Source organism: Hoplias malabaricus, chromosome 2, assembly GCF_029633855.1.
Source record: "Hoplias malabaricus isolate fHopMal1 chromosome 2, fHopMal1.hap1, whole genome shotgun sequence".
NCBI lineage: Eukaryota > Metazoa > Chordata > Actinopteri > Characiformes > Erythrinidae > Hoplias > Hoplias malabaricus.
The window spans coordinates 20,284,908-20,356,996 of NC_089801.1; the positions used below are offsets into that span (position 1 = coordinate 20,284,908).

At 40.2% G+C, this 72,089-nt stretch overlaps 1 protein-coding gene across 6 annotated transcripts; it reads right to left on the reverse strand.

Moving 5' to 3' along the window:
* Positions 1 to 5,385: 5,385 nt before the first annotated feature.
* On the reverse strand, positions 5,386 to 45,133 carry znf618 (zinc finger protein 618). Of its 6 annotated transcripts, none has more exons than XM_066661801.1 (14): positions 45,025 to 45,133; positions 39,471 to 39,539; positions 38,022 to 38,112; positions 24,116 to 24,399; positions 21,702 to 21,779; positions 20,092 to 20,139; positions 18,781 to 18,870; positions 17,094 to 17,168; positions 16,168 to 16,257; positions 14,458 to 14,541; positions 12,949 to 12,993; positions 12,028 to 12,105; positions 11,180 to 11,299; positions 5,386 to 9,471 (listed from the first exon to the last, which is right to left on the reverse strand). In XM_066661801.1, exons 4-14 carry the CDS (start codon positions 24,366 to 24,368, stop codon positions 7,940 to 7,942), a joined length of 2,493 nt encoding a protein of 830 aa, XP_066517898.1. In that variant the 5' UTR covers positions 24,369 to 24,399; positions 38,022 to 38,112; positions 39,471 to 39,539; positions 45,025 to 45,133; the 3' UTR covers positions 5,386 to 7,939. The 6 variants fall into 6 exon arrangements, with proteins under 6 accessions (XP_066517898.1, XP_066517899.1, XP_066517896.1 ...); XM_066661802.1 differs by lacking the exon at positions 45,025 to 45,133 and adding an exon at positions 44,841 to 44,975; XM_066661799.1 differs by lacking the exon at positions 38,022 to 38,112.
* Between the last annotated feature and the right edge of the window lie 26,956 nt (positions 45,134 to 72,089).

Here is a 72,089-nt window from a genome sequence, read left to right on the forward strand (position 1 = left end):
CACCAGGCAGAGGTTGTGTTGAAGCTGGTAATACCTATGATGTCAACATCATTACAACAGGATTATTACACGCAATGCAGCTTGACAACGTTAGTCAAGACAGGGATGCGTTGGTGCATATATTTTAAAAGCAGTGCCCTCAAATTGGCTTCTTTCTCTCTCCCCCAGTGAGACTGCTCCGGAGTTCCAGGAAAAACAAAAATCTCACACTGGACAGAAATGTTATTCACATCGCTGCCATCCTCCAGAGCAGCTCCAGGCATTTACACAGTGAACGAAAACAAACTCTCTGTCGCTTCAACGTTTGGAAAAACTCACCTGGTGAGAGAGAGGGGCCAAGTCAGGGGCAAGCTGGGTTTCCAAGGTCTCGGGGCCCCCTTCTGGAAACTGGTGGGATTTATGATACAAGTCCAAGTACATTTAAAAGTATTTTATGAACCCTACAACAGCAAAATCATCCAACCAGCAAGTTATTCCAGGAGAACTGCAACAGTTGGCCATACTCAGAGACAAGGGGTTTTGTTCATTCGTTCATCATCTTTAACTGCTTTATCTTACTCACAGTCCAGGTCCACATCCTATTCATTCACCTCATCGCATCTGGAGATAATTTCACACATTCACCCTGTCACTCACACCTGGAGATAGGTTCACACATTCACCCTGTCACTCACACCTGGAGATAGTTTCACACATTCACCCTGTCACTCACACCTGGAGATAGTTTCATAAGTTCACACTGTCACTCACACCTGGAGATAGTTTCACACATTCACCCTGTCACTCACACGTGTGGAGATAGGTTCACGCGTTCACCCTGTCACTCACACCTGGAGATAGTTCCACACATTCACACTGTCACTCACACCTGGAAATAGCTGCACACATTCACCCTGTCACTGACAAATGGAGTTAGTTTTACACATTCAACCTGTCACTCACACCTGGAGATAGGTTCACACGTTCACCCTGTCACTCACACCTGTAGATAGTTTCACACTGTCACTCACACCTAGAGCTGGTAACACACGTTCACCCTGTGACTCACACCTGGAAATAGTTCCACACACTCACCCTGTCACTCACACCTGGAGATAGGTTCACACGTTCTCCCAGTCACTCACACCTGTAGATAGTTTCACACTGTCACTCACACCTAGAGCTGGTAACACACGTTCACCCTGTGACTCACACCTAGAAATAGTTCCACACATTCACCCTGTCACTCACACCTGGAGATAGTTCCACACGGTCACCCTGTCACTCACACCTGGAGATAGTTCTACACATTCACCCTGTCACTCACACCTGGAGATAGTTATACACATTCACCCTGTCACTCACACCTGGAGATAGGTTCACATGTTCACCCTGTCACTCACACCTGGAGATAGCTGCACACATTCACCCTGTCACTGACAAATGGAGTTAGTTTTACACATTTACCCTGTCACTCACACCTGGAGATAGTTTCATAAGTTCACACTGTCACTCACACCTGGAGATAGTTTCACACATTCACCCTGTCACTCACACGTGTGGAGATAGGTCCACGCATTCACCCTGTCACTCACACCTGGAGATAGTTCCACACATTCACACTGTCACTCACACCTGGAGATAGCTGCACACATTCACCCTGTCACTGACAAATGGAGTTAGTTTCACACGTTCACCATGTCACTCACACCTGGTGATAGTCCCACATCTTCACCCTGTCACTCACACCTGGAGATAGGTTCACACATTCACCCTGTCATTGACAAATGGAGTTAGTCTTACACATTCACCCTGTCACTGACAAATGGAGTTAGTTTTACACATTCACCCTGTCACTCACACCTGGAGATAGTTTCATAAGTTCACACTGTCACTCACACCTGGAGATAGTTTCACACATTCACCCTGTCACTCACACGTGTGGAGATAGGTCCACGCGTTCACCCTGTCACTCACACCTTGAGATAGCTGCACACATTCACCTTGTCACTGACAAATGGAGTTAGTTTTACACATTTACCCTGTCACTCACACCTGGAGATAGTTTCACATTCACCCTGTCACTCACACCTGAAGATAGTTTCACACATTCACCCTGTCACTCACACCTGAATATAGTTTCACACATTCACCCTGTCACTCACACATGGGGATAGTTTCACACATTCACCCTGTCACTCACACCTGAATATAGTTTCACACATTCACCCTGTCACTCACACATGGAGATAGTTTCACACGTTCACCCTGTCACTCACACATGGAGATAGTTTCACACATTCACCCTGTCACTCACACCTGGAGATAGTTTCACACGTTCACCCTGTCACTCACACCTGTAGATAGTTTCACACTGTCATTCACACCTAGAGCTGGTAACACACGTTCACCCTGTGACTCACACCTAGAAATAGTTCCACACATTCACACTGTCACTCACACCTGGAGATAGTTCCACACATTCACCCTGTCACTCACACGTGTGGAGATAGGTCCACACATTCACCCTGTCACTCACACCTGGAGATAGTTTCACACATTCACCCTGTCACTCACACGTGTGGAGATAGGTCCACGCGTTCACCCTGTCACTCACACCTGGAGATAGTTCCAAACTTTCACACTCACTCACACCTGGAGAGAGTTCCACATGTTCACACTGTCACTCACACCTGGAGATAGTTTCACATTCACCCTGTCACTCACACCTGAAGATAGTTTCACACATTCACCCTGTCACTCACACCTGAATATAGTTTCACACATTCACCCTGTCACTCACACCTGAATATAGTTTCACACATTCACCCTGTCACTCACACATGGAGATAGTTTCACACGTTCACCCTGTCACTCACACATGGGGATAGTTTCACACGTTCACCCTGTCACTCACACATGGGGATTGTTTCACACATTCACCCTGTCACTCACACCTGAATATAGTTTCACACATTCACCCTGTCACTCACACATGGAGATAGTTTCACACATTCACCCTGTCACTCACACCTGGAGATAGTTTCACACATTCACCCTGTCACTCACCTGTAGATAGTTTCACACTGTCACTCACACCTAGAGCTGGTAACACACGTTCACCCTGTGACTCACACCTAGAAATAGTTCCACACATTCACACTGTCACTCACACCTGGAGATAGTTTCACACATTCACCCTGTCACTCACACCTGAATATAGTTTCACACATTCACCCTGTCACTCACACATGGAGATAGTTTCACACGTTCACCCTGTCACTCACACCTGTAGATAGTTTCACACTGTCACTCACACCTAGAGCTGGTAACACACGTTCACCCTGTGACTCACACCTAGAAATAGTTCCACACATTCACCCTGTCACTCACACCTGGAGATAGTTCCACACGGTCACCCTGTCACTCACACCTGGAGATAGTTCCACACATTCACACTGTCACTCACACCTGGAGATAGTTCCACACATTCACACTGTCACTCACACCTGGAGATAGTTCCACACATTCACACTGTCACTCACACCTGGAGATAGTTTCACACGTTCATCCTGTCACTCAAATCTGGAGATATTTTCACACGTTCACCCTGTCACTCACACCTGAAGTTTCACACATTCACCCTGTCACTCACACCTGTAGATAGTTTCACACACTCACCCAGTCACTAAGAGACAATTCACCTACCCACGTTTGGACCGGTTGGAACCCAGAGCAGCTGCAGGAATTTGACTCCTCACAGTGAGCCAAGGCAGGGATTATAAAAATAAAAATAAAAAAACAGGTTCAAATCATTCTATTACTCAGGACTCTCATTTTCATACATAGTCCACCTTTCATTTTCGTCTTCTTTTTGGGAAACTGCAGGAAGTTCTGGAAATCCTGCTTTGGGGAATAAAATCCCAGGCCTTATTTGTTAGGACTCCCATATGTCTGATGTATCTCTGTACTTTTCAGTATCTCTAGGTTTTCCACTTGTCTTTGTTCCCCACTGTAAACAAGTGGGTTAATTTTATAAGTAAATTCAGCAATACCACTTACCTTCCCTCAGGTCACTGTGTTCTGCCCACGTCTGCTGAGGTTTTCTCCCGCAGCCCAATAATACAGGCTGACCTGTGGGTTGCCAATGCCAAATTGTTCATGGGGGTAGCGTGTGAAACACTGTGAGTGACTGGGCGAAGCTCTGGATGAAGAGGTTCAAAAGGAGGCTGGCGTTTTCGTTTCTGACAGCTCTACACACAGGTACATGATGAACAACCTCCACTTTTAATAGTATGCTTCTGGGCCCCTCTAGTGGCCAGGAGTTGGAACTGCAGCCTCTATTGTCTTAAAGCAATGTCTCAACATACTACGTATATTTACTCTATTTGAACATATATTAATGTCTATGTAGTGCTCATTTACTAGTATTTACAAGCAATTGATTATATCTTTCAAATCAAAAGGTTAACGTTGATAATAGCCCTTAAATGTGCCTATTACAACCAGGAGTGTTTGAACCTTAGTAGGGGATTAAAAGCAGTTCATTACAATGCTCTGAAAAACAAACTGAGGCAAGGGTCTGTTTCAGTACTTTTTATTCACACAGTACATACTGTAGCGAGTAGATAGATTCTGAGGACGTTGCACAGCACTGTGTGTACTACTGATAATCAGTCATGAGTTAAAGTTCTATCATCAACCATATATATATAGATATAGATATATATATATATATAAAAATAGTGTTGCTAAAAAAGTATAAATTAGACCTAAATATGCTTGAACAACTTATACAGAAAATCATGAAATATGGGGGAGGGAAGGGAGGAAGAAACTAATTAAAATAGTTCAAATGAAATGCAACCCAGAAAATCAAAACCAGGTGAATCCATAAATAGGAACGAGCACATTGTGTATTTAAATATTGCAAATGTGAGAATATTGAATACAACAACCCAAACTGTGCTGTACAAGAACATTTCATAGTTTGTATTACGTTAACAAACATATCTCCCGTTTTAAACAGCGGAAACATAGGAATCTGAGTGTTCTCGAGTGTATGCAAAACCAGGAACCAGAAAATAAAACTCTTGACTGTACCATTTGCTGATGAACTTTATCAAACTGTTCAAGAAGTTGTGTATAGAAAAAGAGGTATGACAGGAAGCTCTCTCAGAGACGAGAGCTCCACGGTTTTCTTGAGATAATTGCGCCCTCTTGTGGTTATTCAGAAAAGAGCGAGAAAGAAAAAAGACAAAAAAAAACAACAAACAAACAAATAAACAAACAAAAAAAAAAAAACACAAAAAAATTAAAAATAAAATAAAACCCAACACAAATCAAAAACAGAACCAGAACAAACCTGAATGGACATCATGGGTTCAGGTCTGGAAGGTGTGGGAAAAAGGGGGTGAGGGTCTGAGAAATTCAGAAAAAAAAAAACAAAAAAAAAAAACAAACATTAATTAAAAAAATAAAATAAAATAAAAACCAAAAAGTCTTACATCATCTGCATGCATATCGTTATAATAGCTCTACTCTTGGAGACAGGAGCGTACAAGGCATTACAAGACAAACAGAAAAGTGAGAAAGTCTATCTCTGTCGGGAAGGTCTCCAGCTTGAAGGCCATTTCTTGAGTGGAGTTTTTCAATCTTTTCTTTCTCAGTCACGGTGAAAAAAATACAAAGACCACAATGCATTAGGACACGAGGGACGACCCGTTCGGTTCGGAAATAAGAAACACTGACCAACATTCGGAGTTAAAAACCAAGTGCCTGGCTCGCGAACCGGACGCCCTCGTCATCTTCTAGAACAAACGGCATCAGAGACGGAGGAACCGGAAAACAAGTGACATCCGTGAATGAGACTCCAGTGCAGTTACAGAACCTTAGCTTCATCTGAATGAGACTCCAAACAAAACAGTGTAGCTGCCTTCCATTATTTACTGTGTTTTAACCTGAATGAAGACAACCTCTAAAATAAAAGATTGCCTTTCTCCAATTGTTGGACTGAGAAATTCCTTGGATACAGAAAGTGAAATAACCATGGTGTACTGTCAAAAGTGGACATCCTCTATTGCTGTAAAATAAAAACGCATGAGACCGTTAAATACAAATATGGTCATATACAGCCATGACCCAGACACCCTCACTTCACCATTCTCCAATGAAGACTGTTAGAATTAATACCTTGGCGGCAGTATTTGTAAAACACAACTTAAAAATGACCACAGCTTGATTATTAACTTCAAATCACTCTAAAGAAATACAGCCTTAACTCTGTGGTTCTTAGCCATTTGAAATGTTCAAGCTAAAAATTTCTTAAAATATATTCTCAAAAAGTAGGGACTTATTTTAACACTCAGTCGCTACACCATCGACCTAAACCATCTGTACCTTCGCCACATTCAGTAAATGTATAACGCAAGCCACATTATGAATAAAATGTGGTGAAATGGTCAAATATTCAGTTGAAACCGCAACGGAAAGCACAGCGTATAGAAAATACTGAGGAAGTCGACATCAGGGCGAAGAGTGCAGTACAGTATGTGCTTTTGTAAGAACTTATTACTTCAAACTGAATCAAAATGGCACCAGAGAACGCTTTTTTTGTGAACTCACTACAAACTACGAGCAATTATTTTAATCCTCCTGTTATCTCCAGGTCAGTTTGACAGCAAGGTCACCTGTCTGTAAATAAATAATAACAGGTATCATTCGTAATTAATCACTTGTACTGAGTGAAGGAATGAAATGTTTTACTGTTCATCCTGTAAGCTTCCGTGGGGTCATTTTGACCCCAGGTTGTTTAACAGAGTATAACTTTTGAAATATCGACATTTTACACATATTGGTGGGTGTGGCGAGGCATAGTGAGGTCACAATAAAACTATAGCAATTTGATAATCTTCAAAATTGCTTTCCTTGGCCCGAACCTGTTTTATTTCAAGTGTTTTAGGGAATCAACAAAGAAACAAAGTAACTGCCACAACACTTAATTGTAATCTATTTCTGGAGGTTTAAATTGTTAGCCTTCAATTGATTCCAGGGGCATAAAATTAAAGGATACCAAGAATGATCCATGGGCTATACCTTCAGAAACCATAAGGGTACGCTCAGAAATCTAAATACAATTTTACCATCAGTAGAACAACCCACAATGTAGCTCCTATCTCTGTCGGTGAACATTTAACCTAGTAATAGTGAGGGATTACTCCGTCTACATGTGTGTGTCCTCATGCATATGCATTACCTTCAATGCCATCATGCAAATGTAAAAATGAACCAAACCGTGATATTAAGGGACACTGCTGGTCTGGACCAGTTCAGAACAAAGAACCAGATGAAAAAGAGAGGTATCTTTCGCATCTAAAATCAGTCAGCGTCTTCAAAAAGTCTTCAAAATGATCATGGTTCAACTAAGGCAAAGTGTGTCCAATGCTTGTTGGGTGAAGATATAAACACTCGACAAATGGTTCTCAGGTAGGATGTATTAGAGGTAAGAGGACAACTGGGGCACTGGAAGTTAAAACCTAAGGTAAAAGTTTAGCAGGAGAACCCTAAAACAAAGCAATGAAACAGTGTGTCCATGTTTTGGTTTGAAGTAGACGATTCAAGCACTGACAAAACTTTCACAACCAGGTTTTGCGGGCATAACTTCTCTTTGTTTTGTCTTGTCTTCTCATGGCCAGTGGCAAAGTTGAGGTTTGAGGTGTGTGTGTGTGTGTGTGTGTGTGTGTGTGTAGGCTCTCTCTGCTGGACCAATCCATGAAACACGATCCTTCCTCGTTCATGGACATAGGCCCAGTTTTTTTTTTCTCTTATTTTTTTTGCCCCAGAGTAAGCATTCTAACTACGACATGACAAAAAGCTACAGGGTGATCCTAGAGCGCAGTCTAGATCCACTAGTGTCTTGTGAACAGTCCATAGAGCCATTGGCTGGTGGCCTTGCACCACCTCAAGCAAAATTGCACTTGAGGAAGACGAGTTTGTTCATCTCCTCTGCAGTGACCTGTCGCTTCCTCTTCATTGCTAAGGTCTGCTCGCAGATGCTGACACATTCGCTTCGGACGCCCACTGCAGGAACTGCCAGGAGCCACAGTGCCAGACGGGACAACTTTGGGTATCTGTCCATGACGGAGCTCCAGTACTGGAACAGATCCCCCGTGGCATGGAAGAGCGGTTCACCCAGGTACTGGAACAACTCCTTCCGTACCTGTGGTTCATCCGCTGCACAGGATGGCCTCTCGACCCCACAGTCCAAGCGTCCTCGCTTGGCACCAGGTTGCCCCTCGCCATCACGCTCATCTCCAGCGATCCCGGACGTTCCCCCGCTTCCAGGTTCCCTCATGCTTGCTGCCATGTCGCACGCCCTAGATATGATCTCCTCGTGTTGATATCCGGGGACCGGTCGCAACTTGAGTTGCGGGTCCAAGATCATTGCAACTTGATGGACTCGCTCCACCTTGAAATTCTCCTTCAGTGCTTCCAGAAAGTAGTGACAGAGCTTGCTGCCTGCACCTGCTTCTCCGGCCTTGGAAGTGAACAGCTTCTCCAGACGGATGTAGACCGGCAGAACTTGCTGGAGAGTGGGCCAACGGTCCGCTCCAAGCTCCTGAGCTGCCTGGCGCAATGGAGCAAGCAAGCAGGCGAGTGTGCCTAGGAGGTGCTTGTTGAGACCCTGCAGAAGAGGAGCTGTGCTCTTGCAGCGACCATAGGCTTCGCAAATGGCCTCGAAATTCTCGTGGACTTTGAGCAGTGCTTCAGCCGTCAAGTCCCAACAAGGAGGCGGCGGAGCCTCGTCTGCGGATTTGCTCTCGCGGCTAAAGCTCGTCGTCCCTGCAATGTCACGGCATGTAGCCAAAAGTTCTCCCAGTTCATGAAGACCCCTGGCTTGAAGACTGCGCCGGCCAAGAACGGCCTGAACTGTGGCTGCCAGCGAGCATCCAGCACACCGCAAGTTAAGACCTGAGCGGCCACTAAAAGGAGACATGGACAGACGAGGTTCTGTGACGTAGACTGTGCGAATCTCAGACATGACAAACTCTGACAGGACATTCTGGACCCAGTGCTGTACATGTTCAGGACCCTCTCTTATAGAGGCATCCTTAATTCCAAGGACATAGCGTCGAAGCCGGACCCCCTCGACCTGATAAGCTGTGAGCACATAACAGGAGTCTGGTCCTATAGTCTGAGAATGGCAGGTAACGGCAATGCCTAAAGAAGAGTTGGACCCCAGGGCGCACGTGACTTTAACTTTGACCTGGTTATACATACGAGGAAGCTGCTTCAGGGCCAAAGTGCTCATGTCTCCGAGGGCATCGCGAATGGAGTAAGCTCCGTGACGGGAACCCGTGTCCACCAGAGTCTGGGCAAGTTTGAGGAAGTCTTTACTGCTGAGAGCACCAAGGAGACCCAGGTCTGTGCACATCATGCGCAGCAAGCGCTCAGCAACCTGCTGCCGCTCCTTCTCTGGCAACAATCTGTTCTCTGTTTAAAGAAAAACAAAAACACAACACGGATATAATAAGACAAACTGCATCAGAAGGTGTGGAGGTAGGCTTTCCCTGGAAGTCTGAATATCAAAACCAAAAATGATGTGATAATTAACGCTTAAGACATATTATTCTTTCACTTTTATTTTGGAAACTCTCTTAAATATCTACAAGTGACGTTACGCTGGTGACATGCCCCAACACAAACTAATATGACTCATGTGAAATTTAAACTGAAGAAGGATGTATACAGATTTAAGGGTGCGATTAGGAGCCATGTGATTAGTAACGGTTGCTAAATGCTGATGGCTGAGAAAAAAACAGTCTAAGAGACCTATGTTTTCTGTAGAAACTGGCAAGAAAACACTTGCCCTCATGAAACAGGTGTGGTGTTCCATCTTGAGCATTAGAAAAACAATGAAAACTGACTTTAAAAATAATCTCCTTGACTGGACAAGTTGTCAAGACATTGGCAGCATAGCTAGTCCAGGTGTTTTTCCACCTCGGTTAACTTTTAACTCGTAGGATATTTTTATGGTTTAAGACAAAACCTTAAGCCCTATTTCAAGGTTTATCTGAATCCAAAAATCTAATCAGATCATCTTGGAAAAACTGGCCCAGATTAGTGTTTTACTTCAAGTTGGAAGTGATTCTAAATAACTGATGCAGTACATGGAAATCATTTTCTATTGTTTAGGTGTTTTGGTTTTCTGAAATTATGTATAAAAATGGACAGAGAAAAGATGTTATGAGCAGTTAATAACATACCAGAAATTGTATTTGCAGAGTTTAACAAAAGACAGAAATGTACAGAATCAAACATTCAATGAAGAATTTCTCTTTTCTTAGTTTCTCATTTTATGAATAATTTCAGAAAATCATCATAAATTCATCATAAAAACTTCAACAAATTACATTTTTTTTTTACATTTTTAATAAAAAGAACCTGAACATGACGTACCTTCAAAAAATGTTAACGTTTTCCAAAACTATGCGCAAGGCTCAACTTTGACCTAGCGTGTTATAATGGTTCCCAAAATACTAATATGTTAAAGTTGCGACTCCTGCAAGCTTTACATGTGTGTCATAGATATTAAAATTCTTGTGATGTTTCCTGAAGATAATGCATGCAGCAGATTCAGTCAACCTTGTACCTCAGGGACAATCTCAAATAACTTCAGCCAGTACTCTGCTAGATGTGCACTGGGCTTACATACACTATTTGTAAGATAGATGTCAGTATGGAGACTTGTATGTAAGTGAAAGCAAGGTTGGGCTAGAACTGGAGTCAGCAGGGGGCTGTCATAGTGGGATAGGAGGCAAAGTGTGGTCATGGGGCAGGATGTTGGTTTATATACTTGGTGAAGAGTAAGTTGGACATGGAGTAGTACAATATATATATATATATATATAATACAATTAGGAAAGAAGAGTACTGAACTCTCGGATTGGGCATGTATACTGACACCTGACTAAAACAACTTAATGACGTTTAAATGTTGTCATTTTGTGTTAGCGGACTGGCTATGACTCGATACACCACTCAGGTAGAGATATCATTCTAGACCAGTACGAGCCTTAGGGTAAATTGTTATAGAGTAGAAATGTATAAATTAAATCAAGACGGGACATGTTTTATAGGCTTTACATTCAAAATTTAGAGTGTAATATAAGATATGAAGGGGCCTGTTGTCTTTACTCACGGTAAGAAGGAATATGGTTCCTCTGTGCGGGTGGAGGAGATTTCCAAGCTGGTTCCTGTGGGGCGACGGGGGCTTGGCAAGGTTTGGCAGAGTCCTCTTTAGTATGGTTCTCATTATCCGCTGAAAGAAAAGACATTTGAAAATGATCTAATCTGTTGTGGACCTTCTAACTCCAGAGTTAATGGAAAAACAATCCATGCTAAAAAAACATAAAAAAGCCTGCACAAAAATGGCTGTATGCAAGTTTGGACCGCCCTGGTCAACCTGAAAGTAAGTGAACACATCCTTTACAAGGATTAAGCAAATATGACTAGTCAATGCCAATTTGTAATGTGCCAAAGGCCAAATTTCAAGTTTAAATGTAAGTCAACTTGTAAACTGACCAGGGGTGCCAATTCTGTTATTGCACACAACTCTTGGTTCAGATGAATCAGATGAATTCCTCAGCTGACCAAAATGAAAAAGGACCCTTCATGGTAGATGAACATGCAAAAAAACAAACAAACAAACAAACAAACAATGAAAGAGAAAAAGATAAACCGCAGTGACGGACGAGAGCTGAGACTGGTCACGGCCTGTCACGTTAGATTACGTGTCGTCGCTTACGATTTAAGCAATTCCTTGCGATGATGTCATCTGGGAGGAGCGGACATTAACAGCATTCCGTGTCGGTGAGATGGCAAACGGTTACGTATGGGTTACGCATGCTTCTAAAGGAGGTCTTATTCCGGATCAGTCTTGCTTTATGCCAAATAATTACAGAAGTCTGTAAAGAAAGCTGTAATCTTGATCCCGGCTCAGTCCGTTAAGATGCTTAACGACGGCAGGTCCGAGCGTGTGAGACTCACCGGCATGGGACTGCATGTGCTCCATGAGGTTGTTGTAGAACTGGAACTGAATGCCACAGGATCCACAGGTGTAGGCTTCTAGAAGACAAGGCCCACGGACTGACTCTTAGTACACAGTGATGCTAATCAGGGGTGGGTGATAACTAGCTACTGGGGGTGGGAAAAGTAAGTGACTGCGATTCTCTCTTGAGTCAGTTTATGAATCGATATAATTTGACTTTATAAAGGCTCTGTGGTGTGAATGGATTCTGTCAAGTGTGTGTCATTTGAAGAGATTTCCTTTAAAACACGAAAATATAAAGCCAGTGTGTATATATATATATATATATATATATATATATATATATATATATATATATATATATATATATATATATGTATGTGTGTGTGTCCGGCCTCTACTAGGAACATTTACAGTACTCTGCAAAAGTTTTAGACCCACACTCTTAACTAAAGATAACTAAGAACAGCCTAAGACTTTTGCACAATAATGTACATGTATTCAAGTAAAACATCTACAGATTTTTCTGAGTATTTCCAATGCTCCTTTACAGTTTCTTCATGTTGCAAAGTACTTGACTAGATTTTCAGTTGCTAATTTAACACTTCTACTCAAGCAGGCTTTGGGAAGGTTCTTTTAACTTTGGTCTTTATTTTACCCAAGTAGCAACAGTTACTCTACCCACCTCTGATGCTAATACTAGCATGCTAATACACACCTACTGCTACAAAATATAGGTCACCAACAGGCTACGAAACTGCTGTTGGCGCTAGCTCTGGGGAAAGATGGTTGGAGCCATGCCATGGATCACTAGTGATGAGATTAATGAGAATATATAATTATCACAGCAAGCTGATGGGGGAAAAGACGAGGGAGGAAAAAGAAAGCACATAGTAAACGATGATTAAGTGCCTACTCACTCTGTGAGGTGGGGAAGGAGGTGGGAACCATGGGGCTTGTTGTATCTGTAGGTCAAACAAGGACAAATCGTGAGGAAAGGACTGTAATGCCTTTGGAATTATTAGGAATTATGAATGATTACTAAAATGAGGAGTGGACTGGAAAAACAGTGCTGTGGATAGTTTCGGAAGAATTGTGATGTTTAGTTGCCATAATCACCCATCCCCTATGTTTCTATTCAGTTGTTAAGTTAGTTCAGTGAAACCAGAGCTCAGCAGATGAGCTTAAAAAAGAAAAAAAAAACATGATTTTATTCAGTCCCTCTGTCCAGGCCTGATTCACTCGTATAATGCACAGAATGTACTGGATTCTAATGTGTTCCTCATTTGCACATGAATAAAATCTATGACATCCACACAATCCTGTCATTCTCTTTATTCTATATGTTTTATTCATGGGGAAATGATGCACACATTTCAATCAAGCAAATTGAATGTACCCTGTTCTTTCCTGTGTATGGCCAGCAAACGCAGAATGCTGCACTGAATAAAGAGCCACTGAGTCAAAAGACTTGGGAAACAGGGACAAACACTCAGCTCACTGCTGTATTAACTTCTTAAATATGTGGGTCAGCATTAAGCTTCATTATAGAACTAAACTAAACCCACAAAATCTGTGACTGAGTGTAAACTTCAGGTTCATATTCCACCACAAACGAGGGACACTATGGAAGCAAATAAGTTAAAAAGGACACAATTAATGAAATTTGGGTTAATCTCAAAATACTGCAATGTTGTCCCAATATTGTTCCCAAAATTCAGAATCATGTTTTCCAACATTTTAAAGAATGATTAGTAACTTTAAAGGTGACCCTTATTTAATTTTTCAAGACAGTTATTGCAGTATTGTTATTTTTCTATGTAAAAATTTTGACAAAATTTCAAGAAATGTACATACGCCTGTTTTCTCTTTATTTTCAGAAAAATTATGCATCTCATCAGAACGTGGCCTTATCATTTAAACATGTCCCAGTTATGGTTATAAAAAAAATTACATTGCATATATATATATACACACACACATACACACACATACTTAGATTTACATTTAAAATTCATTAAAAGATTTAAATAGACACTAAAATTACATCAAGATTCTGAATCTATTCTTTGAAACATTTGTACAAGGCAGACAGCCAAATTCCTTGGTCAAAATAACCCTGTCCACTCACCAAACCGTGTGCTGTGTCAGGATTATACCAGCCACAGCACTGGGCTTTTCTCTGTGGTTAGGTCAGTGAAGAGGACAAATGTGACCACTGACCAAACGTTTAAAAAGGGAAAAGAAATCTAAACCAAAAAAATAAATAAATAAATAAATAAATAAAGAAACCTTCCACCTCCCTAAAGCAGAAAGAGAAGTGTCTGTGTCACTCAGTGGTTCAGAGGCAAATCACCAGAGTTTCACCATCACTCACAATGTTTCTGAAATTCCTGAAATTCTCAACATTTCGCAGGAGTGGGACTTACCACTGGAGCTTTGAGAATTGTTGCCGTCTCTGAGGCTTGACTTCCCTGACATTTTGCTCTCCAGCTTTAAACCGTAAGCATTTTCTATAAAAACAAGAGCAAGAAAAACAGCAGAGCATTACCAATCAGACACTTGTTTATTATCGTTCTCTGGAATGTTGCGCTGTGGCTGTAATTCAACGCTCAATGTCAAGGGCAAGATTTCAAATCCGTTTACACACTGGGTTCGGAAGAGTTTCTGATAATGTCCTGTCTGTTCTTAACATGGAGAGAGAGAGAGAGAGAGAGAGAGAGAGACACTCACTATTTCAGTGTATTTTTTATAGTGTATTTTTGAATTTAGTTATTTAATTATTGCTCATTTTAGTCTTGTATTAACGCTTTAAATAAATAAAAATGTATGTATTTTAAAACATTCAAGTATTTTAGATCTATTATTTATTAATTGTCATAAGCAATAGCTTAAAAATTAAGTTAAAAACATTAACAAAAATTATGGGAGGATTTCAGCATGGCGCTCGGTATGGATTCCTGTAGAACAATAAAGATTAGGTAAATTGGATATCATATGTATCACATCTATCTAAATCTATACCATCTGTGTATTTCTGTCCCTGAGGCTGAAGAATGAAGAACCTGCACCAAACACTTTCCACTGAACTACGTGTTTTCAAAACATGACAAACCCACATGATGTATATTCTCCCATAAAAGTTTCTTGTTTTGGGCACAAAACCGCAACACAGTTCCTTCAGCTGTGAGCAAAATGTATTAGATTTCTGGTCCTACTTTAAATAAACATCTGTAATTCAAAGCTAATCAGAATCCGAATCCTTCAAGCAACAATGCAGTCTCTCTGACCCACTTCTGTGGCCCTGCTGTCCTTTAAATAGCTCTGTGTCAGAGTCTCTGGCTTAAGTCTTTCACTGAAGGAGTAGGAGATAAAGGAGCAGGACACAAATAAGGGGAGAGATTGTACTTTAGGGACCAGGTTTAGTAAAGACAGACTTAAGTCTTAGCTTGGACAGAGGAGGAGAAGTGAGGGTGAGGTCTGGGTGCGTGGACATGACTTAAGCCAAAGACTAAACTGCCCAAGGGCAATGGGTAAATACTTATGGAAATCCAGGCTTAGGATTGAGTGCAGGGCTGGGATTTTAAACCTGAAATGTAACCCTGAGATGGAACCCTGAGATGTAAGATTTAACAGCAGGGAATCATTATCTAATCATTATCAAACCAGATCACATTCTTTAATTTTTTTATTTCCTCATGTGATTTTAAATTTCTAAAGTTATTCATTTAAATAACCAATATTTTGCCATGCATTTTGATCTTTCTTTTTCTTTAATACATCAAATTAAAAATAATTCTCATTTGACGCATATTTACAACATCAATTAAACATGTAATTATTCACAATATTGTGTAGTTACAAAGTAATAGCACCTGGGAATCTTAACTCCATTCATTCAGGTGCAAGGATGTTATGGAAGAGGATATTCCAGAAAAACTGTTATTCCAGTTTCCAGCTAAGTTCTACAAAACCCAGATTTGGATCTTAAAGTGGCTTACATGGAATTGTGGGGGGAGAAATAACCAGGACCTCCAAAAAGAAACATCTTGCGGTTTCTGGCAAAGCAGTTATTGCCCTGTTTTCTGCTCAATTAAGCCTCCACTGAGAAAGACAAAGAATCAAGAGGGAAATCTTACTCATGGGAGTGTGCAGTGCCACATGCTCCTGGTACGGGTTGAAATATTTGTATTGTTTTCCACAGAATTCACAAGTGTAGCTCCCCGTTTCTGCAGAAAAAAAAAATAAATAAACTGAAACTTAGCAATGGTTTGCTGCATCCAATGATCCATATATAACAACAAAAGGTGATGATACAGATCAGAAATTCTCGTATAACATAAGTCAGAAATTATGTGAACAAGCCTATAATAAACTTCACAGAGGCAGGTTTACTAAAACTGGCCCCAAAATATTTGCAATATCAGACTCAAAGCTAATTAACAAAATGCAACTATGTAATTAACATAAAAAGCAGCAGCAAATTTCCAAAGTGGAAAAATATCAGTAGAGAAATACCTTTTTACATTTCCAGCAATTTATTGTAAAAAATAATATATTCCAAGTAAATTTGGACCTTTTCTAATAGTAAATTCTCTGTGAAATGTTGTTGAAATTATGTAAAACTAACAAATAAAAAACAAATATTCCCTCTTGGTGTAAAACTGGCTCCCATTTTTTTGAACTAACATCTCTAAGAAACCACAATAGTGACACAAGCTTTTCACATACTTTAAAGAGCACAGTCAGCGTTTGAAATTCCGAGAAGGTGGTTTAGTGTCTCTTTAGAATTCAAATGATCACCTCCCAGTATTCAGTGCCTTGACAAGGAAATCAAACTATAAACAGTGTCTCTGTCACAATCGTGTCTCTAAAAATAATTACATTTTGGAGCAATTCTATTGGTCCGTTAAAGGAAATATAACACTTTGTAAAAAAACACTAAAAACAGATGGAATTGCAGATACAAGGACTGTGTTCCAGTAGCGTTAACCTCACAAAAACAATTCACAGTACTTCAACCCTGTCCAGATGGTAAAGCCCTACAGTCTCTCAGAGTACTCACTAGGTCCTATTTTCTGAAGAGGCTCGATCTCCTCCTTCACAGGCTCCTCCACCGGAATCACATGATCGTAGGGATCTACAGATAAACACAGGAAACCAAAGAAGGGGTTTATTAATACTGTCATGTGACATGTCCACAAGACACAAAACTGGATCCATAATTACAGTGCTGGGACGAGGGCTCGTGTTACAGAACAGATACTTTACCGTAAATAGTACTGCTCATTATTCACCTGCCTCATATTATACACATCAGAGGCACTCATCTGAATCGCACAGGTCCAGTTATCAAATATACACTGAGTTAAATGTCCAGAGAGATCCTTAAACAAGCAGTTTTCACTATCCACTTTTCCTTATACAGAGCAGTTGTTAAACTGCCATTTTAGCTCTGGGTGGAATGTTAGCATACCTTTGTTGATTTGCTAAACAGATTGACAAACGAATGACGGTTTTCCCTGGTCGCTTTTCTGCTACCACAGCAAGCCCCCTTGCTAGTCAGTGATGTCGCAAACCCAAATCACTAACGTGAACAGTGGGCTTTGAAAACCATAGCAGTAACGTTAGGCGCACATGTTTTTTTTTTTGATGACTAAACCTGGCTCCATGCCCCAGTTCACAGAGATCAGTAGAGTTTGTTCCGATCCAAACAGTGTTTATCGTTTTCAAAGAACACGGTGTAATTTTACGAGCTGCAGCTTTGAGTCGCTAAAAACAAACGTGATCTTGGCTGTAGCTGGAGATTTCATAGACGGAGAGTTTGTGCTGGACATCTGCATTGCATCATGTAGACTGACTACTCTCTATGGCCACTCAGGATTCTACAAAGTTTACATGTCATAGTTTAGTCTCTACTCAACTCACTCAGAACCACGAGAGAACAGGGACTGAAAAAGAAACCGGTTCCAGGACCAGGACCAGATTTACCTGATGGAAAAACAAAATCAAACAGACTGGAGCCAAGCAGAGCAGAGTAGGTAACATGCAGCGGAAAAGCTCCAATAGGTTGCTCTGACTTTAAATAGTCATTGGATTTGATCACTTCTTAATCTCACTCTGCTGAGTTACTTACAGCAGTCAATTCCTGTATTTTCACTACTGTACACTTATTATAAAACCAGTTACAGTTATAATGTTTTACTCCAGTGTGGAGCAGAAAAGGAGAGGTTCCCATTTTGTATCTTGGTTCCTCTTAGTGGTTCTCTTTTTAAGTCTTGGGCTGTGTCTGAAATGGCTCCATATTTACGTTTTAGGGCACTACTGTGTGTAATTCAAACATGATTTTGAGGGCCCTACAATCTCCCACAGTGCACTTGTAATTTGTTTTAAACACCGCAGCTCAATACAAGAGCTAAATGTGGACCAGGATGCATTGCGAGTTTCTTTGTTACTAAGCAACAGACAGTGGAATTGTCCCATATTCACTTATGATACTTAACACTGCATAGTGAACTAAACCGTGCCTTACTGGACAGCACACTACTAATGAGTGACTAGGGAGCCGTTTAGATCACAGCCTTGGATTCTCTCCTCCTCAAAAAAGCAATGCTTTCTGATTTGCTTAGGACTAATACCTGGGATTCTGTAAAGATGCTTTGTGCCAACACTATGTCATTTTTTAAATTTTATTTAAAAAAAGACTCCTTGAATAAGACTAAACTGAAAAACCGAGTGTTATCTCCACTCACCGTCCACTGCGTGCAGGTCTCTGTGCTCCTGGAAGCAGCTGTAGTACTTATACTTCTTCCCACAGATGTCACACGTGTAGCGGAAAGAATCTGAATTCACAGAGAGACATTTCTGAGCACAGTGATCCTACTCCAGCTCAAGACTAAAGCAGATACACAAACACTACGGCAGCATTTCCGGACCACTAATGAAAACACAGTGAGCTTCAGAAGTGGATTTACTGCACTGATTCATGTTGTCCAGTATTAAAATAGCTGTAAGCTCCTCAGCGCCGTGCTCCCGACCCACTTCCTCCTAAAACTACGCCCCGAAAAATAGACCTCTTGATGTTCCACCCACAGCTTTTGATTGACATCAGCGTCTTGTTGACAGTAGAAATGCAAAAGCAAACAGGCCAACAGTTTCATTATCATTCAGGCAGAGCTGGATTGCGATGGTGAGGAAATGCACTCGCAAACAAGGGGTTGTTATTGTGTTTTTAATATATCAGAATCATACTTCTAAGATAGTGAAATTACAGAGTCATACCAGAACATTATGGCCACGTCCTTGTTTTTACACTCACTGTCCGTTCTCTCAGCTCCGCTGACCCAGGGGATGGGAGCAATGTGTAAATGGACTGTTTATAATTTTAACTTTGGTGGCCATTTTCATTGGCATAGTCCAAAAAAAAAAAAAAAAAAAAAAAAAAAAAAAAAAAAAAACATTTTCAGAAATGAAAAAGCTCAGTTTGTGCTTGAGTTTGAATTATGTCTTCAACAATACACACCAATACAGAAAAAAACCTATTGCAAATACACCATTCAATAAGCATCTTTAAATTTGCATTTCAATTTGAAAGAAGTTCGGGAAACGCTGCCGCAGTACGGAATGATTAATGTATATTTCTAGGTGTTTCACACAGATGTAGAGCTGGACAATAATTCAATATCAATATATAATCACAATGAAAAATATTTCAATAATAATAAGGATATGATTTTTAAAAACCTTTTCAATATTTTTGTACACGTTATATACGGCAACTGTCACTGATTGACGTTCCTGACCGGGTGCTTCCCAGTTCGCTGCCCTCAATTTTAAATTTAGTTTAAAAATGTTAATATTGACAAAGGCAAGAGGTTTATGTTTGACTTGTTTGTTCTGGGCAGTTTTTTTTATGACTTTTATGATGTTTATATCGATATCGGAATTACATCTTATCGACTGAGATTTTGAAATATATTGTGATATTAATTTTGTCCGTATCGTCCAGCCCTACACTGAACTATAAAAACCGACAAAATAAAATGCCATAAAGCTGGACTCACTGTTGAGAATGTTCGAGGCCCCCTCTCCGGATGGTGTGCTTTCCGTCTCTGTACAGGAGAGAAAAGTTTATTAATCTGTGCTAAACTGTGTGAAATTCCACATTCTTTAAAACTAAAAAACATCCAAATGTTTGGATTCCTGCTAATTCATGGCTGCTTCAGAAATCTAGGGCATTAAAGCAGCACTAGGTCATATTTTCCCCTTAAAATCAGAGCGTCTAAATCATTGTGTTGCTCCATTGAGCTGTAATGTAGATTGATAATTGATGTAGATAATTGAGCTGGTCAAATAGAGCCTCTGAGCTCAGCACTGCAGAAACTGCACTATGTAACTTTTAGAGGAGGGTAGGAAAGGATCTGACTCCTCCTTGGTTGCAGGACCGTGCTGTAAATAGAATTACACTTTGTAAATGTTGGGGGAAACCAAGAACAAAAATACCAAAACGTTACTTAGTGTAATTTGTTTTGTCTTTCATCTTCTGGAAGAGGTTTCAATGCATTTTAGAACATTCCTGTGAGGATTTGATTGCTGCATTCAGCCAGAGAAGCATTACTGATGTCAGATACTGATTCTAGATAATCAATTCAGAATCACACTATACTCTCAACTTAAAGGCATTAGATGCCGCATCTCTCCAGACATAGGGCTCGAGAGTATCTGTGTCCACAATGGGAACACCTTAAATTGGAAGAGTTCACTAATAAAATATAGTCTAGAATCCTTCATAAAGTGGATAAGAAAATGAAATGTGAGGCAAATAAGAAATTCCAGCTGTTACTTCAAGCCAGATGTTCTTTAGAACAAAATAAAAATCAAAGCTAAAAGTGAATAGAAAGTGGTTCCAGGCACAAATCTGCATGCTTAAGTCATAAGGAGCTTTGACAGATCACACACAGAAACCCTGCCTGTAAAGAAGTTCCAAACTCGACAGAGGACTTCTCCTTATGCCACAACATGTTGCAATTCAGCTTCTCTGCAGGTTCTCTCCTCGATTTGCAGCCGTTTCAGCGCTGAACGATGGAGGTGAAGGTTATTAATGCTTTTAAACAGTCGTTCCTTTATTTAAAAGTCAGATCTTTTAGATCAGGAACAGACGGGAGCCCATCAGTTTCCCCATCAGTGTTTTAGTCCGAACATTACATCCTGATCCAACATCCTGATCCAACTTGATCACAGTTCTTAGGAACTTTGTTGGCATTAAAAACATGGTCCAAAAAATGGTCAATTCCAAATAATAGCGCAACAATTTTCCACTCCCCATTGGAATTATCTTTGGCTACTGACGGCTGTTTGTTCAATGGTTGTTGATTGCTCTATGATGAAAAACCTCCTGACTAAGTTTTTATAAAGAAGCCTTCCACTATTGTTACACGTCAAAGAACCCTTTACAGCTGTTCTCTTCAATATATCTTCAAATATACAACAGCAACAGAACCACAGAAGACTCTGTGGCCCCAATAACAACAGCAGTAAACGCAAAGAGGACAAAGCTCACTCGTTTGTTTGGCTATTTTTAGGGGAAGCAGCCCCTGAGGGGAGCGTGTGTAAAAGTTAGGAAACCAGCTGATTCTTGGAAGGTAGTTCATGTGGAAGTTTGCTCTGACTGTACCTCTGTGAGCACGGACGTGAGTCTGAAAACAGTTGTAATACTTGTACTTTTTCCCGCATATTCCGCAGATGTAGGAGCCTGTGTGAGGACACAAAACAATCACAATTAGACAGCATCATTCAAACTCTTGTCTGTAAAATGTGTTAAAACAGTAAAGACAGTACTTTAATAAAAAAAATAAAAAATAATTGTTGTTATTGACTGCAAAAGAGTGTGTACTTATTTTTTAACCTGTGTAGGAAAAAAAGCTATTTGGGGAATGTAGACTGTTACAAAGCCTTTAAAATATTTGCTTATTCTGTACATTAATGAACAGTGTAAAAACATTGTTTAGCCAGAGCTAGATAAGCTTTCTGTACTAACTCTGGAAACAAGTATGGAACGACAGATTGTTTAGTTTGTCCCAAATAAACAAATCACAGATATGACATAAAACTTTTTGGTGAACATTCTGGATTCGTGAAACAGACCTCACACATTTTAAATAACAGCACTGCATTAAAAGGGTCGATTAGAGGAAAAACATGGAATCATCATCATTCAAAAATTATATTAAAAAGCGAATAAATATTAAATTCTCCTAGTACCCGATTTTCTTTGAGGTATGGGCTTCACCAATGAAAAACAATATACAGATCAGCTTTGCAGAATGGAGGCTTGTATTGGACCTGCTATTGTTTTCTATACCAAATTTTCAAAAGGTATCAATAACAATCTGAGATTAATATGCCTTTTCTGAAGAAACATTTCCCACTCATTGCCCTGTGGATGCATCACCATCCCGAATGGTCACCAAACCCATCTTCTGTCTGTAGAATGAGTGGAAAAATGTGCCCAAAACGTCCGTCTACACAAGTGCACTGATGACTGCCTCCTTTCTTGGTCCTGGTGAACGAAAACTGATAGTTTTCTATGTAAATGTCATGTTTATATGTTTTCTTCAGAACAGTAATGTAGATTCATCACTGAACATCACTTTTGCCCAATAATCCACATTGTGATTGCTCCTCTTTAGTCCATTGTGACTTTGTTTCCTTCTGTTTAGGTGTCTCCTGTTTCCACCAGTTCGTTTTTCGTTTGTTCTGGTTTCCGCTTCTTCAGTGTTCTACCCTTACATTTTCCTTTTATAACCTTCTCATTTAGGTCACATGTGCACCGAGTTTCAGACACAGCTGAATGGGAACAGGATCTTTTGCACAACTATAGGATTTTGAATTTTGGGCCGTTGGATTTCCTTCGTGAAGGTTTTAACATCCTTTCCATGGTTTCAGTCGACGACTCTCACTGGGGCCAAATTGTTTTTCAGTTTGTTTTCGGTCCAATGACTTGTTAAAGTCTGGCAGCACACTTTAACTGCAGACTAATTTGCATTTTAGACTTGTACCACTATTTGTTTTAGAAATGCAGATTAGGAGGTGGTTCCATATTATTTTTCCCCCCACTTAACACTGAGTGATTTCCTGAATATCTCCTCAGAAATACACCATAAATTAAAATATTACACTTCATTTGAGGCCTGTTTCACACAGCAAGAATGTTCAGATATTAAAACAAACTTTGTTTCGAGTCGTATCTGGGCTTTGTTCCGTTTAAGTGAAGAAGTACGGAGAAAATCCTCTAAATGTAGAATACAATCAGTGTAAAAATGTGTACATTTGAACTCCCTCAGCTGTTAAGGGGGCCCTGACCTTCAGCCTGAGGTTCCCAAGAGCCTCCGATGACCACACAGATCTCGGCTGGCAGGTTGGCTTCGCTGGCTTGGCCGTTGCTGGGAAGTCTGGTAGGTGTGGGCTGAGGCTCTGCCTTCACAGAGGCAGCTGTGGCTTTGGGGGATGAGGAGCGTGGCTTGGGGGCCTCAGTCTTCTTTGGTCTACCAGTATGTTTCCCTTTCATAACTTTCCCGTTCTGTTTATACTTGCACCAAACTTTAGACACAGCTGATTGGGAACAGCCAATGTCTTTTGCCACGTTGCGTGTTGGATTCCCTTCTTGGAGGAGTTTTATAATCTTTTCCATTGTTTCAATCGACAGCTCCTTTGTCGGGGCCATGTTTTCGGCCAGTTAGCCAAGTCCAGTTGCTCGTTAAGGTCTGTCAGCACTCCCTTTCAACGACAAACTAATTTGATTTTTTAGACTTCAAACAGTCTTTGTTTTAGAAATATAATATACAAACTGATTCCATAATATATTTCTTCAACATAAAGTGATTCCATACATTTTTCTCAACTTGATCTGGAAAAAAAAAGGCATTAATACAAATAATTTAATTGAATTAATTTGTGGTGTGTTTTATGAATCCAGAATGTTGTTTTGTGCCATATCAGTGATCTTCTAAATGTGGTAATCCCAACATTTTTGCAAGTTAGTTTTAAAAATGTATTTCCGACCCCCTCAGCTCTAAAAAGGACCCTGACCTTGAGCCTGGGAGTTGCGAGACCCTCCGATGACCACGCAGATCTCAGCCGGCAGGTTGGCCTCGCTGGCTTTGCCGTTGCTGGGCGGGCTGCTGGCCGCTGGCCGAGGTTCTGCCTTTACGGAGGCGGCTGTGGCTTTGGGGGACGAGGAGGGGACAGAGGAGGGAGCCGTCTGTGTGGTCGTCTCAGAGGGGACAGCAGCGCCCTCTCCCTGTTCACTGCTGGGGTTTGGGACTTCCGGATTACTGCTCATCTCTGCTTCAGTTTAGCCACGACTATACAGGCTGTGGACACACAAAGAGGAGAAATTATTTCAGGGGGAGGGAGGGGAAATAAAATAAAAATAAATAAATGAATAAATAAATACATACATAAAAAAAAAAATCAACAAAAATGCTAGACGTGAAAAGACGATAAGAGAGAAATTCATGGGTGAATGAATTCATCGTTACACGGACTGAGGCTCAAAACCCTACTATTTTGGTCATAAATACTAGGTCATCACTCATGAGGATACAAAGGGAGAAGATACCAAACCCCACACAGACGAGTGACCTGAGGCGAGGACTGAATGGTGGACCCCCAGGCTCCAGAGACGTGCTGAAACGACATCAATGTGGTACCACTGAAAGCAGCCTTCATCTTAATTAAATTCAATGGGTATGAAATGCTTGCTTTTTGGTCGCTTCATTTTACACTACCACAGCTCCCCACCCCCTAGAAATGTAGCTAGTCCCAGCCTTTAATGGGAACCGTGGGCTTTGGAAACCACAACAGCAGCAGCGGTAAGTTTAAGCGTTGTTTACTCATCGTGTATTGGGGTTTTGTTGTTGTCTGGCACTGAACACAGCTCCGTCATAAGTTCAGACAGATCAGTAGAGTTTGTTCCTTCCTTGTTGCAGCGTCCAGCTCTCGCTGGATTCTTTCGTCGGCCACCGATGCAAGGAGCGTTTGAACCTCTTCAAAAGACCACGGCGTAATTTTACGAGCTGCCGTTGTGAGTCGGAGGAATACAAACGTGATCTCTGCTGTAGCTGAAGACGTCTGCATTTCGCACTGATTGATGAGTCTCCTTGGCCAATCAGCGCTCTGCAAGGTTTACACATCACGCTTGGAACTATAAGAAAGCAGGTACTAAAAAAGAACCTGGTTATAGGTGCCAAAGCAAAACAGAGTCTTCTACATATTTTGCTGTGGAAAAGTGCCAAAAGCATCTATAGCGGCCTTAAAGAGGAATTCAACTGATCTTTAAAAAAAACATCTGTACGCATGGTTCCCATCACCGCCACCATAAAGAAATCTCTACAATGAGCCACAGCTCATTAAACCCCTGTGAATGACACAACAACTGAATTATTCAGACATTGAGAAATCTGTGGAAAGTTCACACAGGTTTTTTGCACAGCAATGAAAGTGTTACTCATCCCTTAGCCCAGGCCATGTACCCAAAGCTTTTAAACTAGAAGTTACTAAACCTCTGATCAAAACAACAAATCTTTATGCTAGCGTATTGTCTAATTACAGGCCTATTTCTAATCTACCATTTATATCCAAGATTTTAGAAAAAGCTGTGGCCCAACAATTAGTTCATATCTACATAAGAATCATATACATGAAAAATTCCAAGCTGGATTCAGGCCACATCATAACACTGAGGGAGCTCTAGTAAAGATCACAAATGATCTTCTGCTTGCCTCTGATCAAGGCAACCTTCCTCTGTTGGTTCTACTTGACCTTGGCGCAGCTTTTGATACAGTAGACCACAATATACTCCTAGAAAGGTTAGAAAACATGGTTGGAATTACAGGGATAACTCTATCGTGGTTCGAGTCTTACTTAAACAAACGTTATCAAATCGTAAATGGAAACAATTTATCTTCCAACAATTCTAAAGTAAGATTTGGAATTCCTCAAGGCTCTATTTTAGGACCATTATTATTTACATTATACATGTCACCGCTAGACACAGTTATAAAAAACCATTGCACTAACTTACGCAGACGACACGCAATTGTAAATTTCAGCCAAGCATGATGACAAACGAAGATTAAAGAAAATAGAGGACTGTGTAAAAGACGTGAAAAGCTGGATGTTGTGTAACTTCCTCCTTCTAAACAGTAATAAAACAGAGGTTCTGCTTCTGGGTCCAAAAGTGGCCAGAAATAAATAATCAAATTTAATTTAAAATTTTGCTGACTTTCCAGTTAAACCTGGTTCAGCAGCAAAAAATCTTGGCGTCATAATTGACCCGGATTTATCATTTGATCAACACAAATGCCTTATCCCTGAAGGACGCAGAAACATTAGTACATGCCTTTATTACTTCAAGGCTTGACTACTGTAACGCACTATTATCAGGATGCACAAGCAGAAATTTAAGTAAACTCCAACTAGTTCAAAATGCTGCTGTCAGGGTCCTCACTAAAACCAGAAAATTGGAAAATAGTCCAGTTCTATCATCACTTTATTGGCTGCCTGTTAAATTCTGCATCAATTACAACATTCTGTTATTAACGTATAAAGCCCTACATGGGCTCGCTCCTGAATACCTTCAAAATACTATTTCCTATTATGAGCCTCCACGTTTACTCAGATCACAGAGTACTGGATTTTTAATTGTTCCCAGAATTCAGAAGGCCTCAGCTGGGGGAAGAGCTTTTTCTTATAAAGCCCCAACTCTGGAATGATATTCCAGGAAATGTTCAGGACTCAGACATAGTCGCAATCTTCAAATTGAGGCTAAAACCTCATTTGTTTAGTTTATATTTGGTAGTTAATGCTCCCCCATACATAAAGATGGCAGGGGGGCCCGGGGGTCCGTGGACAAGGGGAATTATAGTAAACTGTGACACTGGTGTCGTCCGCCGCATCACGCAATCACTCAGGTTTGTTGACAGTGGAGCGGAGGGATGCCAGTGTTCCTCTCAAGGTTTCTTCCTTAGCTCAGAGGGAGTGTTTCCTTGCCACTGTCGGCCCTGGCTTGCTCTCCTGGAAGTTTTTGCATTCTTTACATTTTTACATTTCATGTTAAAACTCTATCTTTACTGGAATTCTGTGAAGCTGCTTTGTGACGATATCAACTGTAAAAAGTCCTGTACGAATAAATTTGACTTGATTTGGTTTGGTGTGTTCTCCCTGTGTCTCCCTGGGTTTCCTCCCATGCTCCAAAAACACACGCTGGTAGGTGGATTGGCGACTCAAATGTGTCCATAGGTGTGTGTGTGAGTGTGTGTGTGTGAGTGAATGTGTGAGTGTGTGTGTTGCCCTGTGAAGGACTGGCGCCCCCTCCAGGGTATATTCTCGCCTTGCGCCCAATGATTCCAGGTAGTCTCTGGACCCACCGCAACCCTGAACTGGATAAGCACTTAGAGATCATGAATGAATGAACTGGAGTGTTTTCTAAACACCTGGCCCTCATCCAGTGAAAATAATGTGGGTGTTTTGGTTTCAAATCATTTGAGATCATAGGGCTGAAATAAATTATAAGAAGAGCGGTAAGCCTGTGGAAGCTTTCCAAACTTGAACGCTCAATAACATCTTACACCCTTCAGAAATGAATAAATGAAATAATGTTTTCCAATGTGTCTCCTTTTGAAATAAAGGGCATTAATACCTATTTTTCACCTTCTGCTGCAGTAACAATCTCCACTGGAGAGGTTTAAGACTACATTATGGAACATTTTATTAAAGATTAGATGACAGCAATGAAATTAAATGGTCCAGCGTTGCCCGTGCAGCAGGTGAGGAGCTGGTGGTTGTGTCCAGCAGCACACGGGCAGGCAGCTGGACTGTATTGCATCACCAAGCAAACCGTGTTCTTAAAGGAACAGTGACCAGTGCAAACAGAGCATACGTAGGCCTTATTTATTCACTTAATGAACACAACCCTGACCTGACTTTATATCAGAAAATGCCTTTTACACATAATTATCAACATACAGATTAAAATATGTTGCAATTAGACTGTTATAATTATTTAAACCTCCTAATAACTCTAGATAAATGTAAAATATAATTAAAATACATTTAGAACCTAATTTTAATATATATATAAAATATAATAAAATGTATTTTATAACAGATACTAAACTTTAAAACAAGTCCAGACACAGTATGAGTCTCTCTTTTGTTTTGAGAAAGGAACCAATGTTCAGCAGGAACCAAAGTCAGTGGAGTGCTTCTGAGGGAACGCGAGCACCTGTGTTATGATTGGTAGTCACCTCCATGCACCGCTGTTCATTTGTATAAAATTGAGCAGAGCTTAACTTGATCATGCCACTGAATTTGCAAAGTTCACAATGCGTCGCTCACTCTCTTCGAAAATGAATGACTTCGACTACAGCTGGACAATACTTTTGTGTGTGTGTGTATATATATATCATAAACACATTTTCAAGAATCCTTCACTGACTAATGGTTGTCACAGGGCACTTCTCAGTTCGTAAAATATATCGTATCGACTGAAATTTAGAAATATATCTCAGTCCAGCCCGAACTTCCAGTGCACACACGGTTATGTCGCTTTTCCACCTCATGGGTCTGGCTCTACTCGACTCAACTCGACACGGCTCCATTCGCTTAAAGATTGTTGCTTTTCCACTGCCAGGGCTCCCCCACAAAATGGAGACAGTGATGTCGAAAATCCCCATCTCTAACAGGAATTGCTGGCTTTGAAAACTACAACAACGGCAGCGGTAAAGTGCTGTTTACTCGTTGTGTATTCACATGTTTGTTTTTTGTTTTGTTTTGGATTGAACACGACTCCGCCCCCCCAGTTCCCACAAATCAGTTTTACTTGTGCCGATTCGAGTAGAGTCATGTACGTTCCATGCAGTGGCGTAAGTGGCATTAGTGAGGTCAGGTCCTGATGTTGAAAGATTAGGAACCACTCCAACTCTTCCTAAAATGACTGGACATTGCTCCATCACTACATCATTGCTGAGTGTATTTATACACATCTTGCCAACTTCTGGCTTCCATCTCATCCCATTGTACTGGAGATTAAAAGAACCTGCAATGGGTGCACTTTAATTAATGGAAATCACTCATTAACTGAAGTATCTCTAAATAACTTCTCTTCTGAGAGAATAAGAACATGGGATTGTACATTATTCAGCCACAAGGAAAAACACAAGGCTTTCAAGAGCGCTGCTGGGCCCTCAACACAAAATGGTGGCTGCTTCTGGTCTGCGCTTAAAATGGTAAATATGCCATTTTCCTGCGTTAAAACACATACGAGCAATGAGTGTATGTGTATGTGTGTGTGTGTGTGCGCGCCTCGCATAAAAATGCTGACGCCACTCAGCCACTCGCTCTTCACTGAGGAAATCACATGCTGCAAATTTGTGCCGGCTGCTATTTCACATCAAATTTCTGCAGTCGTTCATTTTGTTGGGGTGGTGGGTCGGTGGGGGGGCTCTTTCACAGCAAGAGTGGCTAACAGCTCAGACTCTGAAACAAGCCTCAGCCTTTCACAGGGTGGAGACAGTTCAGAGATTTGACCCACTTCCTGATTTATCTGAATAAATTTGCACGGCAGGATGGATGTTTACTCCTTAATGGCTGATTTAACATTTAAGGCAGCGTTAGAACGTGGACGGAAGGACAGTGTGGTCACAGAGACCAGGCAGGAGACGATATTTCAGATTTTAGACACTAAGGCGGCAGTTTTTTTTTTTTTTTTTTTGCTGGTTTTAAGAACTAAGAATATTAGCGAGGTCTGCTGTTCCAGGACGTACTACTACTGCAGCTACTGGATGGAGCTGAACTGCACAGAACACAGTGTCCATATTTTTGAAAGTACAAGACTGCTTAAACGTAAGCAAAGATAATCTTCACTATCAGAATCACTTTATTGGCCTTTGTGCTTGCACAGTTTTTTTTTCCGTATTTAACCCAATCCGTGCAGCGAAACACACATTTACACACACTAGTGAGCACTAGCGGGCAGTGATCACACATGTCCGAAGAGCCGTTGGGGGTTAGGTGCCTTGCACAAGAGCACTTCAGTCATGACCTGCCGGCTCTGGGGATCGAACCGGCAACAAGCCCAGCTCCCTAACCACCAGGCCACAGCTGCCCCAGGTCCAAACAGACTCCAGTGTTGTCCTTTCACACACCGCGTTCACACTAGGGCTGTTGCCGTGAAAGAATTTTTCAATGCTGTGTTTTAACGGGGCTCAACACTGCGATATTGGGAAGTTACTTGTGCTACACTCCTGTCACTGAAACGAGCACAAAATCTTCCTTTTGTGACTGATGAATAACTTGGTGCTGGTGGAGATAAGATCACAAATATGCATTTCACCATTTAACAGCCACCTTTCTGCCTCATCTAAAGTGCCTGGCTCTGATTTCTTATTTGTTTGAAAGCTAAAACGCTCCCAAACTGGCAGTTGCATTTGGTTTGTGACTAGGGTTACTGCCATTGTGTCCATTTTATAAAATGAAGACTGGCATCCAGCTGTTCATTCGCAACAGTTCAGATGCCAAAAGTGGGTTTTTATTCTTGTTTTTATGATTTTCTTTTAAACAAATTTATTAAAATTCAATACACACACAAAATGTATAAAACAAGGAAGACCATACAATAAAGAAAAGAAAAACCTCAAAGAAAACACCATGTATACGTCGCTGTGGTGAGGATTCCTGCCCTTGCTTGCGGTTGACTGGTCAATAGCATGGTATTACCATATTGCGAAAGTCCTAGTTCACACACACACAGCTTCTCCAGGTTGTGGATTACTGTTACATGTGTGAAAGGTGCTTCATCATGTACTGATTTGAGAATATAGACCAAGTTGTGAGTTTTCTGCAACAAAATTGGGACCAAAAAAATATTTTTACAAATAAATAATAAACAAACAAATAAAATGCACAAACAATTTATAATCAACCTCAAGCTCATGTCAACATTTGTTTATAGCCCCAAATGTTTCAGGTTTTAAACCTCTATAAAACCCGTTTGCTGGACTGGGGCCAGGCCTGGGCATCAGTTAAAACGCAGTATAATCTACTTTAAGGAAAAAGTACAGCACCCCATTGGCAGCAGAATGCATGCTAACAACAACATGAGCAAGAATAGCTAATTGCAACAGTGCTGTGGTCAGAGGATCCATCAGATTTATTTTTTTTATGTTATTCCCGCAGAGGGCTGGAAATGATAAGTCGAGCTGCTCCAGTTTTTTAGCACCAGAAATACTTCGCTGGCCTGCATTCAATTACTGCAGAGCCGTGTGCAACCCACAATTTGTGAAAAAAAAAAAGCAATAACGTAAAAACATATTAGAGGTGGAGGGGGGGATTTTTTTTCCCTTCCCCCATTTTTTTCCATTAACGGAGATGGCTGGGAGAGAGAGAGAGAGAGAGAGAGAGAGAGAGAGAGAGAAAAAGAGAGAGGAGGGAAAAAAAGGAAAAAGAAAAAAAAGGAGAAGAACAGAAAAAAAAAAAAAAAAAAAAAAAAAAAAAAAAAAAAAACAGAAATGTCAGGCCTTAAAATTCCATCCAAAATGAGTGGGCACCGCAATAAAGCCTTTTCAATTTATATGCTAATGCTCCCCCAGAATTAAAATTTAATAACTGGGAGCGATTGAAAAGCAGACTTGAATTATATGAAAATAAATCCTGAAAGAGCTCTCTAAAATTAGAAATTCAGGCCAGTGTCTCTGCCAGCCACTAAGCCGTGGTAGGAGCGAGATTAAAATTTCTCCCTCCCCCCACCTCAACGCTTTGTCTTTTTTTTGTAAATTTCTTTTATTATTTATTTATTTTTGCTACAAATCAAAATTGCTGAAGAGAGAGAGAGTGAGCAAAAGGTTCTGTCGTTTACAGAACCATTAAGAGCAAAAACGGGTCTGAGCGTGCACATAAAAATATAAAAATACCAAATGGAATAACAGCCGGTCACATGACGTCTAGATCCACCAGACAATAACCATCTCAGAGACGCACACAAACATCAGCCTGCTTTTCTGCACACACACCGCCCTTTTCTTTCTGCACAAACACAAGCGGACTACAGTCAGCACTCCAGAAACAATGAGGGACATTTACACAGAAGAGATACATTCAGACTCATTTACCACCAAACAAAGATTAAAAAACAAATAAATGGAAAAACAGCAACTGTATCAGCATTCTTAAATTCTGACCCCACCCCTTTACTCTATATTGTCTTAACAACTATTAATGAGGATTAAACAAATGCAAATTGTCCAATCTATTAACTTCCAATAGTTAAATGAGGCTTTTAGATATTACTCAATGGATGTATATTATATAAAAGTCGATTTTCTCAGCTCCACTGACCACACAGGAGCACTTTGTAGGTCTACATTAACATTGTAGTTCATCTGTTGCTCTGCATATTTTGCTTGCCCCCTTTTACCCTGTCCTTCAGGACCCCCACAAGACCACAACAGAGCAGGTACGATTTGGGTGGTGCATCATTCTCAGCGCTGCAGTGACACCAACTTAAACACTCCCACATCGTTGGTCCACCTTGTAGATGTAAAGAGAAACAGTAGCTCATCTGTCGCTGCACAGTGTGTGTCGGTCGTCGGCTGGATGGTTTTGGTTGGTGGAGTGTTCTCAGTCCAGCAGTGACACTGAGTAGTTAAAACTCCAGCAGCAACTGCTGTGTCTGATCCACACTCCACGTCAGTGTCGCTGCAGCGCTGAGAATGATCCACCACCACATCACACCTGCTCTGTGGGGGTTCTGTGGGGGTCCTGACTGTTGAAGAACCAGGTGAAAGTGTTATAAAAACGTAGGTAGAGCAACAGCTTGACTCGTCTGTAATTGTAGAACTAGAAAGTGCTCCTGTAGACAGTGGAACCGAGAGATGGGACAGTGAGTGTAGAAAGAAGAAGATAGCTAATCTATGTACGTGTGTGTGTGTGTGTGTGTGTGTGTGTGTGTGTGTGTAGAATAATATGCCCAGTTCCTAGGGTCCAGTTTCACCACTCCCTTTCATTTCTGACCAGAGAGGTTTCAAACAAATGACCATTTGAAGAGAATAAGATGGACATGGTCCAGTCTGGTTGCATTCACAAGTCGAGCCCAGTAGGTATCTCCTGATCTGCATGCTTATACACAAACCCGACGTACACAGACTTCAGGAGCTGATCGCAGGATTGAAGCTTGTCTAAACCCGTAAAAATCTGATGAGAGTCTGGAAGCAAAACAAACCTGATTAAAGCACGCAGTTCTGTGGAAACTAAGAAAGCAGAACCTGATGTCAGACAGTAAGAAAGTGCATGTTATTTTTTTATTTTTTTTTTTTTGGGTGTGTGTTCTTCCAGACATTTCTACGCCTGACTCAAAAGTCCGATTAAAATCACATCTTCCATCGCCCTTTGTTGCCAATGGAGTGGTTTACCAAAAATTTCCTAATCAGTAAAGCATCCGATATCCATCTTTCTCCTTCCATTTAACGACTGTAAACTTGATATCGTGCCGCTTCAGGTTTTCTGAAGTCTATTAAAAAGCAGTTTGTTCCTCTTTGCTGCAGTAAATCCCAGGGGCTTGGGACTAGATATTAAAACATTGCTCTGAGAATTGTTGATCATGTCCTGGATCACAATCTTGAATCCATCTTCACCATTCCCGAAAGCGCAGATCCACTGCTCCAGAGCCCAACGCTAGGTCACACACTAGGAGACTTTGGGCTCATGTGCAGCTACTCCACAGCATCCCACTGCATTTCTTCCAAGTCTTTGGGAGACCACGCAAGTCTTGAAGGGTGCTCCTTAAAATAGCAGAATCCATCCAATATAAACATGTCCCAATTCCCAGTTAGCTGCCATACTCTCTGTCCTACAAAGCTTCCTGTCCCAGTAGTCAGCGTTCCTAATGATATCCAGCCTCATAACAGAGGTTACTGAGGCCGTACTTTCCCCTCACTGCATGTGACTGGTGTTTACTCCCCTCAGCTTTCACAGTCACCTCACAAGGTTAGGCCATGGCCTCTACTCCTGTTTTATTATTGTTATTTTTCAATCATATTTGCTCTGGCGGGACAGCCCTGGACAGCAGTTTAGAAAAATGTGGACAACAGGCCTTCGCCATATCGTATCGTTCGTGATAATATCGCCATCTTTTTTAAAACAATATTTTAAAAACCTATATCGTGAACAGTGATATTCTGTCTTGTTTACGTAATGACTTCACGCAGTTACCCATAATACAGCCTATGTTCTTTACATGAGTGATTTATACACAGGAGGAATTTGCTCCAATAAAAGGAAGTGACTTCAGTCATAAGGAGGTGGTTTTGTTACAATATAACTGTGTTATTATGTAAAAATATATTTTATTTAATATAATTAATAGGAATATAATGTTTATTTTGCTGCAATAGTGTGTTTTTGATTTTAATAAAAGGTTTTCCCAGTGTTTTGTTCATATCGCTAATAAAATACCCTGACATATTGTGATATAATTTTATAGCAATATCGCCCACCCGTAGTGGATGATGCTAAAAGTTTAAGAAGCAGACACCTTCTTCTTCTTCTTTCGGCTGCTCCCTCCCATCAAGGGTCACCACAGCGGATCAACCACGAGCCGCACCAACGATCTGGCACAGTTTTAAGAAGCGGACACTACTTGCAGCCCTTAAAGGTGATGTTCACAATTTTAATCAAAAACATAGGATATTTCCTCACCACTTGCTAGCTCTCTGGTCAGTTTTTCGACTTGCAAATCAGGCATGCTAGAAAGACCTCTGAGAAGTTGCTCTATTCCTGCTCCATAAGCGGGTTATAACTCGGGAGACCTCTAACTGCATGAAAGTAAACACAGATTGAAAATGCTACAAAAGTAAACAGTTACAAAATTATACATTTGTATGAGTTTCTGTGGTAACACGAACAGTGAATAAAAAGTACAGCCATGTACAAACAACAGTCGTTTTCCTCAAATCATACCATTCCACCTTAAAAGACACTGAGCTTCTGAACATAAACAAGCGACAGAACACCAGTTCCACAGAATCGATGACGTTGCCTTTAAAACGTGCCTCTCTGAGGTAAACTACATTCCTCTAAACAACAGTAATCACTCTCAGTTTTTATCTTCAAAACTCGATTTTATAGTGGACAAGGCAAACTTGAAATACGCACTTTTATTACGACATTAAATGCTGTCTATATAGGGAGCTCACTGGGAATGTGTGATTATGTCATCAAACTGCTCCAAATAAAAGTACATTAGGCTGCACATTCATCAGAGACTACACTGCCAACCCCAAAACTGCGTGTCCCTTAAGAAGCGACATCTTTGTTGGAGAAGTCTTGCGCAGCCGGGCATCACACTGAGAAACATAATGAATAACAAGGAGTTCAGTGAAAAAAGGATAAACCGCCAAAATGCTCAACAATCTTCTGTTTGAGGTCAACGAGACGCCCACATGAGCGTGCTGCAGCATGCCGACTATAGACATACACACATATACACACACCTTATAGATGTAAATGGCAATTTAACACGACAACATACTATACACCCCCCCCCCCCCCCCGCTCTTCTCTTCCGCATCCCTGTGCAATTCCTCCATACTGTTAAGTAAATAGTGAAATTCGAGGCCGAGGCAGATCTGGGGAAAATTACTGAGCGCAGGTTAAAACAAGTGCAGTGCAAAAAAATTAAAGGAAACTTGCTGGTCAAAGGCAGAAGAGCGGCGCCATGAGAAGGTTCTGGAGGGTGTTAACCCCTTATCTTTCAACTATTACAGTTCACTGAGGAAATCAGCGCATGTTCTCCGCCGAGGACACTTCTGCACGATTTACCATACGTCTAAATTTAACACATTGTGCAAAAATTGCGGCATGTTTTGAGGTTTCTCAATATGTTCAACTTTGACATTATGCAACAAAACTTTCCACTATAAAAGACTTATATTAGGGGTGACAAAATCTAGGCAACATTACATCCCAAGGTTTATTTATATCCTTTTAAGGATGTTCAGAGTTGTCATCACCACAGCTTTGACTTTTCCTTTTAACAAGTAAGCGAAAGGTCTGGGTATTGTTTTTTTTTACCTTAAAATTACAGCTTCAAAACCATTATGATGCTCCACTGACCTGTAACAGGGAGAATAAAGCCTCTGTTGTTGCTACTACTCCAGACTCAGCACTGCAGAAACCACAGTATGTAACTTATGGAGTAGAAGATTAGGAACCCAACACACCACATCTCCCCCTTTGTTTCAGGAGAGAGCTGTAAAAGTAAATTACACTTTGCATCTGTCGCGGTGGGGAGGGGGGGTGGGGCGTTATTTGACTTCACTGCCTCACAGCTCAATGCGAGGGGGGTTTACAACCCTCCAGTCAACGTCTGGCATTGGGCATGGTGATCTCTGAGCTATTCAATACAGATTAAGCAAGTGTGTGTGGATAGAATCCCTGTGTCAGCAACGGGGGCAGCTTAAAGAAGCTGAATTTACTCAGTTTAGAGGGTCTACAAACATTTGGACGTGGTTAAGGAAAATATGGGCCGATGGAAACAAGCCCACGTATCCATATCAGGGCCTTAAAGTATGGCAAGATTAAATGACATTTATAACACAGTAACTACGGCTGTTCAGCTAAACAGACTTCAATAACCTCATTGTTCCTCCAAACAGAGATGAATTGCCTTCGGTTCAGAGATAGCGCCATCCTTTATAGTGTCACTGTATCTGCTGCTACTTCTGTACATTTCTGAAGCTTAATCTTAATTTCAATCTTAATCCTAGGAACTCTTGTTCATTCTCCAGCGCAGCGGTGATCAGTTATTGCCGATAGCAACAGTTGCAAAGCTGCAAGCAGAGGAGAAGATAACGGCAGCCTTGACAAAAGGCCCATTAGCCTGATATTCAAATTTCATCTTCTACACTTGATTTGGAAGACGACAACCACACCAACACTGCACAATAAGTTTTAATAAGAATTAATTACGCTTTTTGGAATTACCAGGCTTTCTGGCTTAATCCTGATTAACAGCAATGTTGGCGAGCTTGGCTAAACTCCGCTAATTGGCTAATTTTAGCTATCGACTTTTACTGAATCATATCACAGGCTTCTGTTTCTAGCTAAGAATCTGTAATTGTCTTTGCTACACAGGCAAATATCCTTCCTCTTTGGCTGCATACGATTATAATTAATGCAGGCAATAATTTGGTTCATATTCAGTGTGTAAACTACACACTCTTAATACCGCCAGTAGTCTTGTGATTCCAAAATATCTTACAAATTATTTTGGAATAATAGCTGGCTACTTGTCGTATTAACTGAGTGTATCTTTCACATTCTGAATATAAACCAAATTCATAACAGCACCATTTCACAAAAATAGTAGATTCCTAAATCTGTACGATAAAGAAATAATAACAATTTTATCCTCATGCAAATAATCATGATCCACATCAGCATACTTTTTCCAAACAAAGAGCCCAGAGCTTGACTGATATTTCCTTTGAATGTTAAAAACAGCAGTTTATCCAACAGTTTTATCAAATCTGGCTAAAATGAGAGCTACATGCACTTGAGTGGCAGGGTATAAATCAAGTTTAGAAATGTAACTATGCGAGTTGTAGCTCAGTGTTTTTATTTATTTAATAATTATTACTATTATTACTATTATTTTTATATATTAATCATGCTATTAAGGAGAGGTTTGGATGTGTGGAAGCCAAACTGCAAAAAAACAGCTCCGGCCAAAGTGCAATATTTTAGTGTGATTGTTTAATTGTTAACGGCATTGAGAATGATCTTTGCTTAAAGTGTTACGTCTAAGTAATGCAATGTAGAATTACAATAAGAGTGTAAATAATTTACTGGTATGATATGAATTATCAGGCCATAGGTATGACAGTAAAATGTGCTCTGAATAGCTGGGTACTTTTAAAGAAAGAAAAAAAATCCATACATGTCCTGTTTAAAACAGGGAGTGTTCCTCCTGGGGTTTGTCGCCTTGCAGAGCTGCTTGCTTTTCCACTCTTTCCTCTCCCTCCCCCCTCCTTCTTTCCCCAGATCCAGCCAACCACGAGTGAGATGTGAAAACAAAAGGGGTCAGTGGGTTAAAAATTAGCCACTCACTGCTCTTGTGCTGGACCAGCTACCATTAAACACAGTCGGGGAACGAGGCGGGGGACAAGAACAGGCCCACTGGTAAAACATGGAAAATCAGGAAAATCACAGAACATATTTTCACTAAATCATGCAGAGGGAGGTGCTGAGGTGGAGGAAGACATTTTAAATATTTTGATGTAAACTCTACTCTTCGGTAAGAGGCAGCAGGCAGAAATAAAACCAAGCCAAACTTCAGAAAGACCTAACCAGAGGAGAGATCTCTACTGGTGGCCTGGAAAGAGCAAACCACAAATTACCACCAGCACAAATACACCCTGCGCACAATAATTAGCTGCTATAAGTAGAAAGCAAGCAGCGAAAATGGCTGAAAATCTCTCTGAGTTTTTTTAAGCCAGGGGCCAATATTCAGCATCCAAATCCAAGGGTTATTTAATGGCTATTTACAGAAATCTCTGAGCTCATGTACTGTACCAGTCTATAGTCTGGACATAACTCTGTGAACAGATGCTGCCTATGAAGCCATTCTGATATTAAAATGCTTGAAACATGCCTCTAATTCAGATATAAACCAGCTAAAATGGTTAGCCCAGAATATGTGGAAATGGTGGAAATGTGTCCCCAAGTGGCTCCTCAAAGCTGCCCCCCTCCATTAAAACAGAGAAGGTCTACCCTGAGTAATCTGAAACAGAACATAGTTCAGACTCCTGATTTTTTTTTTTTTTTCACTGCATACTTCCATGAGTTATGTCTATAGGGGCACAGTGATATCAGAAGCATATCTGTATTAGAAAACATCTGCTTTAAATCTATCAACATTGCACATGTTTAGATTTGACAAATATTTCAAAACAATATCGTTTGAAGAAAGTGATGCTAAAAAAAATTAATCTTGTATAACTTGTATTAATTATACTGTAACTAAGGACTCATATCTGTATAATGCTGTGGTAGTGAGGGTAGATACCGTCTAAACTTCTCCATCCAATAATTTCTGTATGGATTTATCCGCAGCAATTTCACGCCTATCACACCCTTGTTACTGCAGTTCTCTCTTTAGGACGAGAATGTTATCATTTTTACATCCAGGTTTTCTTATTTATTATTTCTTAAACCATCTAATAAGATGCAAACAAGACCATGAACGTGTGCAACAACGATAAAGCTCCTCAGTCCTATTCTACTTTTCTAAATTCTGGAAATCAATAAAAAATTTCAGAAAAATGCTTCATTTCCTAACTTTTTTTTTTTCATACTGTATTTGTGCTTTCACAAAGCCAGGACTAACCTCTCAGCAGAAAGATCCTTTCAGATTATCACCGATCGCCGCACAGCTCTTTAGATATGGACCCATTCCCTGAAAGGAATAAAATAGATAAAATGGATAAAAATGTGAAAAACATCAAGGGCAATTCTGCCTCATCTTTATGCATCCATGAAACCAATGAGGCCTGTATGCTCCCACAGGTTACACCATGATGGCAGGTCTTATCCACTCTTATCTAGCACATGCAGTTAGACTATCATGATGTTTTGGAAAGCCCACATTGACAAAGCCTAGGGATTGTGGGTGTCCATCCCTTCCCAAATCTAAATTGCCATTTCGCTGCATACTCAGCCAAATTAAACAGAGCTGAAACTACATCATCAGCATTTTTCTTCAAGAAGCTTTGGTGCATCTTTAACTGTTCTGTTCTTCAAACCCTTTAAATCCTGGTTTTATCTATCTGCATTTTACAGCAATTACAGCAATTCACAAACTTTGCCTTTGCCCAAAGTCAATGTTTAAAGACAAGTTTGTTCCCTGACATTTGCTTGTTTGGTTCTGGCCTAGAGCTATGATGCTAATTTTGGGGGCTTTGTTACCCTGCTGTATTAAACACTGTATTTCTGTGTACTATTAACACAGGGATAGCTCTAGAGATGTTTACAAATCAATATCAATAGCCTCTGTACAAGAAACATATGAGATATTGACATTATGAAGCAAATCTAGCTATATACATAAGCTATATCACACATTAGCACCATGCTAACCCCATTCCTTTCAGACAGTTATCTATAAACACAAAGAAAAACATATTAGTAAATCTAAACCATTAGCATTCATGTTCTGCACTTATGTACATTACATTACAGACAACAACAGGTCACTGTCAAAGACATTTTTGTGAGACTGAGGAAGGTCTGAAGCAAGTGTGTTGATTTAGGCCTGGAGTTAGCATGATGCTAATTAGTAGACAGGTGCTGTGCCTGAAACCCTGGTCACATCAGAGTGCACTATACTGAGGTTTCCACCATTTTGTAGTGGTATCTTAAACACAAGCCATGACCAAAATGACTCCCTATTTTAATTTTAGGTGCACTATTTGGTATGTCAGCTTTTAAATCTTAAAGGAAATTTTGATTGTGGTTTTGAGGACACTACAAACTCCCACATTGTACTCGTAATTTATAATGAACTTCACAGTTCACTGTACAAGCTTAATGTGGACCAAAATGCATAGAGTTTTTTGCTATTAAGCAACACACTTTGAAAGTGTCTAAGTGTGAACTAAATAGCACAGATGAGGGAGCCATTTTGGTCACAGCTATAGATAGCAATTTTCAGTACACAAACAATGTCACAGTGCTTTGCAATAAGCTGGTTACAATGGTGATATGTTGGTGTTATGGGTATCCCCTATGTTTGGTAAAATCCTGCCTGATGCAGTGTCTAAAATCGATCACTATCCTCATAAAATCAGTTCACTATAATGGTCAACCCTGTCTCAACTAATGAAACGAATAGTGAGTAAGCAGCCATTTCGAACATAGCTTAGATTTCATTACTGTGAAATATATCACCTTCCTGATATTTTACCTGAATATCTGAGGTAAAAAATGTTTGTTTTTATCAAACTGAAACTTTAAATATGTTTAATAATGTTTGATACAGTGATACACATGACTTTCCAATTCTACTGCCTCAGTACTTTTAGTGTAGTAGAGTACTTTTTTGTTACTGTGTTGGTGAAACCACTGCCAGCTCTAGAGAAGAGTGTGATTCTCTGCTCAGGTAAGTTTTACCTCACATCACCACTAAGAGTCCTTGGAAAAGACTGATATCTCAACAGTACATTTCCCTCCCTAGCTTTATAGTTCAATATTAAATGCCCATAATGCAACACAAAACCAAGTGTACTGAAGAGGTATGTTATCCAGATGTTGCCATGCATCACTCTTATGTTCATCCCTACTAAATTTCATATTCTTAAGTCTTGACCTCGTTAAAAACACAAGAAATGGTACAGAAAATTAATAAAAAAACATATCTTCATTTGTGTAATACTTGTGCTTCCAAAGGCCCAGAAACTAAAAAAATTAACCATCTGTAAACTCCTGAACTTTCGCCACAGATACTTGAGCTCAAACTGTTGCCATTAGTCAGCCATTTCATGTCATGCCTGAGGCTTGCACAAAATAAATCTATGTTTTCCTCATCACGGCTGAGGGTGTGTTACAAACATTTTAAAGGCAAGGGCCAACAGAGCAAGTAGATGTTTACCCCAATACCCCTGAGCTCAATGATAGAACAATGAGGACAAAAATGCAACAAAATACAGTGGCCCTGAAGGGCAAAAGCACATATAATATTGTTTGAAAAAATGTATGCATGATTTTAATGTGTAAGCAAAAATATTCTTGTATATTTAAAATATGGATTCTGAAACATGAGTTAGCCATGGAACTGAAAGTGGTAATGGATTTAAAATCTTTGCTTACATCTTAATTAATGCAGCAGTAACTCTTACAGCTGCAGTATTTAAGATGGAACTGAAAATAAGAAATTGGACAGCAGTTGCTCCATTTCAGCCTGGTAAGCTTACTGTGGTTATGTTAACCTTGTTTTTTCTGGGACTATAAAATAAATAGCACAAATAACTAGACTGCATAATTGCATTATGGATGTTCTTAGGACTGAGAAAATCCTCAATGTATGTCAATGTAACATAAGCTTTGCGTGGGAGGCTAATATTGAGTTAGTGGTTAGCACAGCTAGCGGGCCTCCTTTTTTTAATGTGCATGTGTGTGCATTTTTAAATGCTCGTACCTAGAACTTTTGTGGACATTTTTTTTCTTGTATGTGCTTTTGCCCTTGAGGGCCACCTTAAAAATAAGAGAGACACATTCACAGTTGTGTCAACAATTCAGAATTGTAAACAGAGTCATGGCCCAAGGTCAGTCATAAATTTGCAGTTACGAGTTACAATGGGCTGAAGAAACCAATGGCAACACTGCACCAACTTTAAAGGGCCCATACCATACATTTTCCCTGCCTCTTTCTTGGCGCTATAGGTTTGAATTATGTATCATAAGCAGAATTTTTTTTTTTATTCGTTTCACTAATCACATGATTTTGTCTACAAATCTACAGCTGAACAAAATGGTGGAGGTTCTCTTTACACATGCTGCTTTTGTTACTGTGCCTTTGAAAAATGATATACACATAGCTTAATGAAAATAAGCAGTTTTGATTAGCAGTTAAAAAGCAGACTCTCCTTATATCATCAGCATGGACGATGATGAAGGTGCACGTGTGCTGGGATTTGTGACATCACAAAAACAAAATGAATATAGAACAGCCTGTTGTAGGGGGTTAGTACCCATAAATGAAAGGTAGGTTCTAAAGCATGGACCTGTTTGGGCACTGCATCAAACTCCCATGGAAAAAAATGCAAAACAATGTGATTTTAACCAGGAAAAGAGCCCTTTAAATTAGGGGCAAATTTTGTGTTTTACTCTCAGAGCTCGGATGAGGACTCGGTCGAGTGGCTCTGCTTTTTTAGCTATACTTTGACTTCTGTTTATATATAAAAAGCGCTACTGCAGCAGCAAGCTATAAAATGCAAATCTTTGCGCCAGTCCTTCAAACGCGTGCGAATGTAAAGGTCAATATTGAAGCAGCTGGAGCGTCCAGCATCTCCCTGCTGACCATCAACAATAAAATGAGAAACAATAAAAAAGATAAATAAATAAGAATGGGCAGCCAAAAGAAAAGGACAACTGCTTTGTATTTTTAAAGAGATTAATGTAAATAAAGGAGGGGTCCCTAACCACTGTTTGGGTTTAAAATGGAAAACACTCTGCAGTGTTGTTCTATAGGATGCTTGGGTCTTTTGTTTTTGGCCTGTGATTTTAAGCGCATTTTAAAGCTGGACAATCTGCTGCTTTTTGTTCACAATAACTTCACAGGAAAGCCAAGAAAAGGAAGTTTGAATAAAATAATAATAATACTAAAAAAAAAAAAAAAAAAAAGACATGAGGATCTAAGGTTACCGTTCAAGGGAAGTTCTCAAAGGGCACAGACTAATCAAGTGTGTACTATTCATAACAACAATTAATTGGATGGAGCCCATCCCTGAGATAGAGGTCTGCTCATTGTTGTATTTATCATTCATTCTACCCACATATAAAATGTGTGTCCACTATTTCCAGCATGCTGGACAAGCCTGATTGATCTGTAGTATTTATGGTAAAGAACAAAAGTGAGTAAGGGTCAATGCATTTGTGCACAGAAGCTCAGATGTGCTGCAGACTGTTGCAGCAGCAGCAGCTCTGCTCAAATTCTCAATATATACATGTGCACGCAAAATATAGGCTACACAGTTCGCCCTCTACTCCACTCTTATCTACTCTAAATAGCCAAAAGGAGGCAAGATGAAGATGAAAAAACGTGCATTTTTATTGTATTTCTTTTTTGTAATGTTTGATAAAACAATGAATAAATCAATAAATGCAGAAATTAAAGTATAATATCACCCTGATGAAAAACAATGTGCATAAGAAAAGGCAATGGCCTTCTAATGTTTATATTGTTGTCCAAACTCCTGGCAATTCATGTAACATTTGCTTAAAAAAATGATTTTTTATATATTCATAAATATTCAGTTGCTGTGTCCCACAGAGCACTGTCACTTCATAGGAAACCTTGCATTAAATTTGCTACAATACTGCATTCAAAAATGGAAAAGGGAAAAATAACGAAAATTAAAATCTCCACAAATTTTAATGAGAAAAGAAACATGTAGAAAAAACAGCAATCTTATTACTCCATTCTCATATTCCTCGACCAAAAGAGTGTCACGCAAATGTATCTCATATAAAACATAAATTGCACGTTTTTTTCTGGAGTATGAGCAAAGACCAAAGAAAGAAACGCAAAAAACGAACAAATGAAAGAATTTGCAATCAGATTAATTGCAATTTCTTAATTTTCTGGGAATATCTGCCGCCAGTGGGCGCTAATTTAGCGAGACATACAAAAAAAAGAAAAACGAAAACGACATTCGAGCTAAAGGATAAAATTAATCAACTCAGACCCACTTTTCAGCAACGGTTTTCAGCGTTTTCATCCTATAAGCCCATAAAGAGTAAAACAAGATCCCTGAACTGAGAGCCAGTAGCTGGAGGGTGTTTTAATCGCCGAATAAAAGCCGAATAAAGGAGATTTTTTTGGTCAAACATGGCTGCGTCGCTCTGCTCTTTCTGTTTCTCCTTCCCCGTGCCGCCGAACGAGGGGCTTTTTATTTATAAAATGCCGCAAAATCTCCAACCGAAAAGCCAGCTTCACGCGATTAAAAGCGCTTTTCGGCGGCGTTTCACCCTCAAAACTCACCACAAACTCCATTTTGAGATTTTTCTGTATGAAGGAAAAATCCTCTGTGGAAACCCCAAAAAGAAGACAGAAGCAGCAGCGTTTACATTTTGAGAAAAAAAAAATAAAAACACACACAAAAAAAAAAATCCCAGAACTTTTACAGAAGCATTGTTTTTTTTTTTTTTTCAGAACTGTGACTTACCCGAGCTGCATCGGCGTTCCTCTGTCAGAAATATAAATATTAATAAATGCAGAAAATCCAGGAGGAGCGAAGGAAAAGCTGCTGCGAGGAGACGCCAAATGAATAAATCTAATTCAGAAAAAAACAGAAGGAAAAAAGCAAAAAAAAAAAAAAAATGGAAAAAAAGCAAAAAAAAAAAAAAAAAAAAAAAAAAAAAGCCTGCGTCTCCTCCCCAAAGCAAACCCAGCGCGAGTCACGCGGAGAATTTTTTTTTCTTTTTTTTTTTTTCTTTTTTGCCTGCAGGGTGTGTGAAGTAGACAAAAGTCCTCCCGGCTCCAAACGACTAAACGGCAAAATAAAAATATGGCAATAAAATTACATTTAATTTCATATTTTTCCGCAATCTTGTGTCGGGTTGTGCTCTCGCGAGACTCTTTTCCTAAATTACAACAGCAGCATCTCTTTAGTGTCCTTTTTATATATATATATATATATAATTTTATTAATAACATAGGCGGAGTTAGTATTTTTATAGGGATGAGGGCGCGGCGCTCCGCCATGAGAGAGACAGAGATAAGAGAGAGGAGGTTGGAGGTAGTTCATGTATGGAAGTAAACAAATAGAAGCACATTTATCACAACAACTTCATCTTAGAAGTTAATTAAGTCTGCATTCAATTCATTATCGCTTCGACGTGACTATATTGGATACACTACAAAGCACAGAACAAAATAGCCTCAATGTTGTGGAACCTATGGCAACAACATTATGTTGGAGTAAATATATTAATAGCACAAGTGTGCAGTTTTACATATATGCACATACGTATATATATATATATATATATATATATATATATATATTGCATAGTCTGGTACTGCATTACACTGCAGTTGAGTTGCAGTAATAGGAGCTTTCATTCTCTGCGCTCCGTCTTCAAGATTTTGGTTTTTGCAATAGGACTTTTATTGTGGAATCTCGCAAAAGGCTCATTTCTTTTATTCTTTTTTTTTTCTATTTTCTTAATTCAGTGACGGCGCAGTGGTGCCCCCTCGTGGCGGGTTTCAACAAATGAAAAGAAAATATTTGTGAGAATTTCTGAGAATTGTAAATATGCAAATTTGGGGATTAGTCTGAGGATAGAGTCGCAGTCACAGCGTGTGCGGTAGAGTAAAAAGAGAAGGGGAGGAACTAGATGAATATAACCTGTTAAATTTCCATTTCTATTTAAAAGCACTTTGACAGTGGTAGGAAAAAAAAACTGTGGGGGTGGAGAAAGATAATTAACATTTACTCATTAATTCTGAGTTAATTAATTCCAAGTATGCATCAGTGATAATAATATTCCCCACGGCTTAACAGCACAAAGCCTTTTGAATGTAGCTCACACATATCTGTATATGTGTTACAATCAGAGTATATTTAATATATTTAATAGTATTTTGCATATATCCATACATCCAGAAGCATTCAAACCCCGCACATTTCTACTTGGGTTTATATTATTTATAATATTGCCGTTTATATAATATCTTGGTTTGTCTGTTTAAACATACAGAGAGCATCTGAAGCAGAGGTCCCATACATTCATTTAAATAGTAACACATTTAATACGGTCCGTACAAAAATGGATCTATTTTAGATCTTTTTTAAACAGTCCACTCATTACACGGCCATTGGAAAGGCATCAAAGTCATCTTAACCCTTATACTTTACAGTTTGGAGTGCAATGAACTCTAGCGCCGCCTCGTGTCAGATATTGCAGATGGGCGCGTGAAAGAGAATATATATGTATATTGATTTATTTGGTTAAAAAGAGTGTTAAGAATACCTTAAAAGTTTAGTAACCATATGTGTTGTCAACAAATATTAATAATCATTAATAAATACTGAGGGTGGCACGGTGGTGCAGCAGGTCGTGTCGCAGTCACACAGCTCCAGGGGCCTGGAGGTTGTGGGTTTGATTCCCGCTCCGGGTGACTGTCTGTGAGGAGTGTGTTGTGTTCTCCCCGTGTCCGCGTGGGTTTCCTCCCACAGTCCAAAAACACACGTTGGTAGGTGGATTGGAGACTTAAAAGTGTCCGTAGGTGTGAGTGTGTGTTGCCCTGTGAAGGACTGGCACCCCCTCCAGGGTGTATTCCTGCCTTGCGCCCAATGATTCCAGGTAGGCTCTGGACCCACCGCGACCCTGAACTGGATAAGGGTTACAGACAATGAATGAATAATAAATACTATTAATTCTGTACTTATATTTACCATCAGTACGCACTAGCTGGAGGTGTATACATATTATATGTAGTCCTCAAATATCAGGAGGTAGGTACTTATTATAAGGGGCTATATTATTATAGTATTCCTGTTTAACTACTAAACTCCCAGAAATGTTGACAGTACAGAGGAAGAAAATTATGTGAAGTTCGAGTTGAATTTTGTTGAATGTCCAGCAGAGGTCACTGCAACTCCACCAAGCAGCTCCCTATCCACGTGCTCACCAACTGTACTCAAAATTTACTGAAACACACACATTACACACTTGAACATTTTAACCCTTTACTAATATATATTTATAAGTTATATATGAATATTATTCATATATTTTATATTAAAACATTCGATCCAGAAAACAGACACAAAAGGGTCATGAACCATTAGCTTTTTTTTCACCAGAATATATTCATTCTTCTGTAATGTGTCCTCAGTTATGGAACTCATTATTTTAGTCATTTCAGCGTGTGATGTCAGCACCGAGGAACGTTCAGAGCCTCCTCTTGGCCCTCAGAGCGGTTTCTCCTGTTAATGTCAATGATTCATTTGAACTTCGACTCAGTTCAGCTTCATTCTGTTCAGCTCAGCTATTTCATCTATTCATCCACCTTCTCTAAACACGTCGCTCTGCTCAGGGTGGCAGTGAGTGCAGAGCCTAGTCAGAATTGTTGGGCACAAAGCAGGAATACTCCCTGAACAAGGCTCAACTCATTTCAACTCAACTGAACTCAAGTCAACTCAGTTTCATTCAGTTTCACTCAGCTCAGCTCAGTTCAGTTCGACTCGGCTCTATTCAACTCGGTTAAAACAAACTAATCTCAACTCAGCTCGACTTAGCTTAGTTAAACTTGACTCTGTTAACTCAGTTCAACTCAAAACAACCCACTTCATTCATTCATTCATTCATTCATTATCTGTAACCCTTATCCATTTCAGGGTCGCGGTGGGTCCAGAGCCTACCTGGAATTATTGGGAGCAAGGCAGGAACACACCCTGGAGGGGGCGCCAGTCCTTCACAGGGCAACACAGACACACACACATTCACTCACACACTTACACCTACGGACACTTTTTGAGTCGCCAATCCACCTCCAACGTGTGCTTTTGGACTGTGGGAGGAAACAGGAGCACCCGGAGGAAACCCACGTGGACACGGGGAGAACACACCACACTCCTCACAGACAGTCACCCAGAGGAAACCCACGCGAACACGGGGAGATCACACCAACTCCTCACAGACAACCCACTTCAGCTCAATTCATTACATTTAAGCTTAGTTAAACACAACTTCAAATTAATACAAGATAATTCCATGCCCTTATTTTGAAAAACAAAAGCAACAGAATAAAAACATTATTCAACATTTATAACATTTAAAAATTTTAATGAAAACACTTTTAAAAAGAAGAATGTTTCATGTTGATTTTCAGTGTATTGTATTTTATTTTTTAATTATTATTTTTTTTTTTTATATTTATTTTTTTAGTCTATTATTTGCTGCCAGATTGTATTTTATGAAAATATATGAATGAAAATCACCACCCAAATCCCTGAGTGTGACGTCATTGCCCCCGAGAGACAAAGGAGGGCAGAGGGGAATGAGATGAAAAGAAAAGTAAGTGTTTTAAGAAAAGCCCTCTTCTTCATCTGCTTCCAATTAATATTCAGCCAAAAACAGCTGCCGCTAGGCTCAGCTCTGCAGAGTCCTGCTGAAGCCAAAATAAAAAAAATCCCTGTCTGTGAATTTATGGAGCTCTGGACTCCACCAGTCTCATGTTTTAACCAAAGCAAAACTCTTAGGAGTTTAAAAACAAACAAAAAAAAATCTTAGGAGTTATCATCTCCATGGAAACCATCACAGATTCCAAGTAAACGAATGTGCTGTTTGGCTCAGGAAGAGGTCGGTGAGTGATGAGCAATGGAAAAGCTCACTGGAAAAGTGTTGAGACGATTCGTGATCTGGCGGCGGCTCCAAAAGCCCTCGAATAATCAGGTGAACGAGTGAGGAGTCGAGGGACGGGAACAGTGCTGTGGAATTAATGCTGTGTGTCCTCTACATCATTCCTTTCTGTGACTTCTATGGCCAGGTTTAGTGCATAATTCCAAATGCAGCAGTGACACAGAGGTGTCTGTAAACTCCAGCAGTGTCTGCTGTGGCTGATCCACATGTACCAACCTGCACAACACACATTATCATACCTACCATAGGGACTGTTCTCTGGGTGTCCTCTGGCAGTAGTTAATTCGGTTTATGTTCCGTTTCGGAGTGTTTTGACTCTATAAGTGAAGTGCCGCATTAAGTACAGAGCCATCCATAAATATGATGAAGAGATTTTCCATCTCAGCTCTTTTTGGTTCTGGTAAACACCTCAGATGAGTTGATTTAAGGCCAATGCTGTCCACGGGTCCAGAATCATTTCTTGAAAACGGTCCACAACCCGCGAGAACAAAGCTGTTCTATAACAAGCACAGGTTATCTCAGGAAGTCTGGGAATAATAAAGACAGTGTTGTATTTACCACCTTAAGCAGAGCTCTCAAGAAGATTTGGCTTTCCCAGAAGACCCATTCATTTCAGAAGGGTCCTGCTTTCCAGCCTGGAAATTTATCTCATGTTTCCGCCTTAAAAAATCTCTGGAGACAAAGCAGCTGTTGATTTAATATTGGACTCAGGGAAAAACATCTGGACTCTATTAACACCTGTTGGACATATTTAACATTAGATTAATAACCTCATACTGGTGTTGTTTATCTCAGCTTTGTCAATGGAACAATGACCCAATCAGGAAAGATTTAAAGTGGCGTTCCACCCGTTTTTTCCAAATTCTCTCAAAATCTAATGTTTGATATAATCCTTCATAGAAATAGGAAGCTCTGGAGCAACTGCACATGAGCCTAAGTTCAAGAGCCTGAAGTGATGGAGCTCCGTCCAGTAGATGAGCTAAAGTGGGCCTTGTGATCCAGAATTAATTGAGTTTTTCTATTGAAAGAACTTGACTTCACTAGCTTTATGTGGCTAAATGCAATCAGCTCCTTAAAGAAATGTTCCAGCGTCTAGCGCAGAGCCGCCTGAGAAGAGGAGAAGCCGCTACTGAAGCAAAGAGTGTCAAGAAGAAAATGCTGGATGAATGTTCTTTCTCACTAAGACTTATAGATGTTTTCTCAGAAACATGTCTATTCAGTTAGGTCCTGAATAGTCAACTGTTCCTTTGCATCGAAAAAAAACTTTTGAAAGGTCCTGTGTTAAAATATAGTGGGCCAGCAGAATTAATGAGGTGCTGAGCTCACTGCAGTCTAACTAGAACCCATTCTACACTGAATTATTTCATGAGCATCACCCAGCATTAATCAGCCTCAGACAGAGTGTAAAAACCTCAGCAGTGCTGGATTTGTGAGTAGTGAATATTCATAAATATGCAAATCCATTCTCACTACTGTATAAGAACATACACATGCATTATGCACTGACACTTGCTTCAGTTTCATTCAGTTCAAATGAAGAGCATCCTCTTCTCCTTTTATTTACACCTTAAATAAACAATGCACACCGACAAATATGTTCCTGGTGTCTATTTCCATCTGTAACACTGTTACCATGGCAACAACTTCACGGCCGCATGCTGCCAATCGTCACGTACCGCAGAGAAAGCACATTTCCCAGGCTTGGCGCGTGAACACAGTGTTACTTTTAAATGAACAGTCGGAGTCATTACTGTGCTTGTAAAATTCATATGTAAATGAGTTCATTTCTCATTGGCTGTCTGCGTTTGGCTTATTCACAAAGCAGACCAGCCTGAAACAGTTTTTATAACCTCTGTGTCAAGGGCTAAAATGCTGCAAGCCATGTTGGTGGATGGGGGATGTCAGTTTGTTACAGTATTTCAGCTGCTCAAAAGTTCAGGTGTCCATTATAGTGTTTTTCATTTACTAATATTGCAGATGTTTTCAATGGGTCTGAGTTAGTTTAACACCTCTGTATTTCTATGGACAATGCTGTTGTAATTCAATGCAGGATTGGCCTTGTCTTGCTAAAATATGAAAGGCATTCAAGACAAAGTCTGAATGGCAGCATCTTGCTCTAAAGCCTGTATATATCATTCAGCATTAACGGTGCCTTAGATGTCCAAAGTTATCCAGGTCAAGTTCATTAATGGATCTTTTTGCAATCACAGATGCTGGCTTTTGAACAGTCTGGTTATAGAAAGGGGCCGGATGAACCCTTTCCTTTTTAGCCAAAGGGAAACAATATTCGTGGTTTACAAATTTCTAAAGAATTTCAAAATTTCATTTGTCAGATCACAGAACACTTACACTTCACCTCTGTTCATTTTAAATGAGCTTGGGCCCCAAGAAAGACATTGCATTTCTGGATCCCTTTAAATAATTGTTTCTTCATTGCATTTGTATGTTTTAACTTTTTGTTTGTGGATGCAGCAACAAACTGTGTTCACAGACTGGTTTTGGAAAGTGCTTCTGAACCCGTGCAATGAGTTCCAGTACAGAGATATCTCTTTTTTATTGTCTGAGCACCTGAAGACCACAGGCAATATCACTTTTAGCCCTGGTCCCTTGCAAACAGGGATTTCTCTGGCTTCTTTTAACCTTTTAATAATCGAGTGCAAGAAGGAAGCTCCTTTACTATTTTAAGTTGAGAAACATTATTCTTGAACTTGCCCTATATTTTGGAAAGACTCAGTCTCTCTTTTTTCCCTCATCCCGCATTTAAAAATGGGCATATATTTGTCCAGAAAGAAAAAAAAATATTTTCAGCCTTTGAAATTCAGATTTTGTGCTGTTTTCAATTAAAAACAAGGTTTAAACTATTTTATTTAAATTGTGCACAGCGTCCCAACTTTTATGGAAATAGAGCATAGTGCCGTGCCCTACACCACTTTTACCCAAACTTACAGGAAAACAGAAGCGGTTAGGGTCACGGTCCTATTTGACACATGTCTGTTTTTGCTCTAAAGGTTCTCTACATCTGCTCAGTCCTTGGAGGCAGGGAATAGATTTCTAGACGTGTGTGGAGAGTTTGTTGGAGTGAAGTCATTAAAGACAGGGTCGGGTGGAGTTCATATCTGGTGCTGAAGGTGCTGAAGGTTCCTTACACTCCTCACACCCCTCTAACAGCTCTCCAGCGTGGTCTTAGTGAAGTCTCAGTGAGGTCACTGCAAAAACAGGTCAACAAGCTGCTGAAAGGAGATTTAATTTGATGTGTCTTCACACTCTTTCGGTTCACAGCACATGGCTTTCATAACACACCACACACTGGCCTCCACTGACCTCTTCTTTGTCCACTGCGTCATGTTTCTGAGCCTCAGAGAAGAACACGAGTGTGTGCATGGATGTTTTCTACAGCGACTCTATTCCTCCACTCTGGGGGAGTTTTAAACCCCAGTAGCTAACACTGGCACTGGGCATGGTGACTTGAGGCTCATGTACAGATGCTCAGCTGTATAGCCCCAGAAAAGCTCTGACCAATAGAATGGATTGCTTAGGAGCAGCTGTCCATGAGTGTAAGATCAGCATGGCCAGTGCAAGCAGGATCGTATTTGATCCGGAGCCTACCCAGGATCAAGGGACACAATTCGGGAACACACCCTGAAGGGGGCGCCAGTCCTTCGCAGGGTGACACACACACACATTCACTCTCACACTCACACCTATGGGCACTTTTGAGTCACCAAGCCACCTACTAGCATGTCTTTGGACACATAATTTTATCTCCTTCTCTCTGTCTCTCTCTCTCTTTCTCTCTCTGCCTCATGTTAAACCTCAGCTGACCAGAGGTCAGTTATAATATTATGAAGCAGGAAATTAGAGCGGCCTGAACGAGTGAATAAAGAAACACCAACTCATTAATCATTCCTTGTAAAACCGTTACATACAAATTGAAAAATTGCCCAGAAATATCTGCTTCTCTTGTGTTCCTGAGGTCCACCACCACCTGACCCCCCCACCCCCCCCCCAACATTTTATACACTATGCCCAAGGCAACTTCTCTTTTTATTCATCTCTGTCTACTTCCCTTTCACAGTAAGGGCTCCTCTCCATCTCCATGTCCTTTCAGACCCACAATGCTGACCTTTCACTACCTCTACCAAGGTCAGGGTGAGGCAAGTCCCCTCAAGTCATCATGGGCAATGCTTCAGGGTGTCTGGGTTCCTCACACTCCTCAGGTCAACAGGTTTGTCTTCACACACTCAGTTCACAGCACACGGCTTTCATAACCAACCCACACTGACCGCCACTGACCTCCACTGCGGCCATTGTGTCATGTTTCAGCCTCAGAGAAGAACTTGGGTGTGTGTGTGTTTAGAAGAGTTCCAGGCAAGAATAGTCAAAGTACAGTGCACACAAAATGGTCGCTCCATCACTGAAGGAGGACTGTCGCTGCACAGCTCAGTGCTGGGGGTGTTTACCCCTCTATAACCAATGCTTGACACAGGATACGGTGAGTTTAGACTCGTGTACAGCTGCTCAGCTTGTAAAATCTCCATAGAGAAGCCACATGTGTGTGCTGAATAGATATATTTTGAAAGATATCATGTGGTCCTAGGTCTTGTCTTTTCACTCTGCTGCGGTGCACCTTCTGTGTTTAGTGAATGACTGCAATTTGACGACACCCTCGTAAGTGTCTGGGAGAAAAGCATAATGAGCCAAGGTCTATCCAAACCCTCTGCTGCACCCATCCACTGCTGCTGCTTTTGCATCACAGTGATAATGGGCAGATGATTGGATTTCGTTTATGTCACCATATAATTAAATGGGTTTCATAACATAATGCTGCGAATGGGCTGAATGTGTTTAAGCCACAGATCAGGCATTACATCCAGCTCTGGACGCTGGTCTGGTGAGTTTGTGTAGTTCTGCTTATGATAGGCCCAAAGATTGACATTGGCTTGCCCTCTGAAATCAAGAGTATCAACAGAGAGTTCAGTAACAGTCACCACTCCTCTGGGAAGGCTTTAACACTACATTTTGGAACACAGCTGTGAGGATTTGGTTGCAGTAGATTAATAGACTCTAGCTATTTTGAAGAATTTCCAAAAAAATAGCTAATTGCTAAATTTGAATGATTGTTGCTTTCTAAATACTTGGAATAAATGAAAATAGTTGGGTTTTTGTGTAAAAGGATACTTTAAAGTAGAAAAATATGTGGTTTTTGTCCCTGCGAAAGTTTACATGTGCTTCCAATTGACTCCTAAATGCCAAAACATTTAGACGCTCAGTTTTTTATTTATATTTATATTTGTATATATATATATATATATATATATATATATATATATATATATATATATATATATATATATTTATTTATTTAAATATATTGATATTTAGTTTTTGATCCTTTGATGATATCAAGTCTAAGTAGAGCATCACATGTGGTGTCTCATAGTTCTTTGGGTTTTTTGGGGGCATTGTAATTCGTTTTATGATTTACTACAAATATATATTGCATGGTTTATGTTTGGGCTATGGAAAGCCATTGTGGGCAATATTAGGTTCTAATGAGCAATAATAGACTAGGAGTGTAACTATTAGTCCTTTTTTGAAAAATTGGGGTAATAATAATAAAAATTGGTGTGCTTTTGTGCTTCTCATTGCTGTGAGACTCTCTCCAATGCAGGGAGAGGAGCTGTGTATGAGATATATTTATCCAGTTTTCTTATTTGTTTACATTAGTGCAACCCATGGGAAGAGTTTCTAAAAGCTGCATGTGCACACTGTAGGAGCATCTTAAATGAATGCACCTTGACATAGCTATAATCACACATCCTAACAGGTGTCTACAAACTTTTGGAAATATCGTATGCCATATATGAAGGGGTCCCAAAATGCAGCCTTGTACACTTGTTGTATGCATACTTTGCTTCAATCAGATTCTAATTCCAGTGCGTTGCAGCAACAACAACAGTGTTTATCACTAGTGTAAGTCTAGCAATGTAAATTGAAGGTGCCCTTCAGGACTCAGCTTTGTTTGTTTGGGCCCCTACTCTTTCCTCCAGGGGCCCCAATCTGAGCTCATCTTTCCCTATGTAGAAAAGGAGATTTCCCGCAGAGTTTTTCACAGCTGGGAAAAATGAAAGCATCCATTTTTAGCGACAACGGCTAGTCAACAACTCAGCGAAATCCTCTTAACTGCGTCGGGGTTTGAGCCCAGATCCATTGACACAGGCTGCTATCTAACACACACACACACACACACACACACACAGCAGGCAAACCCAGGACCGAATACAAGCCAAGCCTCCTGCAAATCTACTGAGTCTCAGTGCTAAACTGCTCTGCATGAAATCCATAGATTCGTTTCTCTCACAGAAACAAACTTTTTATGCATTTTATGTTCAAACTGAAGCATAGCAAGACATTTCAATGCAGTTATTAATGCATTAACTTTTAATAAGTTGCATTTAACAGTTTATTTTTACATTAGTATTGCGAAAAAGACAAAGACTAATCAGTTGCGCCTCCCCATTACTCAGCATGGTGCTAGCCTGCATGTGCATCAGTTAAACATCATAAAACCAATTGGCAAGTAGCATTCTCCTCCAAGTGTGTTGACCTCCCTGGATCATTTTAAAAGTTAAGCTATTGAGGGAAAAAAAAAAACGTACGGGAAACTTGCAGGAGCATAGTGTACCCATCCTTTTGACAGGCCTGGTGCTCCAAAGGCTGCAGTGATGAGTTCCTCACATTTATACATTAACAAAGTTGATGAAAAATAATAATAAAAAATAAAGACAAGATGAAGAGCAACATCTTGTGCATTAACCTTTAACAGGATCTAAATCTGGCCGGCGTCATTCCCGCCTGGACATGGCTCCTATATGTTTTACCGAATCAGTAAATGTCAGGTCAGCCGACGCTTGGCATGGTTTTAATTCGGAAGTGATATTTTTCCGCACAGGCAGATGGGGGCCACGCGGTCATTATCTGGAAATGTCAAAGCAATCTGCAGCAGATCTGCCGCGATCACACGCGAGTCAGCTGAACCCTAGCCCCAGGAACCGCTCCCGTTTGCCTTTTATTTTTAGTCAAGGGACATAAATAGACGCCCTGTGATGCACGTCTGTGAAAAAGCAGTAAATTCAGTCTGGGCTCGGTGCGGTGAGGGTTACAAGGAGGAGGGAAGGAGGGAAGGACCAACTGAGCTGAGCTGAACTGAGTTTAGGCCACAGCATGAGCTTGCTACAAGAGATAGTTACGGACTCTGTAAGGGATGTCTAAGAATTAGCTTTGAATATAAACATATGCAAGTGATTTTTTGTGGTTTTTCGCCAGTTACAAACAGAGTCATGCACTTAATTTCTTGAAAAGGCTCTTTTCAGAGGAATATAATCCCTTATATAGATTTTATAAATATAATATTTATAATTATAAACTATAATTTATTATATAAATAAATAATATAAATGTAATACTTTCTGAAATTAAAAGAACTGAAAACCCACGCAGACACAGGGAGAACACACCACACTCCCCCGGAGGAAATCCACGCAGACACAAAGAGAACACACCACACTCCTCACAGACAGTCACCCGGAGGAAACCCACGCAGACACAGGGACAACACACCACACTCCTCACAGACAGTCACCTGGAGCGGGACTCGAACCCACAACCTCCAGGTCCCTGGAGCTGTGTGACTGCGACACCTACCTGCTGCACCACCGTGCCTCAAATCCAGCTTGTGTTTAAATTTAATGTTCTGGTATTTGTTTGTTTTAACAAATATTACTTGTGTGTACATCCCCCTCTTTGTCCCTATATAACCATCACACTTCACAATACATACTCGAGGTTGGTGCTGTAACACGACAAACTGGCTGGAGACCACCAGTGCCAGTCTCTCACACTCTAGCACAAATCACTCATGTCTCACTATTGTTTCCTTGCAGGCTGACTGTGGCGTAATGATGCCAATGTTCGCTGAAAACGCCAAGGTCACTGTCAGCAGGTTTTGTGTGTTTTAATAACAGCGAGGACCTAGTGTGGGTCGAAGAGAAGAATTTGGAATTAGCATTTTGTTGAATGTAGCACTCAATAAATGTAACAGCCTCTCGCTAAAACTGGACAGATTACAGTGGAGTTGCTGTGTGTGTGTGTGTGTGTGAGATGGAAATACATGTCACAGACAGACTCCCATTCAGCCAGATCTGGCATGCTAACAATACAGACACACTAACACACACACACACTGAGAAAGGCATGTCTTACACACCTGTTACTTCCCTCACGCGCTGGTGTGAGGCCGCCCCCACTTTCCGTCTCCACCACATGTCCAGGAAGACCGTCCAGTCCCGGTCAGGACAGAGGTCAGCCCTGTGGCTGACACATTCATTATCAGGGGCCTTAAATATAAACACAGCATATGCACCAGAGGGTGTTCCACATTTCTGTGAGGAATTTGATGGCAGCCACAAAAGTTGGGTTCTGATGTTTAGTGATTAGTTCTGGATTATAGACTCCACTCCAACTGATCCTAAAAGTGCTGGAAGGACCACTTAGGGCTAGAGATCACAGCTCCACAGCTCCACAGCTCAAAGCAGGGGTGATTTATAACCCTTTAGCCTGACTCATGTGCAGCTGCTCCAGAGCCTCTCATCATTGCATTGACGAATGCATTGCTATGGAGATTATTCCATTACAAGTAATCATGTCAGTCATATTATTCAGTTTGTTTACTGTGGCTTTTGTCCATTCTTGGTCCAAATACTGGCCCTGGACACTTTCCCAGAATAAACTGGCCAGAGTGGACACTGTGAATAAGTTTCAGATTCATTTTATTTCTTTTGAGTTTTCACAGCCTGCAGTTATCAGGTCTGACCACTAGGGGGGAATGGTAATCTGTGTAAACGAGCTTCAAAGATACAGTTTGTGGTCTGTGCATTTTTCTTTGGGTTACTTGCTCTTGCAGCCTGAGTGGCTGCACTCTGATTCAGGTAAGAATCTAAATGCGCCATCCACTACCACATTTATATAAGAATACACAAGCTGCCTAACTCTGCTGTAATTGGTCAGTTAGCCCAAAGCAATTTCCCCAGCTGTTAGAGTCCACTAAACCTTGAGATGAGGCCCAAAAGATTGACAAGGATGATGCGAGGTGGTAGATGGAGCTCCACAAAGCTGCAGATGGTGTTAGCAGAAGACACAGCCTTCACGTTTGCCAGATATTTCCAGCGGTGAAGGGTCAGCCAAGGTTTTTGGGGCTTTATGTGTTTTCAAAAGGAGGACTGGGCCCTCAACCAAACCATTACAGCCATGGACTGTTTCCACTAAAGAGGACCAAAGAGGGACATTATGTAGGGAAACCGCTGGAAATGTAGAAAACTGTAAAGAGAGAGAGAGAGAGAGAGAGAGAGAGAGAGAGAGAGAGAGAGAGAGAACATGTCTTATATTTTGCATTGCTTGTTCTTAGCATTTTTACTCACTTTAAATCATGAAAGTATGTCTGTCGTTGTGTCAGGTTTTATTTGTTCGACTGGAAGCACAGGTGTAACGCCTCGTAGCTACTCTGGTGTTTTTATTTAAGCAATTCTCAGCTTTGAAATGAGATATACTCCCAGGTTTATTAATGCAGTTTTGCTCACTGTGGGTTTGTTTTTGTTGTAGCACCATTCTGAAAAATGACCCCCTCCTGCTTTTCACACTAACACAAAAAACCTGGCTTTAAATTCTGTTACAAAAAACATATATATAGAGCATTAGCAGAGCACTGACAAGAGTTTATTTATTTATCTACATATTCATTCACTTATTTATTTATTTTAAACTAATGCATCATAGGTTTTTCTGCTGTTGATTTAGCAGACGCTCACAGCAAAAGAGCAGAAGCAGAGCGTCCTCTGAAATGGGTTTGCTATTTTCTGCTGGAGACGGAGAACCTGGAGAGGATCGTTCTTTCTCTTTCTTGTTCACAAACACACACACACACACACACACACACACACACACACACACACACACATACACAGCCACCAGCAGTAAAATTCAGAGTTATGTAACAGAAACCCCTTCTGGAATACAACTAGAAGAACATAATCAAGTGGCGCTTACTTAAAGGGGTTAGTGGGGGGGCAGTGGTGGTGTATGTGTGTGTGTGTGTGTGTGTGTGTGTGTGTGTGTGTGTGTGTGTGTGTGTATGTGTGTGTGGGTGGTTGGTTATCACAGCCAATTAAAGAAAAAAAAAATGAACCAAAATATTGAGTTTCTTGAAATCACTCGTTACTTTTTAGCTTCATTACCCAGCTCTCAGCTCAGAGACGACAACGGAACAATCAACTTAATATCATAAGCTTACCTCCGATTCCGAGTCTTCCACCCGGATAAGATCTTCATCAGGAATCAGCACACGAAGGTCAGGGAACGGTGAATAGAAGTGAATGAAAATGATAATAGACATGGCAATGTATTGTGATAGAAATGTAAGCGTGAACCGTGCTTGGTCATTGGGCCCTCGACCGGATTACTCCAGGCCTTTTCCCATTTAAAAGGATTAAGGTAGATAAATAACACTGAGCATGAACCACGTGAAACTACAGACTATAGGTAACAGCATGGAAACACAGCCTTGTGCTTTTAAATCAAAGTTAAGGTGTGACATATCCTCCAGACACATGGGTGGTCATTTGTAAAACAATAGGCCTTGGTACAGGACTAACAGGACCTCTCGACCCCATCATGGAGGTGATGTGAAGGATTCTGAAATGAATTTTAGTCATTGGAGACTGAGTTATGTCAGTTAATGACTGGGTTAGTCACGGTCTTGTATTTTCAGCCAACATTTGACAAGTTGGTCTAGCATCTAGGTATTGTTTCCTCCACTCTACTGGACTTCCATTTTGGTCCATGGTCCTTTTTAGCTTCTCTACTACCATGGCTCACCCCTGAAATGTAGCTGGTAACGTTGTAAAACCTTGTCTCTAACAGGACCACTGGGCTTTGGAAACCACAGCAACATCAACATTGACATTAAGCTGTGTTTACTAATGGTGTATTGGCGTGTTGTTGTTGTTGTTTGGGACTGAACACAGCTCTGTCATCAGTTCAGTTCTGTTCATCAGTTCTGTCAGACAGATCAGTAGAGTTTGTTCCTTCCTTGTTGCAGTGTCAAGCTCTCACTGGATTCTTTTGTCAGCCACCGATCCAAGGAGCGTTTGAACCTCTTAATGCACTTATTACTTCCTGGCATATTGCACTTAATGTAAGGTATTTGTATAATTTGTGCTGTAGTTCGAATGTTAGATCCTCTTTTGTAAGTCACTTTGGATAAAAGTGTCTGCCAAATGCATAAATGTAAATGTAAACCTCTTCAAAAGACCACGGCATAATTTTACAAGTTGCCGTCATGAGTCGTTGATAGAGACTTTACAAACAGAAAGTTTGTGCTGGATGTCTGCACTGCATGGCACAGAGTGACAGCTCTCTCTCACTCTGGAAGATGAAAACCTGAAATCAATCAATCATCATTTTCACTAGGAATATTCACTCTGACCCTGATATTAAATGTAACTGGGCATTTACAGTGGACACAGACATTAAATAAAATAAAAAAAATATTAAATTCAATAAAGTCAATGGATGCAAATTACAAATTTTAAAAACAAAACAATGAAGCTAATAGAAGAGTAAGATCGGCTAATATGAAGAAATAAAAATGTACAGATGGACACAATCTGAGCACTTCTCTGATGTCGTGTAGTTCAGGGTAATTCCAGTTTATTTCATGGTTCTGACAAACGGTTGAGAATCTGAAGGTGGCCTGTGGTCACACTTTCAGCCATATTTCATATGATAATACACAGTAGAATGTGTCCGTGTATCAGTGTGACCCTATGTGCTTCATACAGAAAGTTAGTACTGGTGAGCTGCAGACTAAAGCAAGTTGTTACTTAGCAACAAGGGATAAATATTGGGTATATTTAAGCAATAATACACAAGAGGGAGTGCTATAACGTGAGATAGTATATTATATTACACCAGTGCCAATATCTCACATTATAGCACAAACCTCGAGTGTATTATTGCAATTATATCACAGTTTGTTTTCGCCGTTTATTATTAAAATATCACCATTCTATCACACATTCCTTTTTGCTCTTTTCAACAAACTATGAATCTTTAAATTGTGCGACGTTGAACCCGTCCAGGATTTTGTGCAATATTGGCACTCATAGAACATCTCTCAGCCAATCACATTGCAGCGTCATAACTAACTGTGGTATAATATGAAATTACAGTTGTCCAGAAGCTCTGTAGGATCTCAGGTCCCTTCCACACCATTGTGGATCCTCCTCTGATTGGTCCGTTTGACGGCACCACTCTATAAAAGCAGTAGGCCAGGTTCCTTAGCATGGACATTAAATATTAATCTAACTGTCCCAAGTAATTTACTCATATCCCTCTGGAGTTAAAAGCATTTCCATCCCAACCCCCAACCTCCCAACAAAGAAAGGATTACATAACAGTCCTTAAGTCTTCCTGGTGGTTTTTAGGTCAGGTGGAACACCATTAAAGAAAGTGCAGGAGATCAGGTGCGATGAAAATTAAAGGCATCCATCAGGAATTCGCTCCTGCGAGGCTTGGCCAGGAAATGGAACCTGAACGCTGACATTTTCCAAATGATGTGACTATAATTGGAACTCTATTAGCACCGTGTTTGGAGCTACGCTTCCCTCCAGAGCTGCAGGCTGCTACTTCTGTGGTTTTGAAAGGGGGAAGTGTGACTCTGATGTAATGCCTGTGTACTGAATGCATCCTGTAAGAGCCTCAGACCTTGAGGGCCACAATAATGCCATGTAAAGACTTTTCTGGCCTGTGACACCATTTTTTTGGTCACTCTCTCCTTGAGGTCATCACTTCTTGGAGCTTGTGTCATTCGTCTTGTGAGCGAGGAAGTGACTGTGTTATTTATAAGTGCAAAAAATAAATTAACAAAAAGAAAAGAAAAGAAGGCTTTATTCTTTCAAGGCCTTGCCCATGTTGGATTTTCTTTCAGAATTTTCCAGTGAAAACAATTCAAGTTTAAATGATATTTTAAAATATATTAGATAACACAATCCACTTGCATAAGTCTGAGGAAAATATCCCAGTTTCCAAGTTTCCAAGACTATTTACAAAGAGTGTATAAACGGGACACATTCTCTCTATTTTCCCCAAGTGAACCTGCAACATCACTTTTTCTGTTTTTATTCAGTGCTCTTATTTCTCAGCGCTTGTTGCGTCTGTTTTGTTGCATTTAACCTCTGTTTAATGACAATCTGCTTAAACAGCCTATAGCCATTAAACCCCACTGAGGCTATAAGGAGTGTTTACACCCAGGCTGAGCCACAATAAAGGGCAGCTGACCAGTCACTCACTCTCCTTTTGAATGGTCTTCAGTGGTCAAGACCCCCACAGAGTAGATAGGATGTGGGAGGTGGTTTAGTCTCAGCGCTGCAGTGACACTGACGTGGTGGTGGTGTGTTAGTGTGTGTTGCGCTGGTATGAGTGGATCAGACACAGCAGTGGCTGCTGGAGTTTAAATCCTTCAGTGTTCATGGCTGAACTGAGAATAGTCCCGCAACACCAAATGTCCAGCCTGTGTGCTGATGAAGGACTACTGAAGGATTACTCTGCTGCTGAATTATTGGCCCTAAGGGGGACCAATGAGGTAGGAGTATCTAACAGAGTGGACCGTGAGTGGACACAGTGTATAAGATTTCTCATATGCTTGTGAAAATGTGGACATATTGTTTGGTGTTTGATTATTAACGACAAACTCTGAGGAAACCCAACAGAATCCCAGCCGTCCTCAGTTCTGTCCAGTTTCAGGAGTAAATCAATGGCAGACTCTTTCAGTCTTGCTGCCCTTCAAAGCTTCAGAGAAAGGAGCATGAAACTTTATTCCAAACCCATCGTGCTTCGGGATCAACATGGATTGAGAACAGTGCACTTGAGCAAGAACAAAAGCACGGCCTGTTTGTTTTTAACCCCCCACCCCTCCACATACACACACACATACACACACACACACACACACCAAAAGCAAAAGTCCAGCTTACATAATGGATGACACCGGCCACAGGGAGAGGGGCATAAATGTGTGGTTTCAGACGCCTCGGGTCTGAAAATCTCCCAATTATCAACAAGCTGAACTACAGAGTTTGGCATTTTTCAGGATGTCTTCACATGCTTTCACTTAGGTCCTCTTCGTCCTAACCTAACATCTCTTAACAATCCTAAAGTGCATTGCAACCTGCTGCTATCTCTGTCCACTGCCTTTATTTACTGTGTTTACCGGTTTTTACTGATCACCGTAAGTATTTATAAACACTTAAACAGAAAAGGTGCGAGGTCTGGCCACAGAGAGCTACGACACGATTGACTCACTGCATCAGAAAAAGAGGAGGAGAACGGAAAAGAGGTTTTAAAAAGCCCCGCCTGACTGATCAAACAACAGCAGAACAAACTGATCAATAATCAATACAGTCCACTCCAACAGAGGATCGAGTGAAAGACAAGAAATGGTTACTTCTCTAAATCTCTCTCTCTCTCTCTCTCTCTCTCTCTCTCTCTCTCTCTTTCTCCTCTCTCTCTCTCTCTCTCTCTCTCTCTCTCTCGGTGTAAACACTGGAAACACAGCATTAATTCAGCAGCTCTAACATAGGCCTCTGTTTCTTTCTCTTATCTAACGTGTTTATGAATAGGAACCATTTGAGGGGAGGATGTGAATTAAAGTGATGTAATAACAGCTCTGGGCAGCTCAGAGGCAAAATCTGAGCAGGGAATGTTTCTAGGACTTCTTCAGAGTCCTCGTGAACATCCAGTCGAGAAGCAATTTTGTTCCACAATGTGCCATCATCACAACAGTTTACAAAACCAGAGAGTCCTCTGTAGCAGTCGATTACAGGACCACAAGTGTCCCACCAATTACGCCAAGGACGGCAGCAAATGTAGCAGCTACATAACAAATCTATAATATGCATTCAGTGGTTTGTCCATTTCAAATAGGTCCATTGCAAAGGGAGTTATGTAATGAATATTGTGTACATTATATTTGTTGATTTCAGTTGTTGACAAAAACGTGACAGTGATGCATGGCACATGACACGAATGTGCAGTATGTTTTAACAGTGTGTGTTAGAAGCTGTACTTTAATTCACTGTAAAATTACAGTTTGTTCCTATTGTGCAGAATGTTTGACCAAGAAATGAGCAGAAATTGGAATTAACAGCAGATCGTCAGTAGTTTAGAAGGGATATGGTGGTGTGCCTCAGGGTGAAATACTGGGGCCTGTAAACCTCTAATGACACTGACCATATTGCAAGGTTTTACGATGCTTTTTGTAATGTTTTTGTAATGTTTTTGTTTTGTAATTCTTTTCAACTCCAGTGTGTGCTAGACTTTACAGAGCAGCCTCCCCAGCACCCCCCCCCCCCCCCCCCCCCCCCGCCCCCCACCCCAACTCATAGGTGAGGTGAGGTCAAATCCAGAGTCATTACGGTAGTTTGTGTCGGGACATTAATGTACATCGCTGGGAAAACTGCAAAGGTGGGATACCACAGTTCTGAATATTAAAATAAATATCAGAGTCTGTAGAAAACTCTTGCATGATTTTCCCACAGCACCGAGAGAACCACTTCTTTGAGCTTCACTGACCCTTTCCCATTGTGGCCTAATCTGGGCCGAAGTTACCATCACAGCAATAAAAATATTTCACAAGCTAAATAAACACAGCATCAGAGGATTGGTCAGTAACGCAGTCCACTGTCCCTGCTGCTGTCCCCGCTGTTGAGAAATAAGCCCAGCATTTTTACAATGACGTGAGCAGTCTGTCAATTTACCAGCCTTTCACAACTTCTTACAGTCCAACAAAGATGCTAATGTTAGTACTGTTACCATTACTACTACTACTACTACTACTAATACTAATAATAATAATAATAATAATAATAATAGTAATAATAATAGTCATATAACATATTTTAATAATATTTTGTTAGCAACAGGATACTGTTGTACTGGTCACTTTATAGGACACTGTTTTAATTACACTGTGCCACTGTAGGTGGAGCCCAGTAGCAAACATACAGAATCTTACCTAGTGTTCCTTTAAGTCCTCAGCATGAGACTCACTCAGTTTCTTCAAGAAAAAATAAATCAGACTGCAAAGTTCAGTCTTAGAAGTTGGTTGCACAATCCCAAACATTTTCAGTCATGAAGCAGTCAGTCTCAACAGAAGCTTCTTCTTGTCCTTCTTTTGTGTCTATTCCCTATTGTCAGTGCCATATTTCCAAAGGTTCCACGTCCTTTCAGACCCATAGCTTTGAGCGGTCCACTCACAGTGGAAACCAGGACTGAAACATCTGTGGACATATTTACATCTGAATCAAGAGTGAAGACGGATGTTTCTCCTTCTCCTCAAAGACAGAAGGTTTATGAGTTGGTGGGGACAGTGTGGGGGGACGTCAGGGTCTTGATGGTTGTTAGGATTCCTGTTTTCTCTGTGCACAAATACATCTGAGCGTATGTAGGAATGCAGTCTACAAGGGTGTGCTTCAGTTATATAATGCTACAGAGTGATGTACTTAATTGTGCCTCTTCCGTTCAGATTAAGTCTTGGCAGTGAGACGGAGGCAGAAAGGAGGTCACGCTGACTCTAAAGATTTCCCAGTTCATTTCTTCTGCTCGACACAGATAAGTTCAAAGTGAAAATGGGGAAACTGATTCTTTTTTGGAGAGAGTGACAAAGAGCACACGGCGTCCTAAACGCCCTTGATCTACGCATCCGTGGACTTTTCCCTGGACTTTTTTCATTCCCCTTCTGCGGTGCATGCGTACAGAGCCAGACGTTATGAAACACTGCAGCACACAGTTATTCACGGAGCCCCCTCATTCCTGTCTGTGTCCCAGTAATTCTGCACCTCTCTCCTATGAAACACAAATATTTATGTGCACACACACACACACACACACACACACACCTGAAACAGAGGGCAGCCAATCGTCCCAATTCCCCAAGAGTGGTTGAGGGTTAGGTGGCTTGCTCAAGGGCATTTCAGTCGTGGATGTTGAGGGATGAGACATCACTGTCCTTCTACTCCCCCACACCCCAATGTTCCCTGATGATCATAAATAAATAAGTTAATAATAATAATTATAGCCCTGTGAAGGACTGGCGCCCCCTACAGTGTGTATTCCCACCTTCCGCCCAATAATTCCAGGTATGCTCTGGACCCACCGTGACCCTGAACTGGATAAGGGTTACAGATAATGAATGAATAATAATAATAATAGTAATAATAATAATAATAATAATAATAATAATAATAATTCATTATTCATTAATTTGGTCTGTGTTTTCTACTGAGCATTCTCTACTGTAAAAAGAAAAAATAGTTCAAATGAAGTGCCCTGGAGCTGCCTGTTCAATGCTATGTGTGGACTAGCATTGTACAAAGCATAGCATAAACATAGCATTGGGCTACAGAGGGATGTAATGGTGACAGAACTCAATCTAAAATTGATGGGATGAGTGGTATCTATGACCCAGAACTAATCATCTGACATCACAACCTGACCTCAGAAATGTTTGGCTGCCATCAAATCCTCACAGCAGTGTTTCAACACTTGATGTGTTGTTTTTCTAAATGAGTAGAAGCCATTATTTATTTCTGTCCATGCATTAAATGCATTTGCAACGGTTAGTTTTGCATATTATCACAAGTATGACACCAGTATGTGTCTTATTTTCTGATTCTGAGCGTGTATCCACAGCTCCACTGTTATTTAAATGAAATAATCCCTCAGAAATAATCCATTTCTCTTTCACACTAGTCCAATTTCCCCATCCTTTGACTCACAGATGTCGGCAGAATCTTTAGACGCAGGTAAATATCATCTGAAAATAGGAGCCCACCACCAGCACCAAATAAGGCCTTAAAGGGTCAATCCCTGTGTAAGCATTAATCTGTTATTGGTGGATGATTCAAGGGTCCACTCCGTCCACTAAGGCCAATGAGTTCTCTAAAAAAAAAAAAGAGAAAGAGTGAGGAAAACAAGGCAAGGGAAACAGCTAGCCTCGGCAAAAGAGATAGCATCATTGATTCACAGGTCAGTTCCAAGAAACGACACCACTCACACACACGCTACCACGTCCACACACACACACATGCTCAGCAACTGACACTTACTTCTACACTTGCTCTTACACCTCCTGCCTAATCCTCTAGGTTCAGTCCAAATTCTAATGAGATCATAGACTATAGGCAGCATGAAGAAAATTAAAGTGACCTCGGGGTTAAGCAACGTTTCTGTATGAATTTCATGAACTTGGACAAATTACTGCATAATTCAGTAGTAATTCTGATAGATCTGGTATCAGTCCAAAGAATTGAAGCCTCTTAAATTTACATTATAGAAATATGTTACATAAAAAAGTCAGTAATTAGCTTTGAACATTGTGTTTAATGACAATGTCTTTTAAAATCCACATGTGGTGAAAGGACACAGTGTGTTCTAAGGCTAAACAGTCCCCAGAGAAACAAACTGGTGTCTGACTGTTCTTCCAAAGGAACTCTGAGTTGTTACATTAGGGTTTGGTTTAAAAGCTGTTTTATATCTGTCCCCAGCTGTGAATTTCTTTCCAGTTTTGTGGCCCTCCAAAGCCACTGAGCATTGCTTCTGAGCTGTGAGTTTGAAGTTATGTAATATATTCTCAATGGGCCTGAGATCAGTCCAGTGGCTGGGTCATCCAAGGCTTTTTTTTCCCATTTCTTAAACCACTGCTATGAGGCTCTGAGTTTGACCTCACTACCCATCAGTCCCAAAGACTTCAATAACTCCAGGTCTGCACTCGGGCAGTGGTTCATTGGATCAGCTAATATTTTATTCACCAAGGATTTTGACTTATACAAGCATTTCTTGTTGTTTTTACTAAGTTTGCTTATATTCAATGGCTGCAATTAATACCCTGTATGTTTTTCATTTATTGACTGAACATACAATAATCCTCGATAACGTGAAATTGCCTTGATGTTGGGCCAAAATGGATAAAAGAGTCACAAAAAACTGCTTGATATCACATCTTTACACATAGACTCATGCAATTACACAGCTTTAATTATTTTAAAAGCTAATATTGGAGCTATTACACAGGTGATAGTACATGATGAGTGATTTACAGTTTTCATCTGGACCAATAAACACATCACTAGTAATTACCTTATTATAATATGTGTAATTACATATACATTAAACCTATTTAATACCAAGATTGATCAAAATGAAAGCAAACTATTTGGTATGGGCCCCTGCCCTTAATACAACAGCTGAGGTATCCCTGACTTGTGTAAGCCCAACAATTACCCACAACCCCCTGGGCCTGTCCCCATGGAACGTGATAAGGACCACATCATTGACAGGGCATGGGCTTTTCCCTTAGCAGTCTATTTATAGCCCATTGATGCTTATGTACTCATCGTATGAGGTGGCTCAACGTGGGTGGTAGGCAGATGAAGGCATGTGTTTGATCGCAGTGATGGAGAGAAAATGAAGAGGTCAAATGTTTTTCAGAGGTCACATTTTAATGTTAAACCATTGACCTTTTTCTGCATTAGCACCGAGGAAGGTCCCAGTGTGTTTAGAGAGGCATAATGAGGTCCTGAGTAATTATAAACATAAGTCATATCTCAGCCTGAGACATTGGTTGTGTTTTTTACTTCTCCTTTTTTAGTTCTCTATTGTTCTGAGAACACTGACATGTCTTTTTATTATTATTATTATTTGCAGCTTTGCTTCTTTTGTGTCTGTTTACTTTTCTCAGAAAGAGCGCTTTTGAAAATGGTCCTGAACAAACCACATCTTGAGAGAAACTGAGGCAAACCAAGGTGGTGACCACCAGAGACGTAGAGCACAAAGAAAGCTTTTGGTAACAAGGCTCCATTGCAGCCCAATCCAAAGCGAGATTTGTTTAAAGTGGCTCATAACAGAGAGTAAATGATCCCAAATGTGGCATATTGTGAAACACTTGGCCAAGTGCATCAGGCAGAGAATACAAAGGGGATAGATTTAGAAATCAAAGAGAGCATAAAAGCAGCGGTGTGATCTCCCCCACATCGGCTACAACTGATCAGCACAGAAGACTCAGAGAGAAACATGTGGAACTTCACTGCGTTTGTGGATTGGAAGAATATAGGAAAGCCACAGGGTGGTTGGCATCAGTTTGTTTCTCTGTAGTATACACCAAGTGTATCGTAACAGCTTAAAATTCACCACTAAAACACAGTGACAGTTCCAAATGGAAAAGTGTCTCAAGAACACTATGTAATACATCATTAATATCAGTGAATAATGAATAACTGTTATAGAGCTGTTTATTTTAAATCATTTATTTTTTAACTTTAGTTTCTCAAAAATCACATATATTGCATATACATATGTAGTAATATGTCTATAATAAAACAGTTATTAAATTGACTTAATACAAAGTTTGTCTAATAGTTATACTATAATTAAAATGTATTTGGTGTACGGATCTAACGTTTTTCCCAAATGCAGTTCGGTGTCACGCTAAAATGATAGGGGTATATACAATTGTTAAAATGCTATACATGTTGTTATAGGCACTTCTGTTTTAGAGCCAATATGCTTATAAATGTGTACTTATGTGATGGAATATATACAGCTGTATATATACAGGCCAATGTCTAGTAAAATAAAACAGCTGTGACAGAAGCTGATCGAGGTAACACATTACTAGTTGTTAACACGTAATTGCAGCGTAATTAGACAATAGAAAGACAGAACAGTTTATTTATTGTAAATGTGAACACCATTTACACAAACTTTATATTCTGTGTTGTTAAGTGTAACTACAACTACAACTACAAATTACAGATAATAAATATGAATTGCAAGGATTTATCCATGTATTTATTTTTACTAATATATATATATATATATATATATATATATATATATATATATATATATATATATATATAATTTAATATAAAAATAGAAATAATTTTTTACTAATAAGTAGGCCAATCAGAGGCCATGGAAGACACGCCATATAAGGTCATGTCCTTTTCTTGAGGGACACAGTATGGACCATAAAACTCTACAGCTGCACAGCTTCAAGGACAAAAGCAAGTCGTTATTCATTAGTGAGGAAGCAATGACACATACTAGTCATAACTGAGTGTAGGGTGTGGAATTTTTGTTCACATCCTTTGTGGTGTCGTATAACCCCCATATGCACGCTCACTGCCGAATATATTTGAGTCCAGCTGCTAATGGATGAAAAAAGACCCAAAAATAATCCTGCAATTGCATTTGCAGAAGAATTAACAGTGGGTGGTGGGGTGTAAAAAATGAGCTCATTAGGTCATATCATTTTGTGAAAATATTTTAAAGTATTTATTACTTTGTATGAACTTATTCCAAACTCAAATTCCAAAATGAATGCTTGGTCGCATTATATGCGGTGTCTATTATAACTGTGGAATTACATATAACAACAATGTAACTAAAGGTATGTATTCACTGTTACTGCTAAAGTTAAGTACATGTGTATTATTTGAGATAATACAGATATTAACAGTTGGTATAACACATGTAATTGCACATTTATAAACTGATAATACAGGTTTATGGTCATAAGCTATACAACTGTATTCCATCTGTATCAGTGAGAATTTCAAATTTAATAATATTTACATTATTACATAATGTTGTTAACTTTTAACTACATAGTAATTCATGATATCAATTCTGGGAATTTCTGACTAATTTAAAGGACCACAGACCATTTTTAGTAAGAAATGGTGAGCTATGTTGTCTCAGATAATCAATAATGAACAGTAATTCCTCATCAAATCCCACCTGATGAGAAAATAATGGACAAAATAAAGGTCTTGGGTTTCTCAGTGTTTCCGAAGTTTGGAAGTGAGGCTGGAATATTTCACAACCTATCCCATGCCAGATGGCTCTAAATATAGTAAATGAAGTGGGACAAAATAATGGAATTGTTTTCCAGCAATTTTGCTCTGGATGACCATCTGGAGGACAAAAAAAAGGCAAAAAACAGAAAAGGTAATCCCTTTCTTTATTTAGTATCACTTCACATGACTGAATTTCACCCTTTTCTCATAGTCCGAACTGACTCTATAATCCACTCTCCAGTCTGATTCAATAAAACAAACCAACAACAGCTAAATATAAACCACTGGCTTTAAAGGGCTTTAGATTCTTAACTGTGAGGAAATTATTTAAAATTAAGTTTAACTCACTGAGGTCAGGTTCTGATGGTTCACTCCATCACTGCAAACCACACATATCTGTTCCAAAATGTCTAGTTATTAGGACAGATAGATTACATGGCAACACTATCTACAGAAATTAATATGAATGTATTCATGACAGACAGAACTCCAGATACTTCTCACATTTCTACATTAAAATTAGCTATAATTTGTAGTTTCTTTATGTTCACTGAGCCCCCATCCACTGGTGGCACCGTATCGCTGAATACATTCAAACTCGCTGTTAGGGACTTGAAGAAATGCTCCAGAAACCATTTTGTAAACTGTGTGTGAAAGTGTTACAAAAGCACAACATTCGTTTATACATTTTAGAGTTTACACATAGAGTGAGGGTTAGGTTTAGAGTTAGTTTAACATTTATATTTACAGCATTTAGCAGGCACTCTTATCCAGAGCGACTCACAAATGTGCTTAGTGTTCAGACAGAATGTGTATCCTACCTAGAACAAAAGGGTTAGGGTCCAAATACCCTCTGACTTCTGACACTTGTCAGAATAAGCACCAGTGCT

Bases quoted from the DNA above. Each gene is read 5' to 3' on its own strand.
- znf618 (XM_066661799.1), bottom strand. From the start codon at position 24,368: ATGAGCAGTAATCCGGAAGTCCCAAACCCCAGCAGTGAACAGGGAGAG. The intron at 11,300-12,027 runs GTGAGTCTCACA...CTTTTCTTTCAG, and splicing joins GCACATGCAGTCCCATGCCG to CGGATAATGAGAACCATACT. The intron at 9,472-11,179 runs GTGAGTAAAGAC...TTCTTTAAACAG, and splicing joins GAACCATATTCCTTCTTACC to AGAACAGATTGTTGCCAGAG.